This window comes from Rhamphochromis sp. 'chilingali' (assembly GCF_963969265.1).
Source record: "Rhamphochromis sp. 'chilingali' genome assembly, chromosome: 10".
In the NCBI taxonomy this organism is placed as follows: Eukaryota; Metazoa; Chordata; class Actinopteri; order Cichliformes; family Cichlidae; genus Rhamphochromis; species Rhamphochromis sp. 'chilingali'.
In genome coordinates this window covers 874,267-946,355 of record NC_137937.1, presented here as the reverse complement: position 1 = coordinate 946,355, position 72,089 = coordinate 874,267, and the positions used below count along the sequence as shown (strand labels likewise).

Here is a 72,089-nt window from a genome sequence, read left to right as displayed (position 1 = left end):
CTTTATCTGTGTTTATGTCCTGGCATGCTTGTTTCTTTTTAAGGTAATAATGTAAAGATTGTGTTTAAAGTTGTGGCTTTTTGCACGTGTTGTAGTTTTTGTGTAACCAGGAATCAGGGCTGCAAAATGTGAAACTGCACATTTCTTTCTAATTCCATGTTAATAAACTAACACAGCAAACTTTATGAAGTGTGATGATGACCTGGAAACGTGCGGTAGAGTCAGAGCTGCAAAATGCACAAGTTAATGAGCCACAATGAAATATTAACACAATATTTACACTGTTAGCTTCAAACAAAGAAGAATGCTGAGGACACGAGGAAGGATTATTATAATAAGCATCAACTCATTTTACCTTATTATTATTATGATGTTAATACCAGAAGTCAGTATATACAAATTTGATTTAATCATGTTCATGGCAGCAGGTTATGATGTTGTTACAAATATGTTATTATAATTGTTTATCCTTGCAGGCGCAGTTTGCTTCCACAGTGTTACCGGCCTGTTGTTACCCTTAGACTAACCAACTAGTCTAAAACTAGGAAATTTAGTCACAAGTTAAGTTTTTTCTTTCCTAGTTACGTCTCGTATCCTTTCAGATATCAGGTTAAACCATTTAATGTCAAAAACTCTCCCCTCACTCCAACCAATCACAGCAGATAGCCCCACCCCTCCCTGAGCCTGGTTCTGCTGGAGGTTTCTTCCTGTTTAAGGGAGTTTTTCCTTCCCACTGTCGCCAAAGTGCTGCTCATAGTGGGTCATTTGGTTTCTGTGATTTTCTGCTATAGGGTCTCCCTTACATATAAAGCACCTTGAGGCGACTGTTGTTGTGATTTGGTGCCGTATAAATAAAACTGAACTGAATTAAATTGAATTGAATGTGTATTTGAAAGTGTGTAACGGGGGAGGATTGGCAGGTGGTCAGACACAGTGACGTCAAAGACGGATTTTTTCTCAGCCATGCTGGAGACAGTGGAGCAGCACTTCTGCGTCTCAAGGGAAGCTTCTAGTGTGTCTCTGAATTTGGCAGTGGCATGTTGGGTAACCAGATCACTACATTCGCAGAGCTAAAAAGCTAACAGTCTGGACTCAGAGAACATCTGTGGTCAAGACTTTCTCTCACTTCCTTATCTCTCTGTTTCCTCCCCTAAGAGGGCATTAGGGCTGCTGTGCCTCACCACGCATCAAAAACACAGCAGCAGGCACTGAAATCAAAAGGTTTTCATCAAGTTATTCATTTATTATTTGACTGGATTTACAGATAAGATGATTTCTCAGTATTATAGAACCAAACTTGTCCACATAAATAATTAAATTGTTGAAACAGTCGGACATTTTCGTGCTGTTGAGTGCTTTCAAGAAGAGTTATGGTTTTACAAAAGGTTTTATGTTGCACTGATGTTTGAGACTCTAGCGGCTGTCTGATGCGTGCTCCTAAACTGCTGTAGATATCCTAACCTGAAACTATCCTTAAAGAAATGAGAACTCAACAAAGGGAGGACAATATGTCTGTAAGGGGGGGTGGGGGTCATAAACTGACGTGGTATCTTTGCCTCCTTCCTTGGTTCCTTCATGTTTATTCCCTTCTGTGTCCAGCCTGTCCCAGCCTTATCTTCTGTCTTTGGTAAGGACATGTCTCTTAGTCCAGCCCACCGCTCGTCTCTTGTGGTTTGCATTCAGTTCGACTTCCTTTATCATCTCTGATTAGCTTCAGCTGTTCATCTCTTGAGCAGGCCAGTGCTGCTGTGCTCTGATAGGCCCTCCAAAGATTATGGACCTATGAATGGATTTTATTTCACCTCTTGCTCGTTCCCTCGTTATTCTGTGTGTTTGTGTATATTTGTCCTTTGTCATGTTCTCCCTTGCACTTTTCCCTCTTTGATTAATTGCAAATTTGATGTCCTTGTTTTGTTTACCTAGATTATTTTGTACAGCGAAGCTGCTTTTTAGTTTACCCTTTTAGTTTCTGAGTCCTATGTTTGGACCTGACACAAAGCCTGCACAGAAGAATGAACCACAATGGACCCAGTGGACTCAGCTTTGCTAGAAGTGAGCAATTGGAGAGTATGCATAAGATCATCAACCACATCTTCAAGTTGCCAGATTTAAAGACTCTGGCAGTTGTGCTGAATGCCATAGAAGAAATAATAAGGGAGAGTTCTCAGCTTTTCCAGTTGTCCAAGACTTGTGTTCTTAGTTGAACTAAGGGAGAAAATACAGGCGTGGAGCTGAGAGAGCGGTGCAGCAGTGGACAGGTCCCTCCCCATCACTGTGGTCAGTCCACTCTTCATCAGCCTGCAGCAGCTGCACCATCCTCTCCCTCTGCATCAGCTACCACGGCGTCCTCGGCTCTTCCCAGCAGAAGCAAGGTTCTTCCTGTTGTTGGTCTGTGCCTCAGCTTGAACCTGCTGCTCTGCCTTTGTGTTACGACGACCTGTCACCTGGATTCTCACGCACAGATAAGTCCATGTCCTCTGTTTGGAAGCCAGTTAACGTGAAGACCAAGTTGTTTCCAAGCCATCTGATAATATGGGAATGTTTTGCTTTGTTGAGCCAGTGATGTGTTTGTTTCCTGAGCCCGATCATGATCAAAGGGAATTTTGTGTTTCTGAGCTCGTGATCAACGTTTGTCATTCGTTTCTGAACCTGCCAATCTAAAGACGGCTTCCTGTTTCTGAGCTGGCTGTAACGTCTGGGTGTTTAGTTCATTTGCTGCTCACGGTTCTGTTTCTCAATTCAATGTCCAAACTTCACCAAAACACCGTTAATAATGTTCCAGCTCTGTCACCTTCACCAAAACCAGCTTCTAGAGGTCCTCCTTTGTTGAAGTTCTCTGTCCAAGCAACTCAAGGGACTCACAGGGTCACACATTCAAAATCACGTTTGACAAACAGTGTTTATGTGGCCATGAACAAACATCCTTAGTTGCACTGGAAGGCAAACATGCACACTGGTGAGAGTTTATTGGCTGCCTCCATATTTTCTTTTACAGTGATATGGTTTTCTTATAAAAGGAGCTATATTTACTCCATGACTCTGTGTAACTCATCCCCGTGGAGTATGAAACATTAATTCCACATTACGTATCCTAAAGCACAAGGTCACACTAATGGCACCGGCAGATCAGCATTACATACCACCCACCTGCACTTAAAAGGATAAATCATCCATCACTTCCATTTTAAATTGACAGAAAATGTATTGCTCCATACACTCTTCCTCATAGCTTCAACAAATGAAGAAGACAGTATCAGTGTGAGCACTGGGCCAGACTCACAACATTGTATTGATATTCTCCTCCCTTCACCCTCTAAGTGAGTATAAGATATCCACAGCCTCCAAGGTTGGCGCCAGCCTCTGTCTTTTTGCACCGCAAACCAGAATTAATTGCAAATCAATCGAACAAAGTACAACTGATCAGTAAACCAATTAGTAATTTTAGCTCTTTGTCCAGGTTTAGCTTTTCTTAGGCTCCTATGGCCTTGTTCCTTTCTCATTCATGTCTTGCTTCTCATGCAAAGTAGTGCTTTTATTTAACAGCACGTGAGCCAGTTTTTATCAATAACACTTGTTTATTACATTTGGTTTTTCATTCATTGTCGTTTATTCATCCAGGTGAAAAGTCTCTTTGAGATTTAAATCTAATGTCCAGCAAACGTTGCACCAAATACAACAAGTAAGAAATACAATAGTCCAGACACACAAGTGATCACCAACATGTGAGCAGATCATTAAGAGCGACGTTAAAAACAGCCACACTGACTATAAGAGTTCGCTCCATGAAAACGGACTTCAATGCATGAATTATGACAAACTCAATCAGGAGTTTTATTCATCTGTAGGCATGAAAATAGATTTTTGAACTTCATTTTTTTAAACATGTACTTTTCAAAGAGTTTGTTACATGTCCACTCAATGTAGTGCTTTATGTGCAAGTATACCATCAACACTGACACAAATACAAGGAAGCAGCCTTTGAACAGCTGTCCACTGTAGTGACCACTCTGAGTGGTTAAACTCTCCCATAGTTTCTGACACTTTTAGTTTCTCCATCCATCCGTTCTCCCTGGTTCTCATTATAAGGACAACCTTAGTGTGATATCCTATGACTAAGGAACCACGGAGACCACGTCTAACTCAGTTACTTCTTTTATTCCGAGAACCGGGGCATGCACCACACACACTGAAAACGCTCCAACAACTGTTGCCCCCTGGTGGACAAATCCCTGCCACAACACAACACTTAGCACTGTCGAGTCACATCAAGAAGGTGGAGTTTGCACCTTCTTGCTGCAAACTCCACCTGATGTCTCCATTGGACATCAGGTGGAGTTTGCACCTTCTTGCTGCAAACTCCACCTGATGTCTCCATTGGACATCATTTATTACTGTTGAGGTGGAGGAGATCATCCAGGCCTTTATATCATCTGTCTGTCCAATAACACTTTTTTAATGAATGCACAGATAGATTTGAATGTCATCAGTGAACAGAGATATTTATTTCCAAAATCAGACCCCACTTGTGGAGTTCCTCGTGCTGTAGCTGAGAAATAAGTATATATTTGGACTGAGAAGCTCCCATTCATCAGCTAAAACCTTAACCACTGCAGAGCATTCCCTTATAATATAATACAATCTAATATTCCCTGATAACACAATACTATGATCTACAGTGTGAAACGTGGCACTTAGATCTAAAAGCAGCAGAAAAGCAGGAGTTCCTGGATCCACAGTAATAATAAGATCATTAAGAAACACCAAAAGAGCAGTTTCATTGTTGTGACACTTTTTGAAGCCAGACTTTTCATAAATACAGCTGCCATCTAAAAAAGTTTGCAGCTGGATAAAAACAATTTATCAAGAACCTTGGGAAAAAAAGGCAGCTTGGACATACATAGGTCTGAGGTTTGACAGGAAAGGAGGGCCGAAAAGTTTATTCTTGACAAGTGGCTGCACCACAGCATGTTTGAAGGCAGCTGGGAAACAGCCTGCATGGAGGGAAATGTTTATCAGTAGCACAATAAATAACTTAACACTGTCTAAAGACAGGGGCTGCAGACTTTTCACAGTATCAGTTCTCATTGGCTCCCTGCTGAATCCAGAATTTAAAACCCTCCCCCTCACGTACAGGGTGGGCTTTCCTTTTTGCTAAAGCATATCCGGTTGTTCAGTGATGACGTGACGAATCCTACTTCCGGGTCTAAAGTAGTCTGCGTTTAATATGGCTTTTGTGTTGTGAACATGTTTAATGTTATGTATTTTCTTCTATTTGATCTCAAAAAGCTCCTAAAACAGTCAGTGATCCCTGTTGACCTCCCTCGGCTTTTATTACCGCTAATCATTTATTTAAGCTCAGTTTTTAAAACCTTAGGATGTAACTACAGCCCAGCCCATGCAGCAGTATATGAATGACTAACCTCGTATTGTGGATGGATTATCTCAGTTGTTCTCCTGGCTGAAGTTTGGTCCTTTTACAGCATCCTGCCATGCGATTACATTTGTTCCTGACCACCGAGAACACTCACGTTAACTTTTATCGAGTGGAAAAAAAAGTTAGCTTGTTTATATTATGCTAACATAGCTGTGTCGCTAGCGGTCACGTAGCACATCATTATATAGCAGCTAGCCCAACTTCAGTAACCCTACAATCGTCACTGCTGTTTAGTTTTCTGTCTTCATTTATGTTGGAAGTGATAACAGAGCTGTACGTTTTAATTTGTTTCCAAAACCCCGCAGTCAGGACATGTTATATTGTATTTAGATAGAAGCTAGCGAGCTAACTCCCTGCTAACTTCTAACTCCGTTAAATGTCATAAATTCCGTTTTCATGGATGCCTGGATGTTAAACTCAATTGTTACACCTGGTAGAGCAGAACGCTGATCATTTTATTAAAGATGAAAGACTTTAGACAGTTTTTCAACTCTCAGTAATGCCATAGTGATCGTTTGATATATGGACCTGCAGCGGAGTTTAGACCCAGACACGGCTAGTGACGTCAGACTGAACAACCGGATAGTTAGGGCTGAACCAGGTGACCCTGAATCCTCCCTTAGTTGTGCTAAAACAGGTGTAGGCTGCTGGGGGATTCCCATGATGCACTGGGTGTTTCTTCTTCACTCACAATGTGCTAATAGACCTCTCTGCACTGAGTCATTATCAATCTCTGGCTCTCTTCCACAGCACGTCTTTGTCCTGCCTTCCTCCCATTATAAAGGTCCTTGAGCCAACTGTTGAAGAACTGCTGATGAAGACACACAGCTGTGTGATATGAAAAAGAGTGTCGGAGCTTATTGAAGAAAACTGGGAGGAAGGTCCGAGCACAGGGAAAAATGAAATTCAATATAATCTGGACCTGAGAGCAAAGCTACACACTGGTTCGATTATCACAGGAAAATTTGCTCCAGGCTCAGGAATAGGGATGGGTACCGGTATCCGATGCCATGATGGCACCGGTTCTGACATAAACGGTAGTAATCAGACTGAAAAGCAGCGCACATTTTGGTGCTTTATTTCGGTGCTTTTTTATCCCGAGATGTCATACACTTCAGATTCTAGCCAATCATTTTACGTTTCCAAGGATAGTAGGCGGGCCCAAGTACGTACAATCTTTTAGAGCAGAGCTACAGATTAAAAATGCCCAAGGCGAAGCGGTCAAAAGTCTGGCTGTACTTCACAGCAAAAGATTGCTGCGAGACCTCACACCGAGCACATCTACTGCGGGTGTGGTGCCTGTTATCGGACCCGGAGTTAGCAACATCCCCCAAAAACCCGAAGAGGAGCGTCCTGGCCCCTAGCCCTGCCAGTGTAGCAGAAATGATGAGGATGATGATGCAGCAGCAGCCGTTCTTCTCTGCGTGAGTAGCTTAATGTTGTTCGTGTGTCATTTACGTTGAGTAGGCTAACCGCGTTATTACATTAATGCATGTAAGGTGAACTAGCAAACATCATCATAGCTACATGCGGCTGTCTTCTTGTTTGATGGCAGATACTCCCTTCACCCTGGCCAAAAAGGCTAAAATGACCAAAGAAAAAGAGGGAAACAGCTGAACATGAGAGGTTTTTGGACCAATTTTGTGTTCTCCATTCTTTAAGCACCGGCACCGTTTCCAAAGTACCGGTTGTAATGTAATATGTAATAAGTATCGGATAAAACCTAAACGATACCCATCCCTACTCAGGAATGTCAACAGCACCTGGATCCCAGAAGAGCTAGGCTGAGACAGTTTTCACTGGTGCTCCTATTATCCACACCTGGTGGTGACTCCAGCCGGCTGTACTTCAGACCAGCACACACAGCTGGTGTTCGCCAGATCGTCTACCAACCTGCTTTAGTGCTCGGACGTCTGGTCCTACAGTGGATCACAGTACTTGTTTTACTCGCCTTGTGGTGTCTTTGTGTTCCTGTCATTTTTCAGTTCATCTACTTGCCAACTCACCCATACTCATGTTTACCTGGTGTCACGGCTCGGCAGCCAGAAACAAGGAGTGGACTAGGACTGGGCGATATATCGAGTTTTTAAATATATCAATATATTTTTATACGAGATATGAGATGCGACAATATCGTTTATATCGATATAGTCTATGTTACGTTATAATCACACTTGTGGAGCCGCAAGTTTGCCTCTCTTTCGTCCACTTTTGTCTCTACTCGGCCTCGCCTCTCCTTCACTGAACACAACTCCGCCTCCCCCATCGCTTCACCTGCAGGCAACGACAGGACGGACACGGCAGCTACCAAAGAGGAGCTGCTCGGTAAACAACAAAATTTGGAGATTACTATTTTAGTGCTGTCAGCATGACGTTAACGCCATAACTGCATTAACGGGGCAAATCTCTGTTAACGAGTTACTGTGGATCGCCCCGTGCGTGGGGCTGGACGGCGTCAACGCGTTAACGAGCTAACCGGGCTAACGCGTTGACGCCTAAAATCCTTTCATTTTCTCAAAAATCACCAGCGCGCCTTATGTATGAATTCTGGTTGTGCTTACTGACCGCAAACCGATTTTCTGTGGTACACGGCGCTCAGAAACCTTTCAAACAATGTTTTGGTACGACTTTGCTAAGCTACGAAGCCGCACCGCTTGATGGGTTGTCGGAGCATTACAGCTACCGTAGGCAGGAGACTCGCGGAGTGATACGTACTGTGCTTCAACGTAATATTTCCGTACTGTGTGTATAAGGACCATAAATGGCTCCTGTAAGAGACACGGTTACAAAGAGGACTTCAAACTCCAGGCTGTCAGTCACGTTGGGAACAGAGCAGCTGTGAAATCTTTGTTATTATGCTCAGGGTCTGTTAGTTTACATTTTGACTGCACAGCTCTGAGCTTTTTGTTATGCACAAAAACAACATTGTTTTATTTTATTTATGGAGCATGATTATTTAATAAATGCTGATAATTCTGAGTAATTTCTTCATGTGCATCTACGCTGTATGTTAACAAAAGTGCCTGTGTGACATCTGGGACACAGTGTGACTAAGAACTCTTTTTTTGTTCTTACTTTATGGCTTTAAAAATATCGAGATATATATCGTATATCGCCATCCAGCTAAAGAATATCGAGATATAAATTTTGGGTCATATCGCCCAGTCCTACAGTGGACCCAGGAGCAGGTTCAAGCAGAGGCTCAGAGTGACATGGACATGAACTATGGTCTGTCACATGGGGCAGGAACATGAACCGTGGCTGGTGGAGCTGGTGGAGGGAAACAGTGTTTTGAGAGACACTGAAACAGAGGCTAAAGTCAGCATGGTCTGGGGAAATGACAGAGATTATGTCCACAGTGGCTGTCAGAACAGTGTTACCATATTTACATCCTGTGACTCACTAACCATGACACCTGAACGCTGGCCTTTCCTGTGAAATCACAGCTGTGACTCATACTGTCGAGCTTCAAGCCTCACCTACCTGCCCTCCTGCCTCTGTCACTTGGAGTCAGTGGATCATCCCGCCCGGACTCACTGCTATCGCTCACACCATCTGGATACTCACCCAGACCGCTCCAAATTCTCCGCCTGCAGAAAAGTGAGCCTCCAAAGATTCACTCGTCCACTCTCTTTCCTGTCAGGGCCGTGCTGACACATCTCTCCCTCTGTTGCCGTGACTCCGATTCTCGCTTGTCGAACCACGACCCCCTCACTGAATCTCACTCTGGCTTCATGTTCACAGTTCCCAAGCATTTGTAAATAAAGCTCTGTTAGAAAATCTAGCACTGGGCCTCGGCCTGTATCTGCTTCTGGGTCCACTCTCACACTCTGGCCTGTAACAGGAAATAAAAACAATAAATAACCATACTTTAACATCCTGAAAAGTTTAAATTAATTAGAGTTTACATTAATAGTAAAAATACTAACATTAGAAATAATGTTATTATCAATAATAATGTAATAGCAGCAGTACGAATGCTATTTGACAACCTTAGGCTAATGGTTATTAGAAAAAATCTACTTAGCATGAAATAACAACAAAATAAACTCTGCTAATACACAGCTGTCCACATGTTAAATATAACTCAGTGAATTTAAGCATGCTCGAACTTGATTCATTTCACAGTTTGATACTATTCACCTACATGTATGTTGGCCATATATTAGGCTAGATGGATGTGCTAGCAGCTCACATGATCTCACTTAAAAATAAATGAAATCTATGAGAAACAAAAACATCAGTACTGTCGACAAAATAAAGAAAACCATAACCAGCTGTGTGCTAGTAAGGCTGAAAATATCTAATTTAATTTATTTAATTTATGTGTTTGCTTTTTAACTGTGCTGTTTCCTGCACGAATTGCCCTTTCAAAATAAAAGCATTAGATTTCATAACAAACTAAAAGGATAAGCCTTATCAGATATATAGGAGAAAGTGTAATGTTGTGGTATTATGTAAAAGACTTCAGTATGCTTGAACATCTTATATGTTTTTGTAAGTTTTGTAGAGTATGTTACTTTTATTTTGAAAGGGAAATGTAGGTGAAATAGGATGAGGTGAAAACGTGATCCTACACAGAAAATGAGATTTGATATTGTTGCTATGATTCTCGCTCATGTTGTGAACAGTACATATATATTTATGTCAAACCCTTTCTTTCATAGAAAGTGTTCTGCCTTTTATAACTTAAATCGGATATTATAGTTGTAAACTGCCCTAGAGCTCCCTCTAGTGGCTGCTTTGTAATATGGGTTCGGTTACTTTGGGAAAGGAAAAAATGAGAACGTGAAGAAGAAATAAAAGATGGCGGAAAGTGATACCGTAATGTTATCGTTCTAAGCTGATACGGACCTTAAAATGTTGTTGCCTTGGACAAGATATGTCTGTAAGTATGAGTGTCGATAAAATAATTATTATCTTTTGTTTTGTGTAAAAATGGTACGATAATTTGTACATTTGAAAGTTTTATCTTGTTAGTGTGCAGTAAGAGGGTAACAAGCTAGTTTACAATGTTAGTTAGCTAATACAGTATTTTGTACTTTCAGTTTTACGATGGTCAAAGAGAAGGCAATGGTCAGAGGCCATTCTTCAATAAATCAGCGCAAAAAGGAAAATAAGTCTGGTTATTGGAGCATCGTTATCTCGCTGTGTAGCTGGTGAAACCAAGAGACTCAGGGCGAGGACAGCATAGAAAGTTTAAAACTTGGCACATATTGGCAAATATAAAATTACTCAGTGCAGTCATGGATCAAGCCACCAAATGTTCAATATGTTTTATAGCTTCAAACATCTCTTGGCTTTGGGCACTACCATTGTTGTTATTTTTATTACTGTCGCTCTATGTTTTATTCCAAGTGTTGCTCCAATGTTGCAGCAGTAACAGATGTTGAGCGATGGCGATAGATTGTGTAGGGCAAATCAAACTATACTCAGTAGTAGAAAGAAGCCTCAGCACCTGCACAGACAGGACTAAACAGCTAAATAAACCGGTGTTGTCCAGCATGATTGTCATGCAGCAAGCACTTTTAATGAAGTGCAGTATGTAGTTTAATCATCAGTGATGCATGGCTACACAAAGTCACCAGCAGGCTCTGAGCATAGCTGTCACACACTGACGTCCAGAGATTGGTATGTTTGATGTTTGATACTTTTTATTAATCCCTCTGCCATGACTGCATGACAAATTGGTGTTGTTAAATCAGAGATGACTCTGATAATGATTGCCAAGGGAGTGCTTGTCTCGCACACTTATACCCAAGTATATCCTGTGTCAGTTGTTTGTGCCGATACTGGGCTCAGTCATAACTATCAAAGTATTTATTCTGTCATGTTTCAGCAGAAAATCACCTCCCAATCCAGCCTTACTTTCCCTCTATCATAATAATCTCTAATTTCCATGTGTGCCACTGCTTGCTTTGTGTGTGTGTGTGTGTGTGTGTGTGTGTGTGTGTGTGTGTGTGTGTGTGTGTGTGTGTGTGTGTGTGTGTGTGAGTGGTGGTTTTGGGGGGTGGGGGTGAAGGGTGTAATATCAACATGGGGGAGGATGGAGGAATACAAGAGCTTTCTTCACCAGTAATTTCCCCTTGCCAGCTGATAGGTAATTTTCACGTCATTTCAGAGGTGGACCACAGCTACGATTACCACTGCATATGATAAGGACTGTGATAAAACCTGCTTTCCTGTCCTCGTTCCTAAAATTCGTTTGGATTGTGCAGGAGAATATAAAGACCTGTGTTTCTTTAGTCTGGTCCTATAATACAGTCAGTCACGAACATTTCTGACAGCTGCAGTAAAGAGTTTCAACAGAGGGAATTTGTTGACATCCATCAGGTCCAGAGTACTGTAGATAAAGTGTGATAATGACATTATTTATACAGCCGGAGATGAACAACAACACATCACGTATCACAAATCTATTCAGTCAAGTGCTCAGAGAAAATCCTCTACACACCGAGTTATCATGGTAAATGTTCACAACAGTATAATTAGAACAAAAATGCCTGAAAGAAACACCTCTTCTGTCTAAACAGAGAAAAGATCCCTACAGCTTCAGTTTCATCTGAACGCATCATCAAACTGTCAGTTATGGTCAAGAATCCCCTCTCTGACAGGAAGGTAGGAAACAAACCATTGAACAGTGGTATCACCAACACTTTAACTAGTTCTTGGTCTATATGTTTGTTGTCCATCGGTCTTACGTGGGTGGGAAACCATCAGCATTATTGTTTCCATCAGTTGTTATAATTTGAATCATTAAACCAGGAGCAGACATTTAACGTGATTGCTGTAAACCAACACGAACAGCTTTAATCTCACTTTTGTGGTTGTTTAAAGATAACATTCCAGCAAATGTATCCATGGTAGCCTGTGCTTAGATAAGATTATTTGCAGATACCTGTTTGCACAGGTAGCAAACAAAGTATTCATTGACAAACACGTGAAACAAAGACTCCAGTCGAAGTAGGAATTTCCCTGGTTGCAAAGGTCTCAGAGAGTTTTGACAGTGCTGGAATTTCTTTATTTTTTATAAATAATCTGCAAAATGATTTATTGAGCCTGGGATGTAACCAATGGCCTTATCAATGAGTCACTGAGTAAGTGGCTATTACAGTAAAAAGTTAAAGGCTAGTCTGAGTGCAAATGTTTGGGCTACTAGGTTATGAAAACATTCTGGGCGTGATCTTCAAATAATAATCTCTTATGAAAAACTAGTACAGAATTTATAATGTTTACCAAAGAATAAATGACAGATGGGATATGCCTGGGAGCCTGCCTTGTTTAGAAGTGGGTAAAGAAAAGAACAAAATCTATTGGGGAAAATGACTGACTCAGGCTAATACTGTGATGTACCATCTTAGGGCTCTAAGATCTTTTTAATGTATTCTCATCTCTGGTTGAGGCCTAAAAGGGAAAGGAAAAGAGGAGAGCTGAATGGATTCCATTAATTTAATTGAAGCAAGCCCTGACAAGAGATAAAACATCTTGGGCCCACATCTCTTCAGCGTTGGCACCGGGGTTCATAGTAAACAAGCTGTGATCCGTAAACAAAGCCCAGACAGCACCGCCATGCTCTCCAGAGACTTCAAGGCCATGGAATATGTCAGAGATGGGCTTGAATGGATACTGAAGTGCACCTCGCCCCTCGCACACTCCCCTCCACACTTAAGTATTCAAGCTGTGTTCTGATCATTGTGCCTCGGGGTGTGTATATTTTGATGCTGGTAGCTAGAGTAGCTATTTCAGTGGCAGTACCTGCACCGGATTAAGTAGAAAGAGAGACATTCGCTGCAACAAGGCCATTGAAATATGGATACTATTGTTGAAATCTGGGCATAAGAACTAGATGTTTCACTGAAAGATATTATACACTCTCATAAAATGCACTATAAGGTAATGTGACACACTATGTGTTCACATGCAAGCTTTATGACAAATATCGCAGCAAGTTCTGCACATTTTCATTGCACACACAGAAGAGTCACGTGCTAGCTATAGTTGCAAGTCTATACTAAGGTAATACTGTATAAGTAAAATGAGAACATGCATGAATCCAGCACACTGGTACTGAAACACTGAATAAGAGTGTGTAACACACATGTTGTTCGACCACTCAAAAAGCAAATGGTATTTGGGTATATGACATTATTCTCTGAGTCGTTCCTCAGGAGGCGCTGGCTTTTCACAAAACCCAGCAGCAACCATTAAAGCAGGAAAAGCTTTATCTTCACAAACTTGAGAGCAAACGGCTCAGACAATACAAGGCACCTATCACAAACTGGGCCTGCATGCACGACAAATGTGCACAGGATGTCAAGGCTGAAGCCTTTGTCCACATGTATTTTTTACCTGGACTGTGGTACGAACATGAACCACCATCGCAGCTACAGTAAGCCCAACATTAAGTGGATATTGTAAACTTATTTGATTGATTTACCTCTAACTGACCCAGTTGATAAATTTGATGCTCTTGGTTGTGAATGGGTGAATGAAGCCAGTTGTGTAAAGTGCTCTGAGTATAAGAACCAGCCCATTTACCGTTTATACTCCAGTGAACTCTGGGTTCAGTATCTTGCCCGAGGATGGCACGAGGAACAGTCAGGGATCAAACCACCAACCTTCCAGTCACTAGCTGAGCTGCTCCTGTGTGTGTGTGTGTGTGTGTGTGCGATTTGTGCAACATCTCTAAAGTTAGAAATATCCTGTCTCTGGTGACGCTGAAAAACTAGTTCATGCATTTATTATTTCCAGGCTGGACGACTGTAATTCATTATTATCAGGAAGTCCTAAAAACTCCCTGAAAAGCCTTCAGCTGATCCAAAATGCTGCAGCCAGAGTCCTGACAGGGACTAGAAAGAGAGAGCAGATTTCTCCTGTTTTGGCTTCCTGTTAAATCCAGAATTCAAAATCCTGCTCCTCACATACAAGGTCTTAAATAATCATACACAACACAGACATGAGATGGGGAGACAGGTCAGAGACCGGTGGTATTTTGGAAAAAACACTGAAATGTACAATACAATGGGCAAGACGGGGGGGGGAGACCTCTACTCATGCTGGGCTCCTATGGGAGGACAGCATGAGAACAGAAAACAAAAAAGTGTCCACATCACAACATCATGAAGCACGTGACAAGCAACAGGGGTGAGTAAGGGGTGAGTGAGGGGTGAGAAGTAAGCCGATCCAGACACCCAGCCCTGCAGCTATTCATCCAGCGCTGGGCCCAGACCCGCCGTCCGACTCGGCCTTGGAGATAAGCGTACCAGGGCGTTTGGAACGAGGAGTCTAAACACAGTTTGTTATGTTCAGCTCCAGCCTTGAGACCGCAGCTGCGCTGATATGGTAGCTGCATGAAATAATGGTGGTGTTCTTTCTTTAGTGCGAACCACTGCATGTCAATTTTACAGTCGATCTAATGTCCATCACTGGTTCCTCACCATTCCCGTTGGAGAGCCGTGTGCCTCTCCACGATGTTATCATCCATACCGAGATGTTATCCAGTTTGCTCATAGAGCACGAGTGTTCACGACAGCCGTGAGCCTCTCCAAGATGTTGTCAGATTGTCAGAGTCTCAGCACTCACAGTGGCCGCAAGCTTCTCCAAGATGTCCTCCGTGCTGCGTCTGATGAGTGATGAGCTCATTCTGAGAAGCCACGGCTCGCTCCATCGTTCCAATCAACACAGCGGGCAGCCTTGTGGGGATTTGAACAGTTGTTTCCACTTTCTTTATTCTTCCATAAGCCAGGGCCAAGCCAACGCCGATCAGCAAGAACCCCGTTATCATGGTTCTGAAAAGATGTCTTCAATGTCTTGTCATGGGTGTCAATTGCATTCAGGGACCAGTTGATCAAATCCATAATTCGTCCTTTAGGTTTTAGAAAACAGACTGTGAGACTCTTAGAGGGAGAGAAGCAGACAAGACTAGACAGAGACATGAGAAAGCCAAGCAGGAAAGATAAGGGAAGGGAGAAAGTGCGACCGCCTTCGTCAAGAGCCAACCGAGAAGCTCCAGTTCTTTGTAGTACCATATCACCCTATTAGAGCACTTCGCTCTCACACTGCAGGCCTACTTGTTGTTCCTAGAGTATTTAAAAGTAGAATGGGAGGCAGAGCCTTCAGTTTTCAGGCCCCTCTTCTGTCACCATAACAGCAGATGGCCCCGCCCCTCCCTGAGCCTGGTTCTGCTGGAGGTTTCTTCCTGTTAAAAGGGAGTTTTCCCTTCCCACTGTCGCCAAAGTGCTGCTCATAGGGGGTCATATGATTGTTGAGTTTTTCTCTGTATGTGTTATTGTAGGGTCTACCTTACAATGTAAAGCACCTTGAGGCGACTGTTGTAATTTGGCGCTATATAAGTAAAACTGAATTGAAGTGAAGTGAATTAAACCAGTCTTTGATGGACAAACCAACACAGAGGATTTAAGTCGACAGGTCCCACTCTAAAACAACAAGAAGATCAAATCAGACTTTTCCAGAAAACATCTAAAACTAGTTATGGAAAAAAACTATTGAGAAAGGATGAACACAAGTGTGCACACAATCCTGGCTACCACTTATTTCTCTTTGTGATTGGAAAATGGGAAAGGTAGATTGAGTGATTTATATATTTATATGTGGAAATATAAATAGAGATGCAATGTAAAAAAAACAAAAAACTTGTAAAATTCTGACGAGCTTAAAAGTCAACATCTGTTTTGACCCCCTCTGACACAGCCTGAACTTTCAAACTTCTTTTAGTTCGTCTTCTTTGTCCTCCATTTGTTTAGTTTCATCTGATGTTTAATGACACACCATGCCAACATATAGTTCAGGTAATCACTGTTTAGAAATAACCTTGTCTTTCATAAATGTGTTATCTTTGGTATTTCTCACAAATTCAACTAAAGAAATGCAAAGAACGTCCTGTGTTTCTGCCTTTAATAAAGCGCCTAAAGATACAATTTGAAATTGGTTCTTTGCTAAGCTGACTGTTGTGCATAAATACAACTCTGGTTCATCCCTTGAACCAACAACAAACAACACAAACAACAAGAAACCTAATGATTAAGTACATGGACTGGACTGAAACTGAGCATGGATATCTACTGCTCAAGACTGTAACAAAATAAAGAAAGTGTGGCTTCTTCAAAGCAAATATAAAGAAATGAGACTTAGATACCGGTTAAATAAATCCAATAGTTTTTAAAGTCAGACAAATGGGATGACCAAATCTGTCACCTGATTTCACCGCAGCAGAGCGTTTTTACCAAACAGGAAGCAGCTGAAGACCGCTGCAGTAAAGAGTTTCAAGAGTGGAAATAAGTCGACATCTTTGGGTTCTAGATCACTGCAGAGGAGAAAATGTTTAAAAATGGCTGTAATCCCTTAATGTAATACTTTTGTTTAAGGTCTTGAAATAAAGCTGAAAGTCTGCACTTCAGTCTTGTTTGGTTTCAAATCCACTGGAGGTGACCAGGATCACGATTATGTTGTCATTATTTCTAAAACCTTTGGACCTCCCAAATTAGGTCCACAAACCGAAGTATCTGGGACACCCCTGAAATGTGTGTTGAGGTGTATATTTTTTTCTGTTTGTTTGTCAACAAAGTTATGTAAATGCTGTCAAACTAAATGAAATGAAGCTTCATGGAGAGGTGAACTATGGGCTGTGTCGATGCATATTGCTTTATTTAAAATTGTGTAAAGCATATCTGAGCTCTCCCAGTTACAACAGCTTGCCTGTTTGATACTAATAATAAAACAGTTGCACAGATCAATAGACAAAATGAAAACTTTGATAACATCCTTCCCTACTTGAGCCCTAAACTGGGTGCAGACTGGGAAGATGAGCGTAGCTCTTCTTGTCTTTGAAGTCATTTTCTTATTTTTTGCATTTTCTTGCAGGAAAAAACATTTTTCTTCTTGTAGTCGAGCAGATGGCCTAAAAAGGCTGGTGAAATCAGAGTATAATGACATTGTGTGATCATTTAGCCTTGCGGATACTGCTCAGGACCTCTAAAAGTAACTTAAGAATATTGTGGCGAATCAATAATGAAACTATGTAATCTGTTTTACTGTCCACCTTTTCCTTTGTTAGATAAATATCACTTTTGGATGTGAGCTATAAAGTGGATTCTTGCACTGGAACAGCAATCCAGTAATAGAGCAGACGATGCAACCAAATCCTGTAATAAGTTGTTTAGGTGGTAGACCCTGAGTAGTTCATATATCGTGGCTAAGTGTTCTGAAATGCTCTGCACCATTTCTCAAATGCACTTTGCCTTATTTTGTGGTGCATCTTCTCTCTTTGTATTACCCTCATTAGATCCCAGCTCTTTGTCATCCTATGGCTGACCTTGCAACAGTTTGGAGGAAAATACTTGCAGATCACGTATCTCAGCTGAACGCGCTATTGCACGTAAGACCCAATCAAAGCAGCGAGAGGAACGCCTCGCAGTCTAAGCATCGCGCTAGATAGTTTTGCAATAACCTGAATAACAATGACCAGAAACAACTGAAATCGTTATCAGCAGGATTTCTTTAGATGATGGAAATTACAATGTTTTCAAAGCCACACATCGAGTGTATCAGAATGATAACATTTACACACCTATCAACACGACAAACACTCACTTCAGAAGCATAAAAGATTATGCTTGTTCACTGCAATGTTTTTATCACCTCTGACGTCTAATATCATCAAAAATATCAGCCTTCTCTTGTTTGCTCTTTTGTAAGACTGTTTATTTTCCCACATCGAAGCTCAGCGTCTTTCTCTTGGCCCTTACATACACAGCAGTGCAACACTGTTATGAATATCTGTGTTTGGACTGATTAAGGCAGGTTATGACAGGCTGGTGATAAACGGTTGTTACAGAAAATATCATTATATCATTTCTCTCTTTGAGACATGCAACCTTTAGTCATAGACTCACGCACAGTCCCGCCAATTCTCAAGTTTGCTTTCCAGTTATTTGGAAGCCTCTGCTTTATCAAAGTAATTTCCCTGGGTAATGATACAAAAGCAAAGTTACAGAGAGTGCCATTGTCCAGTATAAAACAGCTAACATGCAGCTGAGGAAGCTGATTTAGGAAGTTCTGGAGGCCTGTAGCAGCTCCATCAGCTATAATTCAGAGTTAGTATTTCTTTTGTGAAGTTAGAAACATGTCATGCAAATATTAACATACAGTTTCCACATTGTTCCCACAGTGAGAGAGGTGGGCATACATATAAACATTTTTTTAATACTAATGTGTAACACGAAAAAACTGATGGCACATTTTTAAGTGGTGGGGAGAGTATTAATGCACAGCAGCACTCGCTTCATTATATGAAACCTATATTGACTATTTCTTGTTGAGAGGCGTTTTAGACTCGAAGAACATCGGCTATGCACAGCAGAAGGACTTCACCCACCACATGTCCCAACAATGGGGGTCCTGAGGCCCGTGGCTCTCATTGTTGGGACCATCGGATCAACTGATGGGCCTGAAAAGGTTGAGACACCTTGAATTCTTACAGTATAACTGTTAATATAAACAGTCATGATAGCGCGCTACCCTCATGAAAATAATGATCTGACAGTGCATTTCATGCACAACAATGTTTATCTCAGTCTGCTCAATCTTTCTATCGGTGCAAATCATCAGTGTGTCTTTGCAAATGTTGAAAGTCTACGATGACTATCTGGCAGGAGAACATTGTCACACATCCACATCTGCAGCTTTGGCATTTTGTTCCCGGTCTTCAGAGATCAGTACTCACCTTTCAAAGCAGACCTGATGCAGGTGTTGTGGAAATACCCTCCCGGTGTTTCACCTGTTGGCTTTTTAATCAGATCCCCTTATGCTGTGGCCCACACCTCGGGACCACTTTATCTGCTCTTGAATCATCTGATAACCCTTTCCTCAATCAACCTCCATAACTGGATGAAAAGGAGAAACAGATCAGTAACACTTGAATGCATGCATGGCCTTCTTGCTTAACATCTGTGTGCAGAGTGCAGCGGAGAGAAGGAAACACCAGCACTTGTGCTGATTGAGATGAGATTGGATTCACCGGCAGAACAAAGGGAAGGAGAGCTAGGGAGACTGTGAACCACGTCGTGTGGCATTGCATCATAGCTGTTTCCATTGTCTCACTTTAATTTTGAATTGACAGCACTGAATCACTGCCATTTCAAAGTGTTCCTGGGCAATCGTTCTCCAGGCTGTCTGAAGATCTTTTAGAGTTTTGGCTGCATTTTCACTCATTTTTAGTTCATGACTTTTTAACAGGAATGTGTGTCAGTGTATTTTTTTATGTTATGATGCCATGTAATACTGATTCATTCATTCTTTCCCGTCTAAAAAGGGGCTGAACCAAAGTTGTTTCATCCAGAATGTGCAGTTAATGAAGCCTGGGTGCAAATCTCATTTCAATTTCTGTTACTTGATCTGTGTCAAACTCTGCAATGCTTCCTAAAAAAGAACCATCCAAATATTATTTACGTGGTAAAACAGAAACAAGCTAGAAGGTGCTAAACACTGAAAAGACTGAAGACATATGACATCGTGTTTAATCACATGTAGTGCATTTTGATTAAGACCACCTCGCCAATCAATAAAGTCTTTGAACTTAAATAAGTCACTGCTGGCTACTTACAATATTGCTAACTGCTCCATACACCTGCACACACACACACACACACACACACACACACACACACACACACACACACACACACACACACACACCTGAGCGATTTCCCTTTGATGAATTGATTCCTTTGACCTTGAGTTTGAGAGTAAACACACTTCGAGGGGATATTAGTATAAAAATGGACAGAGCTGCATTTCTGCCTTTGGCAGAGTCACAGTGACATGAACAGTGTTTCTGCAGAGAGAGAGAATGAGATATGCACCCTAAAACAAAGAAGAGATCAGTTTCTTTGATAAGATGCAGATCTGTCCTGCTCGCTATCAGGCGCGGCTCACCCTCGTTACAGGTTCACACAGGATGACACATTCAGTCTGTTTGCAGCTTGCCACATGTTGCAATAGTTCAGTATTTACACAATTATCAACTCTGTGCTTGTTGCACTATTTGCAAATTTGTTGCAACTTTACATTAAAAGCACATAACTGCATAATCATAATTCACCTTTCAGGAAATGCAATATTAGATTTTTTACACTTGAATATTTGGATTAAACAAAACACAGGGCTCTGTGTGGAGGCGGATGGAGAGGAGGAACCAAGTGCGAGACTCGGACACTGAATACAACTCAAAACCTCAGCTTTATTGCTGGCATGAAGACAAAACATGAAGTGAACACTGACAACAGAAACACGCAGGCATAATCTGATGGTACGACGCGACACCGAGCACAGGAAAACACAGGGCTAATATACACAGGGTGGTAATCAGGGAATGGGCAACAGGAGGGAGACACAGCTGGGAGAAATTGGACTGACGAGACAGGGGAGCAGCAGAACTGAACACACTCACATGAGACACAGACCTTCACAATAAAACAGGAAACCAGAAACCACTAAACGCAGACAGAGAGGCAGACAGAATATAACACATGCAACTCAAACAATACATGAAACAACAAATCCTTAAACACGGATAAACAGAAACATGGACTCTAATAATAATAATCATCATAGCATCAGAGAAACAAAACAATCATTCAAAAATAAACCAAAACATAAGAACTCAAAATGCTGGGTCGAACCTGACACGAGTAGTTAACGAAAACAGTACAAAAGCATATACAAAGAATTGTTCATTTTTAAACATCATAGTTATCATAGAATTAGAGAACAGCTGCTCACAGAATGATGGTAGAAACCAATTATTGCCTGATTTCCTGTGTTGTGTAGTATTAAAATGAATTTGTCACAACAAGTGCCACCAAAGAAAACAAGTGTTCCAGACTGGTACTTTAAAAGAAGAAATTACATGATTTTATAAAGCATATTTACAGAATTTCATTTGTTTCCAACTGTGTCTGTGTCATTGCTGGATAAAAGTAACAGATGTTTAATTTAATTTAATTCAGTGACAACAGATGCCTCAAGGCAATGTTGGGATGTGCGATCAATGTGATTGAACAAGTAGCCATAAAGTTTAAAAGTTCAACTACATTGGTACTTTTTAAAATACAAAGAAACTGTCTTTACAGTTTCTTTGTGCAACATCAGGGCTGAAATGGCATGTGACTGTTTTGATTTCATTTATATTTATGTCTGCTGTGGCTGGAGAGCCTGGGGTCCTCTAATCTTCATGTCAAAGCATCCTTGAGCAAGATACTGAACCCTAAGTTTCTCTGTGTGAATGATGCATCACACCTTTCTGCAGCTTCAGATGTTGCCTAACTTCCCTCCGTGCTACCTTGATTGTGGCCTTTAATCTCCTTCTCCATGCAGGGTACTTCTCCTTGTGGCTCTTCATCTTATAGCCATCCATCTCTGTGATCACTGCCATGGTGCAAATCAGCTGATTAGTCTCAGTGATGGTCGCAGTAGGGATTGTCTGTAATGCTGCATTCACATCTTCTAGTAGACCTTCAGATGGTACTTCATATAGTCTTGATAATCGGCCATGGAGGGTTTAGGTTTCTGGCTTCACCATGATCCCGTAGGTCAGGTCAAGTGCTCTCACACTCTCACACCTTCAGTCGTACTTGGGGCTTTAGTACCTAATCTTGTGTAGGCGCGATGATATCTCCCTACTGACTTGATGTCCTGGTTCCCCCTGATCTGACACTCGGAATTGCTAACTGAAGGTGGGACAGTCCTGAACCCCAAGGATGACAAGAAGGGACCGCTCCCATCCAGCTACCTGCCAATAACCTGCCTCAGTACCATATGCAAGCTCCTATCAGGAATAATAGAGGCTAAGATGAACAGGGACATTGGTCTATACATGAGTGGGGGGACAGAACGGAAGTAGCAAGAATACCAGAGGAGTAAAACACCAGCTCCTCCTAGACAAAGCAGGTAAGACCAGACTGACCAACTTGTGCACTGCCTGGATTGACTACAAGAAGGCCTATGACTCGATGCCACACACCTGGATCTTGGAATGCCTAAAAGTGTACAAATTAACAGGACCCTAAGTTCCTTCATCAGGAACTCAATTGGTATGTCACAAACTACACTAGAGGCCAACTTCAAGCCAATAGCACAAGTCACCATCAAGTGAGGGATCTACCAAGGAGATGCTCTGTCCCCACTGCTGTTCTGCATAGGCCTGAACCCCCTCAGTGACAAGACTGGCTACGGATACTGACTACAGAATGGAGCAATTTTCAGCCACCTCCAGTTCCAGGCATGAACGAGACATCGATTCACGGATCCACACCACCAGGATATACAGCAATGACATCGGAATGTCGTTCAGACCGGAAAAGTGTATTTGGATGGTAACAAAGTGACGGAAAGAAGTCAGAACTGAGGGGATCGCGCTACCGGATGGCAACATTGCAGACATAGGGGACCGCTACCTGCAGAAACCTCTAGCTGGGGTGGAGTTGGCTGGAGCTAAGCTGGGCACTCAGACCGCAGCTACCAGTATTCAGTCTGCTCAGGGCACTTGTCAGGCAGAGAGAGCAATAAGTAGTCCATATCTGGCTGAATGAGCACATCAGAGCTCTCAGCTGACTGAAGAAGACTGGGTCGGCTCGCCTGAGCTCTCATCAGAGACAGATGGCTGAAATGGCTGAATGGGCTGCACCGGTTTAAAAACCTCCAGGGGTCCAGAGGTGCATCGTGTATCAGACTCACACACAGCCTTAGTTGTAGCCAGCTCAGCTGAAACAGTCTGTAAATCTAATGAGCAGGAATTAACTGTCTCTGTCATTATAATTCCAGGCTCAGAAGGAGCAGGATGAAAACAGTCTTTAAAGTCCATAGAGCTGGAAATAACAGCCTAGAAAAGACAGACTTGGAGTCCAAACACTCTGGAAAACGTGCCTGTGAACAGCTAACAAAGTCTCCGACAAAGGAGTCTCTTTATCTCCAAGCTCGGAAAGAGTATGAGCAAAATAGTCTTTTTTACTTACCACTGCCGGGTGCTCTGCAGAAGTCCCAGCTTCTGGCCGTGTTCTTGTGCAGCAATGATGCGGACGCCGCTTCTGCTTGGAAGCTACCGGCTTGGTAGCTGCGTTACTCCTGGGTGGGTCCAGGGTGGGATTGTGGACTTGGGGTTCTGGAGGTGCTCCGCCTCCAGGCTGGAGTTGTGGCTGGGCCTGAGGGCCTGGGTCACCAGGTGTGTTGCCAGGGTTTTGAATGGGTGCATGCATGGGGGCCCGGCCCTTGCACCGGGGCCTTTGGTAGATCGTTGGAACGGCAGGCCTCTTCACCGGGCCTCTTCCACTCCCCTGTTGTGTTTTTTTCCTTTTTTCTTCTTTTTCTTTCCAAGATGGCGCCACAGTAGGCAGCGTGTTTCCTCAGCTCCCAGCTTTTTCCTTTCCTTTCTGTTTTTTCTTGTGCTTTAAGTTTTTTTTACCCGACACTCTTGGTCGTGTTTTATTTGTCGTGCAACGGGACATGGACCCACAAATTTTCGTGAGAGTAGTAACATGTCTTCTACTCTTTTTGGGACTTTTTACCACCACTTCTGGAGAATCTGTAAGCCAAGCCATTGTTTACGGTAGGGAGCAGCTACTAGCACTGGGCAACAGGAAAGTACTCCCGGAGGAGCGACCCAAGATTCCGAAGGAATTACGATGTCGGAGGAGGGGATGCAGGGCTGGAGTGAAGTACCAGGAAAGAAGGAGATGGTACAAACCAAGCATTCCATCCATTCTCATGGGTAATGTAAGATCTTTACCCAACAAGATGGAAGAGCTAATTGCGCTAACCAGACTGCAGTGGGAGTACAAGCAGAGCAGCCTCCTCCTGTTCACTGAGACATGGCTCACGGACCACACACCGGACTGTTATAACTCTGGATGGCTTTCAACTGGTTAGAGCGGACAGGGATAGAATAGAATAGAATAGAATAGAATTCAACTTTATTGTCATTGCACATGCACAGGTACAGGGCAACGAAATGCAGTTTGCATCCATCCAGAAGTGCTTTAGTGATATAGATATATTACAATATATATTAGCAATAATATAGATATGTGAGTATATTACAGAAATGGGTCTATTATGGTATGTTATAATGTACACGGTATGAAGTATGTTGTGAATATTCTATAACTATAAGTATGTACAGGCTGTAGTGAGTACAAGCTATGTACAGGATATGAACAGGATATAAATATGAAAAACTATACAGAATATGAAATAAATAACTTTACAGAATCTGAGATATACAGCTATACAGAAATGGGAACTATGCAAGTTGTAAACAGTTGTAGGATTAAAGATTATCGAATGTACAGAATGATTATTTACACAGAGCTATACAGTAGTGCAGTTAAGATAAGTGAGGGTGTAGATAGTTTCTACAGAGGCTATATAAAGTGCTAGTGGTTGTGAGTGGTGGTTCAGTCCATGTTATTATTGTGTTTGAGGATGCAATGGAGAGTGGTAAGAGGAGAGGTGGGGGACTAGCAATGTCTGTCAGTGAGAGATGGTGTAACCCGGGGCACATCACTGTGAAGGAACAGAGCTGTACCAAAGACATTGAACTGTTGGCAGTTAGCGTCCGGCCATACCACCTGGCCAGGGAATTTTCACACGTTATTGTGCTGACTGTTTACATCCCACCCTCGGCCGACGCTACAGCAGCCTGTGAGTACATTCACTCCACTGTCTCAGCTACAGATGGCACATCCGCAGTCCCTCATTATTATTTCTCGGGACTTCAATTATGCCTCACTATCTGTCACTCTCCCAAACTTCTCCCAGTACGTTGACTGCCATACAAGGGACAGAAAAAGCAAAACCCTGGATCTATTGTTTGCCAACACAAAGCAGGCTTACAGTGCATCACCCCTCCCCCCGCTTGGCAATTCAGACCACAACCTGGTCCTTCTCCACCCCACTTACACTCCTATGGTGAAGAGGAGTGTAAGAAGAAGGTAATAAAGGTGTGGTCTGAGGAATGCACTGAGGCCTTAAGAGACTGTTTTGAATGCACAGACTGGCAGGAACTCTGCAAGCCTCACGGTGAGGACATCGACCTCACCCACTGCATCGCGGACTACATTCATTTCTGTGTTGAGAACACTGTGCCTACCAAGAAGATACAGTGTTTCTCAAACAATAAACCGTGGGTCACCCCAGAACTGAAGGCCCTGCTGAACAAGAAGAAGAGTGCTTTCTGGTCGGGAGACAAGGAGGAACTTAAGAAAGTCCAAAAGGATCTTAAATACAAGATCCAAGAAGGCAAGGAGCGCTTCAGTAGGAAGATGGAAAACCAACTCCAACAGAAAAACGTCAGAGACGTCTGGAGGAACATGAAACAAATCTCTGGACACTTCCAGGACAATGGAGGAGCCACAGTGTCTGCTGGCCGGGGGTGGGCTAACGACTTGAATCTGTTTTTTAACAAATTTGACAATGGCCCACTGATCACCTCTCCCACCCCCCAGGTTCCATCAACTCCCCTCCAGTTTCTGCCCCCCGGGTGCAATGCCATTGTCACCTGAGCTCTCCTCTCACCACAACCCTGCTTCACCCCTATCCACACATCTATCCACAACAAAGCGAGCCCTACCCCCCACTCCAGCCCAGCCTCACATCTACTTCACAGCTGATCAGGTGAGAAATCAGCTCAAGAGGACGAAGGCAAGGAAGGCAGCAGGTCCGGATGGAATCTGCTCCAGACTGCTCAGGGACTGTGCAGACCAGCTCTGTCAGGTGGCCCTGTACATCTTCAACCTTGAGCCTGAGCCTGGAGAGGGTTCCTGAACTGTGGAAGACTTCCTGTGCGGTTCTGGTGCCACAAATTGCACACCCCAGGGAGCCCAACCACTTCAGGCCTGTTGCCTTGACTTCTCATCTGATGAAGACCATGGAAAGGCTCATCCTGCACTACCTTCAGCCACTGGTGGGCTCAGTGTTGGACCCCCTGCAGTTCGCCTACCGTTCTGGAATTCGGGTGGATGACGCTGTCATCTACCTGGTACCCCTGGTATCCCTCTCTCACTTAGAGCAGGCGGGGAGCACTGTGAGGATCATGTTTTTTGACTTCTCCAGTGCTTTCAACACCATCCAACCTGCACTACTGAGAGGGAAGCTGGAGGGAGCCGGAGTAGGCAAACAGCTGCCTGCATGGACTACCTTACCAACAGACCACAGTATGTGAGGCTCCATGACTGTGTGTCCGAGGTGGTAATCTGCAGCACGGGGGCACCACAGGGCACGGTTCTCTCACCTTTCCTGTTCAGCCTTTACACTTCAAGGCTCAAGGTTCTTTATTTGTCACATGCATAGTTATACAAGTATAACACACAGTGAAATGTAGCCTGACACGCTCCTCGACATGTGCAAAAATGGGGGGGGGGGGGGGGGGGGGGGGTGTAGAGGAAGAACATTATATATATATATAAAAAAAAAACACCCAGCACGCCCCTGCGGGCGGTTTATCCTTCAAGCTCGGGTCCTCTACCAGAGGCCTGGGAGCTTGAGGGTCCTGCAGTATCTTAGCTGTTCCCAGGACTGCGCTCTTCTGGACAGAGATCTCCGATGTTGTTCCCGGGATCTGCTGGAGCCACTCGCCTAGCTTGGGAGTCACCGCACCTAGTGCTCCGATTACCACGGGGACCACCGTTACCTTCACCCTCCACATCCTCTCGAGCTCTTCTCTGAGCCCTTGGTATTTCTCCAGCTTCTCGTGTTCCTTCTTCCTGATATTGCTGTCATTCGGAACCGCTACATCGATCACTACGGCCGTCTTCTTCTGTTTATCTACCACCACTATGTCCGGTTGGTTAGCCACCACCATTTTGTCCGTCTGTATCTGGAAGTCCCACAGGATCTTAGCTCGGTCATTCTCCACCACCCTTGGGGGCATCTCCCATTTTGACCTCGGGACTTCCAGGTTATACTCGGCACAGATGTTCCTGTACACTATGCCGGCCACTTGGTTATGGCGTTCCATGTATGCCTTGCCTGCTAGCATCTTGCACCCTGCTGTTATGTGCTGGATTGTCTCTGGGGCATCTTTACACAGCCTGCACCTGGGGTCTTGCCTGGTGTGATAGACCCCAGCCTCTATGGATCTTGTGCTCAGAGCTTGTTCTTGTGCTGCCATGATTAGTGCCTCTGTGCTGTCTTTCAGTCCAGCTTTGTCCAGCCACTGGTAGGATTTCTGGATATCAGCCACCCCCTCTATCTGCCGGTGGTACATACCGTGCAGGGGCCTGTCCTTCCATGATGGTTCCTCATCTCCCTCCTCTTTCTTGGGTTTCTGCTGAGCACTCGGTCAGTTGGGGCCATCTTCCCAATGTATTCTTGGATGTTCGTTGTCTCATCCTGGACTGTGGTGCTGACACTCACCAGTCCCCGGCCCCCTTCCTTCCGCTTAGCGTACAGCCTCAGGGTGCTGGACTTGGGGTGAAACCCTCCATGCATGGTAAGGAGCTTTCTTGTCTTTATGTCAGTGGCTTCTATCTCCTCCTTTGGCCAGCCTATTACCCCAGCAGGGTACCTGATCACGGGCAGGGCATAGGTGTTGATGGCCCGGATCTTGTTCTTACCATTCAGCTGACTCCTCAGGACTTGCCTGACCCTCTGCAGGTACTTGGTGGTTGCAGCTTTTCTAGCGGCCTCTTCATGGTTCCCATTCGCCTGCGGGATCCCCAAGTACTTGTAACTGTCCTCTATGTCTGCAATGTTGCCTTCTGGTAGTTCAATCCCCTCAGTTCTGACTACCTTCCCTCTCTTTGTTACCATCCGACTACACTTCTCCAGTCCGAACGACATTCCAATGTCATTGCTGTATAGCCTGGTAGTGTGGATCAGTGAATCGATGTCTCGTTCACTCTTGGCATACAGCTTGATGTCATCCATGTACAGGAGGTGGCTGACAACTGCTCCGTTCCGTAGTTGGTATCCGTAGCCAGTCTTGTTAATGATCTCACTGAGGGGGTTCAGGCCTATGCAGAATAGCAGTGGGGACAGAGCATCTCCTTGGTAGATCCCGCACTTGATGGTGACTTGTGCTATGGGCTTGGAGTTGGCCTCTAGTGTTGTACGCCACATCCCCATTGAGTTCCTGATGAAGGCTCTTAGGGTCCCATTGATCTTGTACAATTCTAGGCATTCCAGTATCCAGCTGTGGGGCATTGAGTCATAGGCCTTCTTGTAATCAATCCAGGCAGTGCACAGGTTGGTCAGTCTGGTCTTGCAGTCTCGGCTGACTGTTCTGTCTACCAGTAGCTGGTGTTTTGCGCCTCTGGTATTCTTGCCAATTCCTTTCTGTGTCCCGCTCATGTATTGACCCATGTGCCTGTTCATCTTAGCCGATATGATGCCTGACAGGAGCTTCCATGTAGTACTGAGGCAGGTTATTGGTCGGTAGTTGGAGGGGACCGGTCCCTTCTTGGGGTCCTTGGGGATCAGGACCGTCCGACCTTCGGTTAGCCATTCCGGGTGTCTCTCGTTAACTAGCAGCTGGTTCATTTGTGCTGCTAGACGCTCGTGGAGTGCAGTCAGCTTCTTTAGCCAGTAGGCGTGAACCATGTCGGGCCCTGGTGCTGTCCAACTCTTCATACTGGAGACCCTTTCTTGGATATCTGCCACTGTGATGGTTACTGGATCCTGTTCGGGGAGGTTGCTGTGGTCTGCCCTCAGATTCACTAGCCACTGAGCATTGCCGTTATGGGTTGCGTCCTTCTCCCATATGCTCTTCCAGTATTGCTCGGTCTCCAGCCTTGGTGGTGCTGTTCTCTTATTGTTCCCTTGCCACTGAGAGTACACCTTTGCTGGTTCTGTGGAGAACAGCTGGTTTATTCTCCTGCCTTCTATCTCTCTGGTGTACCTTCTCAAGCGGCTGGCCAAGGCTGTGAGTCTTTGCTTGGCAGTTTCTAAGGCCTCAGGTATGGACAGCTTGCTGTATTTCTTATGCACCTTCTTTGTCGCACCTTTCTGCAACTCCGTTAGTTGGCTAACCTCCCTCCGTGCTACTTTGATCTTGCCCTCTAGCCTCCTTCTCCATGGAGGGTACTGCCCCTTGTGGCTGTTCAACTTGTAGCCAAGCATCTCACTGATCACTGCTGCCGTATTGTAGATCAGCTTGTTAGTGTCGGTAATCGTGGTTGTAGGTATCGTCCGTAGTGCTGCATTAACATCATCTAGCAGACCTTCTGAGGGTACTTCACGTAATCTTGGTAACCGGCTACGGGGGATCCAGGTTTCAAGCTTGGCCATGATCCTATCTTTCAGGTCAGTTCCTCTCGCACTTAACGATCCTTCTCCTATCGCACTTGGGGCTATGTACCCAATCTCGGGTGGGGGTGATGATATCGCCCCCCTGACCTGGCGTCCTGACTCCTCCTTGCCGTAGCATTTGTGTTGAACCTCGTCAATCTCTAGCTGTGAGAGCAGTCCCTTCTTTCGAATGTTGGAACACTGAGCTACTAGTTGTTTCGCCGTCATTGTGGATGTTGGGTATCGAAGAATCCATAGGTCCCTCAGCCTATTCATGTAGCCCCTTCCGCCAGGGTTACTTGCGTAGTAGCATTCCAACAACGCCCTGTTTTCGTCTCTTGCCCACCGATGCCTTCTTGTTCCAGTAGCCCACTTTTCGTCAGGGTGCCCTGGTTCCTCAACACCTGACGCGGACCTTGTTGATCCGGGCGACGTCCGAGCCGGCATGCCTTCATATTTATCTGTCTCGCTCATGTCTGCGGTAGGCTTGCTTAGCATAGGGGGTCTAGCCTTAGGACCCTTACTGGATACAGACGCCCCAGGCAGGAATCGAACTTGCGATCCTCTGTTCCAAAGGCGTGTAGTCTAACCACTACGCTATCCAGCAGCTATATATATATATATATATATATATATATATATATATATAACACACCCAGCACGCCCCTGCGGGCGGTTTATCCTTCAAGCTCGGGTCCTCTACCAGAGGCCTGGGAGCTTGAGGGTCCTGCACAGTATCTTAGCTGTTCCCAGGACTGCGCTCTTCTGGACAGAGATCTCCGATGTTATTCCCGGGATCTGCTGGAGCCACTCGCCTAGCTTGGGAGTCACCGCACCTAGTGCTCCGATTACCACGGGGACCACCGTTACCTTCACCCTCCACATCCTCTCGAGCTCTTCTCTGAGCCCTTGGTATTTCTCCAGCTTCTCGTGTTCCTTCTTCCTGATATTGCTGTCATTCGGAACCGCTACATCGATCACTACGGCCGTCTTCTTCTGTTTGTCTACCACCACTATGTCCGGTTGGTTAGCCACCACCATTTTGTCCGTCTGTATCTGGAAGTCCCACAGGATCTTAGCTCGGTCATTCTCCACCACCCTTGGGGGCGTCTCCCATTTTGACCTCGGGACTTCCAGGTTATACTCGGCACAGATGTTCCTGTACGCTATGCCGGCCACTTGGTTATGGCGTTCCATGTATGCCTTGCCTGCTAGCATCTTGCACCCTGCTGTTATGTGCTGGATTGTCTCTGGGGCATCTTTACACAGCCTGCACCTGGGGTCTTGCCTGGTGTCTTATATATATATATATACACTGGGTGAATGTGCAGTAGTAGCAGCAAGCAGGTGAATTCTGTACATTAATATGAATAGATATCTGACTATTTTACAGGATAGACAATATAAACATATTTAAAATTAAAGGAATTGAAATGTACATTGTGCCTTGGTTTAGTGTCTGGAAGAGTCCTGTCTCAGTCAATTATAGATGATGTGAGAGGGCGGGTGTGTGTGTTTAGGGCACGGATGGCTTGGGGATAGAAGCTCCTCTTGAGTCTCTCTGTCCTTGCCCAGAAGATGCGGAACCTTCTACCAGATTGCAGAAGTTGGAACAGTTTGTTGCCAGGATGGGACGGGTCCTTCAGTATCTGCTCTAGTCCGGCATCTCCTGGTGTAGGTGTCCTGAAGCGGGGGGAGAGCAATCCTGCAGCAGCGTTCTGCTGTACGGATCACTCTCTGGGGAGCTTTTTGGTCCTTCACACAGCTGTTCCCAAACCACGATGTCATGTTCTGTGTGAGGATGCTCTCCACAGCGCCTGTATAGAAAATCCTGAGGATCTTTGGAGAGACCCTGAACTTCCTCAGTTGTCGTAGGTGATACAGGCGCTGCCTAGCCTTTTTGGTCTGGACCTGAATGTGGGCAGCCCATGTCAGGTCTGAGGAGATGTGGACACCAAGATACTTGAAGGACTGCACCCTCTCCACTGGAGCTCCATTGATGATAATGGGCTTGTAGTCTCTGTGCTGACTCCTTCTGAAGTCCACCACCAGCTCCTTGGTCTTGCTGACGTTCAGCTGGAGGTGGTTGTCCTGGCACCACGATGCCAGATTCTTCACTTCATCCATGTAGGCCGCCTCATCGTTGTTGGAGATGGCACCCAACACCACTGTGTCGTCAGCAAACTTCACAATGGTGTTGGAGCCATGGGTGGCCACACAGATTGAAGTGTAGAGGGAGTAGAGCAGTGGCGAGAGGACACATCCCTGAAGTGCTCCTGTGTTGATGGTGATGCTGTTGGAGAAGCACCTGCCCACCCTCACCACCTGAGTTCTGCCAGTGAGGAAGTCCAACACCCATGCACACAGACGGCTGTTAAGTCCCAGATCCCTCAGCTTTGTGAACAGTCTGCAGGGCACTGCAGGGCACTTCAGACTTCTGTTATAATTCGGACGATTGCCATCTACAGAAGTTCTCAGATGATACAGCCATCATTGGATGCGTATCATACGGGAATGATCAGGAATACAGGGGGATCATCAGTGACTTTGTTGGCTGGTGTGAGACCAACGTACTCCAAATCAACGCCGGCAAGACAAAGGAGATGATCATAGACTTCAGGAGGAAGTCCCCCCTACAACACCAGTGAACATCCAAGGGAAAGACATTGAGATAGTGGACTCTTATAAGTACCTGGGTGTTCACCTCAACAATAAACTGGACTGGACTACAAATACAGACGTCCTGTATAAGAAGGGCAAGAGTCGACTCCACCTGCTGAGGAGACTGAGGTCCTTCGGAGTCTGCAGGACTCTGTTAAGGACCTTCTATGACACTGTGGTAGCATCTGCCCTTTTCTATGCAGTGGCCTGCTGGGGGAGTGGATGCACGGACAGGGACAGGAGCAGGATTGACAAACTGGTGCGGAGGTCTGGCTCCGTGCTGGGATGTCCCCTGGAGTCTGTGGAGGTGGTTGGTGAGGGGAGTATGTTAGTAAAGCTGACATCCATCATGAACAACCCACATCACCCACTGCATGAGTATGTGAGTGGGCTGAGCAGCTCCTTTAGTCAGAGACTGAAACACCCTCGCTGCAGGAAGGAGCGCTTTCACAGATCATTCATCCCAACAGCAGTTAGACTATAACTCCTCAATCACGATGTCATAAGTCACTGGACACTGTGAACATCCACGGTCACCACTTCATGCATAATGGACCTTCCATGTGTACGGACATGTGCAGGTATATATGTATGCATATGTATACATATGTATATTTAGTGTGTACATGTGTGTGTGTCTATAAATAGGAATAGTAGTGGTACAATAGTTATGTCAAGTTATATAGTTTATGTCTTGCATATTTCCAACCATGTCCATAATCACATACTGTCTATGCTACCATTGTATATAGTGTATCATACTTTTTTTTCATTGATTGTACTTATTTGTATTTTTGTATTTCCTTCATATATCTGTACCTGAGCTGAGGTGACGCAAAAGTTTCCCCGTCGTGGGATCAATAAAGTCTTATCTTATCTCATCTCATCTCATCTTATCTTATCTTATCTTATCTTATCTTATCTTATCTTATCTTATCTTATCTTATCTTATCTTATCTTATCTTATCTTATATTATATTATCTTATCTTTTATAATCTGGGAGTTGACTGAATGTTGGGATGGGTGTAGTTCTCTCCAGCGGAAACGTTAGAGCACTTGTGCAAATATGTGATGTCCATTATATGTGATGATCAGGGACGTGCAGAGGGGGGGGGGGGGGGGGGGGGCTAGAGGGGCTTGAGCACCCGCCCCTTTCCTGATGAGTGCCCAAAGTGCCCTTTTGTTGAGGCAACTTTAAAAAATTTTTTTATTTATTTATTATTTTTTTTTATGTGTGTGTGCGTGCGGAGTCCTGTCTGTGCCCCTCAACAATAATATTTAACTATTAATCACAGTTTTGCTAAATAAAAGGATCTGGCTTGCATCAGTCACATGATCACATTTAACCAATGATCGCCCTCGACGGCAGAACGCGCTGGTTACGAGCCGGGAACGAGCTCACAAAGAGCACGCGCATTTTTTGCGGTCCGGAGCTGTAGGAGAAACACAAGTTAACTCAGAGACACAGACTGATGCGACAAACCCAGTAAGTAGGTGTACAGCGTACACTGTAGTGTGTAGCACCCAGGAGTGTTAGCTTATTACGTACACGTTGGTAAGCTGTCTTGTTGCAGCTGACGAACTGAAACAAACGAGCGTGCTGTGTGTGCAACAGCGCGACAAACATTACCTGTCCTTTTATTAACTGCACAGGTAGTGCTGGTCACAGCTGCTGGCTACCTGTGTAAGGCTGTCATGGGTCTGTAGCTCTGTCACCGTTTTAGGGAACATATTTAGTTTTAAAGTAAGTTTCTGGGCATTTCCTGCCTTTCTGGAGGGATTATATTTCACTAAAAACGATCTAATATGCATGTCCACATAATAATAATTATAATATATTAAAAAACACACGCTGTATTTTAAAGAACATACATTAAGAAGCAGATTATATTAGATTTATATTTTAAATAAGACAAAATTTGGATTTTACAGCAGTAAAATGATTGTATCTCTACAGTTTAAACATGTAATAAGCTTTGCCCCTGCACAGAGTGGATAGTGAAACAAATGGAATCATCATAAATACATTATTTCATATTTATTACTCCCCCCTCCTCATTGCTTTATTATTGTAGCTCTAGTAATAAATAATAATGTAAGGATGCCCATAGTATATACAGTATTCTGAAGAAGGTCTAAAATGTCACTGTGCGTGCATGTGTGTGTTTTATGTATATAGATTTTTTTAAATTATTACTCATGATATAACATTGTGCAGACATGGCTGGTAAGGACATGAGGAGGAAACAGCAGGAGCTGTGTGAGGCTACTAAAGGCAGTGCTATAACATTTTTCTGTCATCATTTTATTATAGATTAAGTGCTGGAGTTGTTAGGTGTGGATAATTAGATTATAGTTTATTGCAATAGCAAGTTGTGCCTTGTTCTCAGATAGACAGCAAGTGGAGAGTGATATATGAAATGATGGAAGGAAGAAGAGAAGCAAAGAGTGATTCACAGGCAGAGCCTAAATTATTTCTCACAGTTTTTCGTTGCCTTATGGTTCCAAGCGCTGTCACCAATCTTTGCATTTTGTTATTATCTCATGACACTTGTTTAATCAGCTACCATCTCTCCTGTGGACTTTTTAATGTCTACAGTCTCAGATCAGCACAGCCCTGCCCTTCCCATATTAGATTCTTGATGAATGTGTGTTGTTGTTATTCAGCATGGTTCAATGTGCCCCTTTTTAACTTTGAGCACCCGCCCCTTTAAACCTCTCTGCACGTCCCTGGTGATGGTATTTGAAGTTTACACAGAAACATTCTCGCATGAAAATATCTTTAAAGTTGATTTTGTGACGCAGACAGAGTAATATTTCAAACTCTGCCACTCTGTGTTCCTCCGCCACTGCCTCGTTTGAGTTTTGGACCAAATGCATTCTGGGATATTGCATTTCGTCATTTCGAGCTGATTGGAGACCAGAACAGCCAATCAGATTTTTTCGCATCCAAGTCTGTGATTGGCTGGTTTTGTGGCACAAATATAACGGTGTAGAGAAAGAGTTGAATGCGAAATGTTGAGAGTGCGAGCGACACATTGCGAGCGAGCGCAAATGCAAAAACTGAGCGAGAGGGGCTGCTGTGTGTGTGTGGATAATAACAAACACGGAAATACAGTTTTTGCACGCAGGAATGAACTTTGTTCACTCAAATTCAGCTTTTCTGCGCTCAAAATAAAATTTCTCCTCAAAATACAACACTTGCACCTGCAAACTTTTTTTACGTGTGCTCAGAACAGTGGCACAAAAATAACGGCATACTCACAGACACTATCTTAGTCGACTGCTGCCTCTGAACATATCAGGTGTTATTAGTACTGTGTGCTGCTCAGTAACATTTAACATTATTTACTGTTACTTTTGAATATGTTGGGTGGTGCTGTGCTTTCCCTACTCTGTTGTCTTTTGCTTGTGTTTTGAAGCAGATTTTCAGTGTCTTTTCTCTCTGCTCCTCTAGTTTTCTCTCCTTCTGTTAAGTTTCTTTCTTACTTTCTTTTCTTTCCTGTCCTCGGTCCTGTCTGTTCTTATTGTAATAACTGAAAACAAAAAAATTCTAATAAAAATCTAATAAGCTATGACCTTAAAGTGGACCAGTATAGCAAAAGCCATAATGGTCCAATTGGGAAAGTAAGTGTTGGGCATTTTTCTTGGCCTTCAGACAATAAAGCTACTGTTGCTACACTACCTGACAGGACAGGAAATAAGTACCACCTATTAGATCCCAGTTCTTTTGTATTCTTTACGGCCAAAACAGACACGGCTCAAAGTGGTCTTTTACTTAAAAAATGATCTTTAATTTTACATTTTCCTGAACACACGAACACACAAGCTCAGGTCTCAAGCAGAAAAAGGAAGCCAGGTTATTTATGTACTTCTCGACGTCACACCACACTTTAAGTTTCGATCAAACACTCTGCTTAGTTTGCACGCAGTTTCCTGTCCGTACTTTTAGCTCAAACTCAAAGCTGGCCCTCTCTTATACCTAAACCAATATAATCAGCAAATAAGATTCAAAATACATATTTCAAAACTCAACACACCTCAGTGTGCTTGGGGCCGTATAGTAACATGGGCGAAAGTTCTGTGACATCATTTGTATGTGACACACAAAACACAACAATGGAGGACTTGGTCAGCATACCTGCTGCTACACCGATGGAAAGCCTCTGGACCTTTTCGTTGGACCAGTGTTGGTTTTGCAGGAGGCATTTCCTTCTTTGTAGGGTTTCATAAATTGCATGTCTGTAAAGGAGTCGCTTTCATGAGTTGTTTGGTGATGCTAGTGACTTGCCAGTTGGCGGCATGGAGTCTGTTGGCATCACATTTTCATTTAGTCACCTTCTAGAAACACCTCCCACCTTGGCTTGTCTTACAACACAGTGGATAACCAAAGAATGTGGCTGGGCGGCAGCTGATAACACAGCGCTAACTTCATGTCTTGAAAGACAAAATCTATCAGCAGACTGTGAATTGCAGGCTGAGCACCTGATAAAGACAACAGCTGGATGAGACAAGGTTACTGTTTATACCTCCTCATTTGTGCGTCTCTGTCTTTCATTTTGCCTTCAGTAACTGAAAAGTATTCTTTACTGGGCTGAGAGATTACTGACTTGGTCACTGAAGAATATCCAGTTTTATTCGAGAACGTCTTAGTTGGCTTTTGCAGTATGTGGATAATTATCCCTTTGTGCAACAAAAGCATTATATACTTAGTTTTGCAGCAATAGTCTGGATTTGAGACTTCGTGCACTTCAGAACACACTCTACTACTTCTATCTTCATCAGTACAACCTGGTTAAACTGTGAGACTGCCTTCACCAAGTCTGAGAGATTAATAATTAGTAGGTGGTACTCACAGGGATCATTTTTTTGGAGGAAAAGTCATATGATCCACAGATTGCCGCTTTTAGATTGGTTAGCTCCTGCTATCACCACATCCTCCATGTGAAAGCTGTGGGGAAAATTGGGGTTAACTGCATGAGTTGATGGCCAGCTTCATGTTTATTCTGATGCAAATCCTAACAGAGTGACAGACTGGCTGCAGCTGCCAGCCAGAGCTGTCACCCTACAGCCTCAAGTTAGTAATTAAAATCAAACTTGAACCCAAATCAGTGTGTTAAGGTCTACTTCCTTATGCTTCATTTCTTACAATGCTGGACCTAACAATGATCAACTTCCTCCTGTTAGCAAGTAAATCTGAAATAAATCTATTACTAAAGCAAACATAACAAAATATGACCTTACATGAGAGTGACTTTCCCTTATTTTGTGACACTAGACATCTCTGCCTGTTTCAGCAGTCACATCCTCCGCCTCACATTAGCTTGTTTACCTGTTAGGACTGCGGGTACAACCCAGTACTACAGCACAATGATGCTAGCTGTTACTTCAGTTAGCATGGGGAGGAAACATTTCCACAAATCTTAACTCACATTACTCATTACTGATAGCAGTTGCTGTAAGCTAACTGGATAATTAAACTAGCTTACATACAAAACAAACCTCATTAAAAAAATTCACATATATAACAGTCTGCACTCCTGACTGATATTTTGAGGAGAGCAGTGCTATTCAGGCAATAGTTGCCTCAACAGTACTAACAATAGCTGCACTTTGAGGCAACTATTGTTGTGATTTAGTGCTACACAAATCAAATTGAATTGAATTTAACTTTTTACTTTCCCTCCAGATCTGATGTAAATATAGAGGACAGTCATTTTCCTCCTTTCCAGAGGATGGAGGAAACAGAGCTACATTCATTTTCAAAAGTAATGTACTAAATGAGATGATGAGAAAAGTTCGTATATGCAGATTCAAGAACTTCCCAACTACCGTGATTATAGATCAACAAAGTCAAAATGTACACGGTGCATCAGGTTATATCGCGTATAAAGCAGGAATGTGATCATGTGAGTCACATTTAGTTTATTACAAGCATACGACTAAAACCTTTTAATGTCTCATACTGTATTGTGAAGATGGCAGCAGGATGTTGTGTGATTCAGAGCTGTTGTTGTACCCAAACACAGGAGTGCGTTTCTATTTCCAGCTCATTCAGTACAAGCGTCTTAAAAACCTGCATAGTTTCAAAATGATGTCGTCTACTGTGCATAAGGCTATTTCCATGGTTATGGTTACATTTTTATTCAACGTTTTATTTTGGTGTAACAGTCTTCTAATGTTAGACAGTTACAAAATGCTAAATACGTTTAGCATTGTTGCCGTCCCAAACACACAAATCATGTGTTTCTGCACAGAGTACAGATCAGAAATAGTTCCAGTAAATCTTATAAACATTTACAAAACTGCGAGAAAAACATGACTTTATTATATATATTTTCAAAGAAGACAGCTGATACTTTAATGTATATTCCACCATTGTGTGAATCAAAAGAGAAATCTTTACATTTGCTGTTTGGACTCTGAGTGTGATTATCAAACACTGATTCAAAGACTTCAGTGCGCCGTGTTTGTGAAAAAGCTCCCTGGTGCGGCTGCAGTGCTTTCAGGCACAGACACCGAAATATTTAAATAAGTTATGTTCTAGCACGTTACATAAAACACACGTCAGGTCCTGCATGGCTTTGTTAGTTTAGTGTACCTGTCATTGATCAGCAGCACTGAGTCTATTGTTGTATTTACACAGGAATAAATAATAGTTTTACGAAGTGTTAGCTTAGTGTTTGGTTTATCTGAGGTTAAACGTGTAATTAGATACCAGTTAACATCCTGATAACAGACGCACTACATGACAACGAGCATTTCATTTCCAGTTCATTCCAGGTCAAACAAACATCAGAAAAGCAGACAATGACCCTCAGTCTGACACAAGCTCTGACATTATCCATAAAAATAACACTAATCCCCTCTAAATAATCCTAATCCTGTTCAAAGAAAGAAAAAAGGCAGCATAAATCCTTGGATAAAGATACATCTGTCAGTGGGGAATGGGGGTGCAGCTATTTAAACAGAGCTGCTATGTAAGTGCATGCATACCACACAGTGTAGAACAATTGGGTGAACAGCTCCCTCATGGCCCATATTCAACCTGGAAGCCATGTGGCACAACAAAGGCTGTTCGTCCTGCTGCCGACCTCCCCTCGCTCTCCCAGCAGCACATTGTTAACACTCAGCGGGTCTCTGTATTGACTTTGTGACCCCACTGTCTGCTGGTGGTGGAGCTGTTTCTTTTTCTTCACAGATTAGCATCTCTAAAGGGAGAAACAGGGGGGCTGTCCAACTTCAGCCAGATTAGAAGCTTCTTGTCAGTTTCAACTCAATCTGCTAAACAACAAACAACGCTGACTGTGGTAGTAAGAGTAAAATCAGGGGAGTTACACCTGATCCCACAGCAGATAGCTGTCCGCTTAGCCAGCCCACACATCAGTTTCACATGCAGCTTCTGTGTTTCTTACATTTAAATGTTACAGTGTTGCTGAATGAGCTTGTGAGAGGCTTTGACAAACACATTTCATTATTACCTGCTAAACAGTTTGTGTTGTTTTTGAATAGTTTGGACTTCTTTACTAAAGACAAAGCAGGACTCTGATGACATAAAGGACTAACTAAAGGATCTGCTGCTGTCCTCCCACAGAGCCACCTCTCCTTCACACCGCATCACTATGGTTGCATGTTTTTGATCATTGTTATTTAGGGGTGAGGACCGGTTTCTCAGTCAAGGCTTATATTCATATTTCAGACTTGATAAGCTAATAAACGTCTTATAATATAACGTCAGTAAATGCAGACAGAGGCTGAGAGGGCTGTCCCTTTGGTGAGGGATGCATGCTTGTGTAACACAGCGAGCAGGTGATCTGACAGGGAGAAGCACAGCTCACTCCTTCTCAGTAAGTGGACACTCATCCACTGGTCAAGTGATGACTTGATAGTAATGCTTGTGGTAATTGAGGAACAGCAATTTTATTCTGCAGTATGTTATTGTGCAGCTACAGCAGATGGTTATTCATGAGGTTTGCCATCAGATATGGAACAATTCAGTCAACCAAAGGTTTCTTTCAAATATTGGTCTATGAAGTTTTACTTCAGCGGTGACTTTAATGTAATATATCAGGTTTGACAAACGAACCGAGGGACACCTGCCGCATTAAGGTTAGACATGAGGACACTTGCCCGTGAGTCCTTGTGTCTACGGCCGTGGCAGATTAAATACAGTCAATTCACCACATGGATGTAATTCTGCTGCTATTTCAGTCTCTCTGTTACAAATTCTTAAAGTGTTCTTACAAAGTAACCAAAGAGAGTATTAGATGAGACGTCTGTGAGCTTTATGACACAAGGAAAAAACTTTTTAAAAGCCGTGTCTGTTACACTTTCTTGGTGTATTCAGTTCCTACTGACCTGCCGTCCTCTCTCTAACTGTCAGTTCAGCCTCAGTGTTGCAGGCCTTTTACAGCCTGGCTCTGAAGAAGAAAACTGACGAGTCGGTGCAGGACTGACGGATGACCAAACTGTTGTCCTTGTCGGCAGTGATAAATGGCTCTGTTTGAAATTGTTGAGGTGGGGCCCAGAGCTGTTTGATGAACCAGAAAATGAAATGATTGCTATTGGGCATCTACTGACTGGACTGCTGGTGACACTCTTCCATCCTCCCAAAGGTTAATTGGACTTGAACCCAGAAAATCAAGAGGTTAAGCAGGGTCAGCGTGACAGCAGGTCCTTCTGGGAACAGACCTCTCAAATGTTTGCTAATCAGATTTGTTTAGGGGCTTTCCTTATGATGATGCCTCCATGTGAATCTTTGTTGTGGGTGCACTACACTGCAGTATTGATTCTCACATAATAACATTATCTTCAGCGACTGCAGGGGGTCAGTTATATTCACTTGTTTGCAGTCTGGAAAAACACAGCTTCCCTGCTGCTTTGCTGATATTTCTATTGGTGTTCAGTGATCATCTATTGATGTCTGTGTGTGCGGCTCCTACTTTACTGATGAATCTCTTAATGTGTAGTTCACAGGAGGTTGTGTGTGTATTGAGCATGGTATAATGATTGCACACCATAATCATACAATTATTAACACATGTTGAAATAATTAAATAGGAAATAGTTCTGATTTACTGATAGATGCCTCAGGTCTTCTTCACTGAGCTCTGCTCAGAGCACATGGGCTTCACACGCATTCATATTATGTTACGAGAAAAACGACATCTCAGTCGATGCGTCTCTTCTTCTGTGGTGTCCTCACAGCAGACTGAACAGCAGTGGCATCCTTACCTACAGCAGTAACAGCGTGGGTCAGAGGTATATGGCAGCACATGCCACTGTAGCACACTTTTATTGCCACTATTTGAAGTGTTCCTTGCTTTTTAGCAGTTGCAGTAAGATAGCACGGCCACTAGATGACACCATGAGATAACCACTTTTTTTTTAATTTTTAAATTTATTTTCTAAAATTTCACAGCTTGTGTAACAGCAACACTTGGATTTGTGATAATCCTGAAGGTGGGATGTCTGCGGCTGTGTTGGTTCGATTTCCAGCGTCCTCCAGTCTGCATGTTCACGTGTGCTTTGGCAAGACACTGAACTCCAAATTGCCACCATTGTGTAATAGATAAAGAAGTTAAGAGTAAAGCACTTTGTGAATGTGACTTTGAGTGATGAATAATACCAGAAAAGCACTGTATTAATGTAATTTACCATAGTTTTGTGTGATACATGGGCATAAAACCAAAGCTAGCATTATAGGACTTTATACCTGCTGCTGATACGTGTTTGCTGTATGTGCGACACACTGTGTGAAAGACAAGTCGGGCTGCTCTTGTATGTCGGTGGCTGCGCATCAAGTGTCTCCTCTATGAAAATACGCCCCGTTTGTCTTTACATGCTGCACAAATAAGTCCAGGAAAAAGTGACTTTGTATCCACCCGACTGGCACATGTTCCAGACACGTAGCAAACCAGGCAAGAGGAAGAAAATAATAAAAAGCCGTCATCCTTCTTTTTCAGATTTAATGTGACAAAGACCACCGTGACTTAAATCAGCGTCCACATTCATCTCCTGCAGCTCATGAATGCAGCCTGCAGCACGGCAGCATTTCTTTAGAAGACAAACACAAAAGTGGGATTGCATTAAATAAACAGACACAAATGTAGCCGTGCATAAGACGACCTGCTGAACCCTGCAGCCGGCTACAGCCCTCTGTAGCTTTCTGAACTGTGTGGCAGTCAGGTTCATTTTTATCGTGCTGAAATAGAGAACCGAAAAAGGGCTGTATCTGACAAATGTCTCAATCGTGGAAATTAAAGCAACGTATTTATGCAGGAATCTGTGCACACAGGGTGCTTCAGGCATTTAAGCTCTCCCAATCCCTTTTCCATTCTCTGAATGCTGCATATAAAGCAATCCATTAGTCTTAGCTCTGCCAGAGATTTTAAGTGGACACCTGTCCATTAAGACCATCGTTTTAGCAGTAGCTCATCTCTCAAATTATTTGCCCTGAATTAAATTCTCCCAAATGTAATGGAATTCATTTTTATAGTATTTTCTCCCCATTTTTGCCATTCACAAATGTCCTTGTTTTATCACTTTAAAAGAAGAAGCTTCTGCTTCATATTAATATTTTGTTCCGTGAGGCTTAAGTCAAGCGATGCACAGTGGCTGTCTTGTATTTGCACAAGCCAAATATGATGGGAATATTCTCAGTCCGAGTACACACACGTTAAAAAAGAAACACAGCAGGCTTATCCACTGTACACGGATTCTTGCAAAGCTGAATTTATATAGAAATTCACAGTAACTCCATATGTTGAGCACAAATTTGACATTTCTCCAGCCGTGTTTCAGCATCCACATGTAAAAATAACGTTCTCATCCTGAAGCAGCCGGCTTTTCAGCTTTGCTGCAATTTCCTTCAAATTGTTGAATTACACGAGTTATTTCTGTATGTTGTTATTTTCAGAATAAACTGAAGCATTTAGGAATTCGAACGTCAAATTATTTGTGAATTTGGGCCATATGTGTGCTGGTTTTAACCACAAATATCTGTGGAAGAATTTTGATCGATGATAAGCCCAATTTTCATCTTTATATTTTTGGAGGGGTTATACTGTAGTAATCAAGGATTTATGTGTGACAAAAATTCAGTTTAACACATTTCCAATAAAAACTGTCAGCTATAAACATCTTTGACTTTAAATTTAAATTTCTCTTTGATAAAAATGCAAAACAAGATTTGGCCCGACGGACTGTCAGGCTGAGAATCTGTCGGTGAAGTGACATAAAACCAGGGACGAAAAACACCGAACAATCATTTGCAGCATTATTTTTTCAGTAAGGTTGTAAATCATCTGTAATAATGAAAGACGTGAAATGATGAAGGAAGACTCGAGACAAAGTTGTATGTTTCTGTATATTTGTGTTTGTACACATGCGCAGATCGGTTGACTCTTTGCATATTAATCAGTGATAAAACATACTGTAGGCTCGGACGGCCTCATCTCCACAGTGCCGGTGTCGCCTTACCAGGGTCTAAATCAGGAAGGAGTGGCTGTGGCTGTGATAAGATCGAAGACCTGCTGGTTTCTCTTCTCTCAGCAGGGTTTTCCTTTGAGCACATTATGGCAATGAGTTTGAGGCTTAAAGGGCCGGTGTGTTAGCCCTGTGCCAGAGGCATAAGCCCCAGTCATCCTATCAAGCCTGAAATTAATTAAACAAAGCCCAGCATCAATCACGAGAGTGCAACACAGCAATGAATATTAGGGGGAAAGGGTATTGTTTTTTTCTCTTTGGTTTAATGAGTGCACTATTTGAGGTGAGAAGCTGCTCATATTAATATGTTTTTACAGCTTGTGTGTCCAACTACAACTGCATGAAAGCAGCATTTTGAGCCCATCTTTGTGCCGTTTGTAAAATGCTTAAAAATACTTTTTTTTACCTGTATACTCTGCTTAGATATAAATAAATTCTCTCTCCCACTTAAGAGATATTTGTTATAATGTAAGCAGTATGAAAAACAAATATAGCAAAAAAGAAGAATAGTGAACACAGCCAAAAGATGATAAAAGTGATATAGCCTTGTGTAGATCACACTTGTAATTAAATAAATGAAAGGAAAAGGCGATTCAGTGCAACGCTTTAGTTATTTTGTCCAGCGCACAGCCGACTGGCCACTGTGGAAGCTCAACCATAGACCTTGGAATAATGAAAGGGGGCGGGTGTAGTAGGGGGTTGATGGATAGCTGCTAACCACAGCTTCTGAACGCCTCGCAATCCAGGTATAATTAACAGCATCTATTTAAACGAGTGGCGGCTGCCAACGGAGAGCAGAGGGAGGAGGTTGAGACTGTCTGGCCTAGGAGGGATTGCAGCTTTGTAGCCTCTGCAGGATTTGTTTCACCTCTTTGTCTGCTCAGTCGAAGTGGCCTGACAGGCAAAACGTCTCCCGACCTGGCATTGTTATCTGGCTGCAATGGACTCGTTCCAATCGCATGACAAGCTCTGTCGCAGTTCAAATATCCCCTCCTGTTGCTCTTTCTCTTTGTGTGCGATTTGTTTGTCGTGATCATTTACAGTGTGTTACACACCAGTAGAAGTGGTTTTTCTACCATTGCTAAAGTTAAGGAGAAGAAATGCCACATATATACTGCAAATAATTGTGATTAGTATTAAAAATAGACATGTAACATGCTTTTACTTTTTCCAGAGCGTAACCAGCATAACCGTTAGCTTCCACTCACATTTATGTGTCACGTTGTCCGGGCTGTCGAGTGTGTCCTGGGCTAAGCTGGGAGCCTGTGGATTCTTCCACTGTGGACTGCAGCCTGAAAATACAGTTAAGACAACCTGGTTACAACCTCCTTCAGTTAATCAATGGTATTGTGAGATTTTCAAAGCTAATGGATGAATTTGGAGAGCTTGCATTAAAGATGATGAAGATGTGGGAACTACTTCAGCCTTTATTGCCACCTCACACTGTGAATGCTTCACAGGTTACCATAGAACTAAATATTACAAAGAACAATTATAATCAAATCATATACTTTATATGCAGTACGGGAGCGAGAAACTTTCTTTCTGTAGGTGCAGTAAAACAGAAAAAACATACAAGACTTTTACTCTTTTTCCCCTCTCACATTAGCAAGCAGTGCTATAATATTAGTTAATGTGATTATGTTTTTGATGCGGGTTAATGGAAGAGCACAAAGGAGGCTCAACATGTCCTTCTGACTCCATCTGTGGTCCTTGTTTCTTTGTTTGTTTAGATTGATTCCTTTAGGGCTATAAGTGCATGTTTGAAACCGTCTTTTTATCATGCAGGAAACACTGCTCCGTTTGTCTGGGAGCAGGTGTGTGTGTGTGTGTGTGTGTGTGTGTGTGTGTGTGTGTGTGTGTGGGGGGGGGGGGGGGGGGGTGAGGAGAGGGGGTTCGCGTTTCAAGTTACACACTTGGAAAACAGTTACTTTCAGGTCCTGTTTAGATCCATGATTACCCTCTCTGCACAATCAAAGTAGTTATAATGAAAATGCAACAAATCACCATAGAATCCGCAGCCTTTTGTGTGGGCCACCTTCGCCCCACCCCTTCTCTTTACACTGAAAGAATGGCTCTGACATTTCAGCCTGGGAGCAGAGAATAGAGGCAGTTTGTAATGTGTGCAGCCTTGCCTTTTCTTTCTATCCTTGTAGTAGTACTTAAGTGTCATGTTAAGCCCAAGGCAGGGAAGACTCTCAGTGACCTACTCTGGCTCACAGTTTGTGTTTACTGTATTCTGTGGCTGCTAAAGCGTGAGCAGAGCCCCGTCTCTTATCAGGATATAAAGCTGAACCGATTGGAGACTCAAATTTCCCCTTCCAGCCAATGTTGGTTTTCCATTGTCTGTGCTTGACAATAGTTTCACATACCCTAGAGCTTGAGTTTCTCTCCTCTTTATTATGCTGCATATTACCCTCTGTGTGAATGCTGGGTATTTGCGAGCTAATAACAGCGTTACCCAAAACAGGCCACTTGGTTAGGCCATGTTGGGGTAGGCGGGTGCCAGGGATGCCATGCTGTTGGGGCGATTCGTCAGTTAGTTGTGACTAAAGGCTAGATCTGAATCTGTTTTACAAAAGGTGGAGAAAAACCATCAACAGGTGCTTCGTGTCAGTGAGCAAAGACTGCAGAAAACGTAAAATCATGCTGTAAACTGCACTACCATTAGCTGCCAGTATATGCCTAAAGTGTTTCTGTTCTAAATTTAATCAGATGTTTAATTGCTTGCTATTTTGTATATTATTTTCCAACATGAACTGAGACTAGACATGGATCATCACCCTACTCCAATTATCCTTCTCTGTCACACCAACCCTCTGCATGTCACTACTCCATAACTCTTCTTTGAGGTTGTTCTCTTTTCCTCCTGCCTGGAAGCTTGATATTTAGCTTTTTCCCACATCACTCCACTGCAAGTGCCCAAACCATCTCAACCTCTGGTAAATGTAAATGGACCGGTTCCTGTACAGTGGGTTTCTACTTGAGCACCTGAGCTGTCGCTCTGATGTACTTATTTCTATATTTGTCCATTCTGGTCACTCCCAATGGAAAACGTCATGTCTGCCACCTCCAGCTGAGCCTGTCTTTTTGTGAGCACATCGTCTCCAAACCATACATCACTAGCAGGCCTCAGTACCATTCTGGAAGCCTCCCTCTTTCTCCCTCGATATCTTTGTATCGTGACTCACCCCTGACACGCATTGCCATCCACTCCACCTTGCCTGCGCTGTCTGTTACTTTGGGTGGGGTGGCTGTAGCTCAGGAGGTAGAGCAGGTCACCTACTAATCGAAAGGTTGGTGGTTTGATCCCCATCTGCCCCTGCCTGGATGCCAAATACCCTTGGGCAAGATACTAACTCCAAGATGCTCTGCGATGCATCCATTGGAGTGTGAATCTGTATGAATGTTAGATAGAAAGCAGTGTTGTGAATGAGGAAGTTGTATAAAGCTCTTTGAGTACTCAGATAGCAACGTGCTATATAAGAACCAGTCCGTTTACCATTTGGATGGTTGATCCCCGGCATTCGAACTCATCCTCTTTGACTGTCTCTATTCCTTGAAGCGTCGCTGTTCCACCTGTATCCCTTTCCTCTTCTTCCCAGTGTATACCTCCACCTCATCAGGCTCTTCTCTCTTCACTGTCACTGCACATCACAAAGATCACATACAGTACTTCTCTGCCACACTTAACTTATTCATGTAGTACCACAGTTCCTCTTCTGGCAGCCTCTTATATACTTTGTTTCAGTGTACAAAGACACAGTGCAGCTACTTCTGACCGTCTCTATATTTCTCCATCAACACTCTTAAAGCAAACACCAAATCTGTAGTGCTCTTTTTCATGGTTGCCCTTATTTACTATTGCTCTGCACATCTTGATTCACTATGCCTAACCCACTTCAGACGAGGTAGATCAGACCGCAACCTGGTCCTGTTAACACTTTAGTATGTTCCCGCTGTACCAAAACTTCCTGTTGCCACCAAATTGCCACAAAAATATGAAACGATGCACATACATATATCAACAATCTTCTTTTGTGTGTGTGTGTGTGTGTGTGTGTGTGTCTGAGGCCATCGCTGTGATATCTGAGACTCCATCCTCCCACCAGGAGAAGGAGGGAGTCCCAGGGGCAATTGGCAGCCAACCCCGCTAGAGGCCAGCCACCCTGGTACGAGCTAAGACCCGTGGATGGGTTGGTTTAACAACCACACCAAAACATCCAGCCACGCGCCCTGGAACCAATAGGTATCTGCATCCCAGGTAGAGGGAGCCCTTCCCTCCATTACCATGTCCCACAGCGACCAAGGCTCAGCAAGCCCCAGACCCAGGCAAGTTGCCACCAGGCTGAATAAGGAGTCCTATCGGGCTTGGTTAACCTGTGAGATTTTGGAGGCAGCCGATAGGTACCAAGAGGCCAAGCTGAACATGGCTCAGGCAGTGGCCGAAACAAAAGCTCTTGTGTGGTTGAAGTTTGAAGAAGCTATGTAAAAAGACTTTTGGACTGCCTCGAAGAGTTTCCGTCAAACTGTAAGGTGACTCAGGAGGGGGAAAGCGCTGCTGACTTCAACTGAGAATATTGTTGGGCAGTTGAAGGAATACTTTGAGGACCTCTTTAATCACATTGATACATCTTCCGTAGAGAAAGTGGAGTTCTGGATATTTTAGGGCTGTCTTGGTTGACAAGGCTCTACAGTGTTGCGTGGAGATCAGGGGCAGTACCTTTGTACTGGCAGACTGGGGAGGTGGTTTATATCTTTAAGAAGGGAGGAAGCTGTGCTTCAACTATAGGCGATCACTCCTCAGCCTCTCCTAGGAAGAACAATGCGGTTTCCATCCTGGTTGCAGAACACTGGACCAGCTCTTTTACCCTCTATAGGATACTTGATGGTGCATGGGAGTTTTACCAACAAGTCTACATGTGTTTTGTGCACTTGGAAAAAGGACTTGAAAAAAGAATATTGCAAGTGTCACTTGTAATGTACACACCGGCAGATAGAGGAAGTGGCCGACATCCAGAAATCCTACCAGTGGCTGAACAAAGCTGGACTGAAAGACAGCACAGAGGCACTAATCATGGCAGCACAGGAACAAGCTCTGAGCAGAAGATCCATAGAGGCTGGGGTCTATCACACCAGGCAAGACCCCAGGTGCAGGCTGTGTAAAGATGCCCCAGAGACAATCCAGCACATAACAGCAGGGTGCAAGATGCTAGCAGGCAAGGCATACATGGAACGCCATAACCAAGTGGCCGGCATAGTGTACAGGAACATCTGTGCTGAATATGGCCTGGAGGTCCCTCGGGCCCTGTGGGACTTCCAGATTCAGACGGACAAAATGATGGTGGCTAACCAACCGGACATAGTGGTGGTAGACAAACAGAAGAAGACGGTCGTAGTGATCGATGTAGCGATACTGAATGAGATCAAGATCAGGAAGAAGGAACACAAGAAGCTGGAGAAGTACCAAGGGCTCAGAGAAGAGCTGGAGAATATGTGGAGGGAGGCAGTGACTCCCAAGCTAGGCGAGTGGGTCCAGCATGTCCCAGGAACAACATTCGAGATCTCTGTCCAGAAGAGTGAAATTCATAGGAACAGCAGGTTAGGTTACTTGCATAGTAGCATTCAAATCACACCCTATTTTTATCTCTTGCCAAGTTATAACGTATGTCTTGTTCCAGTAGCCCACTTCTCATCAGGGGTGCCTGGTTCCTCAACCTGGGCAACGTCCAAGCTGGCTTCATATTCATGTCTGTCGCTCATGTCTCAGGTAGGCTTGATTAGAATGGGGGGTCTGGTGTAGGCTCTGGCAGAGTCTAACACCAACTAACTTGGTTGTCCAACTTACTGGTGACAATACAAACCAAGCTACGATTGTATAAGGATCAAATGGTCCATAGTGACAGTCCATACACCCCATTCTAGTGAAGCACCTGCAACAGGATACCTCGAGGGAAGTGGTCATATGCCTTCTCCAAGTCAAGAAAACAAATATAGGCTGGTTGAGCAAACTTCATGCAGCCTTGAATATCCTTGAGTGGATGACGAGCTGGTCCAGTGTTCCATGACCAGGACTAAAACGGAATTGTCCCTCCTGAATCCAAGGTTGCACTAACAGGAAGCTGAGGAGTCTGATCTCCCTATAGGAGTACACCCTCCGGTCCTCCCTTCTTAAACAGGGGAACCACCAGCCCCGTCTGCCAATCCAGAGACATTGCCCCAGACCTCGACGTAGCAAATGCAGTGATCCAGGCTTAGGCCTAACTATATAATGTCATAGCAATGTATCATGACATTTGCATTTTTGTTATTCATCAAATTGTGAACTGCAGTTTGGATGAACCCCTAACTTTAGTGCAAACAAAAATATTTAGAAATGTCATGTGTCATGTGGCTGTCAGGTGGCAGAGCAGGTCAGCCACTAACCAGAAGGTCGGTGGTTCAACCCCAGGCTGCTCCAGGCTGCATGCCAAATATCCTTGGGCAAGATACTAACCCCATGTTGCTCTCCGATGCGTCCATCGGAGTGTGAATGTGTATGAATGTTAGATAGAGCACTTAAGAGCTTAGAAAAAGTGCTTGTGTGAATGGGTGAATGAATTAGTTGTATAAAGCGCTTTGAGTGATCAGACAGAGTAGAAAAGTGCTATATAAGAACCAGTCCATGTACCATTTACCATGTCTCCATCATTAACAGTAAATTCTGATTGTAATGACTTTGTAATGACTACGTCTCTTCATAGTCACCTGAAAGGTTAGCCCAGCCAGCAGCCCCCATTCAGTCCTCACTGTAGAAAACATGGAATTTGGGAACCAAATATGGGCTGATTCCTATGACACAACTTCAAATATATGATTTGATACTAGTTTATCTTTAATATGCATTTATTTATTTTATTTTATTATTTTATTTTTATTTGTTATTTTATTTATTATAACATACTACCTGTAGTGGGTAACATAAAAGGTCTACAGAAGTGGTAAGAGGACACTATATGTTTTTTTTTAGATATTTTATTCCTTTTCCTTTTTTATAAAACAAAGTTGCAAAATATGTAATGAATCTGAAAAACATGGGCATATAGCTTATGGGCAGGTTAGCTTATTCTGATCTTTCAGAGTTGTTACAGAGAACCATGTAGAAAATCATCAACTGTAAACTAGTTAAACAACAGTTTAACCGGTAATACTGGATTTGATGAGTAAGTGGTTGGATAAAATCCATTCCCCTACTGTTACCATTAGCTAAGTTGAACAGTCAGCTCAGTAAGCTATAGCGCGTGAGCTGTTTTAAAAGCAGCAGTCAATGAAGTTACCTACTCGTCTTTGCAGAGAAGAATTCAACAATTATTAAAAAAAAAAGTGATATCACAACACCAAAAATACTGGCCAATTAGGATGCTGCTACAGGCATCTTTGCTTTTAGTAGCAATTTTATTGGTCAGTATTTCTCACAGAATTTTGTGGATTTCACCAACTTCAAACCAAGCGTGTCACCTGAAGCCTAACAAGATGAATTCTCCCTTGATCATGATCATCATGCTCATCAATTAAACAGCTTTTGTGTGACGCAGTGGGAAATCAGGAGCTCACTGTTGAAACTGTCATTAGATTAGAAGTAGGACATATTGGCCCCAGGTGCACTGACCTGCTTCTTTTAATAAACAAACTAGTGTCATTTAGTGTTTTACATCTTTTTAGCAGAATAAGAAAAAAGTTTGGGCAGGAATTTGGAGATTTTAAAACAAGAAAGTTTCTCTCCACAACACAGAAACAGTTAAAGGATATAAAGCAAACATGTTAAAAATACATACATAAACAGAGGTTTATATGTGCTGCATATAAACCTCTGTTTATATGCAGCACAAATTAAAAGGTTTAAGATGCTGGCACAGCATGCACTGGCAGTTCATAGTTGCAGCACAGAGCTTTGCAAAACGATTGACCAGAAACATATATATAAATTCAAATTCAAATTCAAATTTTATTTGTCACGTACACAGTCATACACAGTACGATATGTAGTGAAATGCTTGGACAACTGCTCGTGACCTAAAGAGAACAAAAAAGGAAAAGGCTATGAATAAGATAGGAAATAAATATGAAAAATTAAAAAGGGTAAATTTAACTAGGAAGGAATAAAATATAAATTAAGGTTAAAAATGAAATAACTGTACAACACAAATTAGAATGAAGGGTAAATTTAACTGGGAAGAATAAGATAAAATATATAAATTAAAGTTGAAAATAAAATAACTGTACAACAAAATACACAATATAGAACTATATAAGAATGTATGAAGAAATCTAAATATAAATAAATATATACACAATAACAGCAGCTGTACAAGTATTAACCGGAAATGAAGAATATAGTGACCAGTGTTGTGCAAAACCAAAGTCCAGAAAGTCCAGTGTGTGTGTAAGAACCATATGTGTGGGTCAGTACTGTGTGGTGGTGTGATTGAGAGACCGTATCGCCTGCGGGAAGAAGCTCCTCCTCAGTCTCTCTGTGTTGGTCTTCAGGGAGCGGAATCACTTTCCTGACCTCAGCAGAGAGAACAGTCTGTTGTTGGGATGGCTGAGGTCCTTCACCATCTTCCTGGCCTTGGTCCAGCACCGCCTGCTGTAGATTGAGTGCAGGTCAGGGAGCTCGGAGCGGATGGTGCGCTCAGCTGACCGCACAACCCTCTGTAGAGCTCGTCTGTCCTGCATGGTGCTGTTCCCGAACCAGGTTAAGATGTTTCCCGCCAGGATGCTCTCTATGGTGCACGAGTAAAAGTTCCTGAGCACCTTGGAGGGCAGTTGGAAGTCTCTCAAGCGTCTGAGGTGGTAGAGACGCTGTCGGGCCTTTTTCACCACGGTGTTGATGTGACAGGACCATGACAGGTCCTGCGTGATGTGAACTCCGAGGTATTTGAAGCTGTCCACTCTCTCCACTGGGCACTCATTGATGACGGGGTCTGGTAGTTCCTCTCCTGCTTAGTGCTGAAGTCCACTATCAGCTCCTTTGTCTTACTGACGTTTAGAAGGAGGTTGTTCCTCTGGCACCAGTTCTCCAGATTCCTAATCTCCTTCAGGTAGGCCGTCTCGTTGTTATCAGAGATCAGGCCCACCACGACGGTGTCGTCAGCAAACTTGATGATGGTGGTGGAGCTGGTAGTGGCCACACAGTCATATGTGTACAAAGAGTACAGCAGGGGGCTCAGAACACACCCCTGGGGGGCTCCAGTGCTGAGAGTGGTGGAGGCTGAGACATGTCCGCCCATCCTTACTGCCTGTGGTCTGCCAGTTAGGAAGTTGGAGATCCACTGACACATAGATGAGCTGAGTCCCAGATGCTCCAGCTTGGTGGTGAGTGTGGAGGGAATTATGGTGTTAAATGCAGAGCTGTAGTCTATGAAGAGCATTTTAACATAATTCCCCCTTCTAGTGTCCAAGTGAGTGAGTGATGTGTGGAGGAGATGAGAGATGGCATCGTCTGTGGAACGATTTGGACGGTAAGCGAACTGTAGTGGGTCCAGTGTGTCTGGTAGTGAAGAAATGATGAAGTCTCTGACCAGGCGTTCAAAGCACTTCATCACTACTGAGGTGAGGGCTACAGGGCGATAGTCATTGAGAGAAGCAGGGTGGGGTTTCTTCGGGACAGGAACAATGATGGACTCTTTGAAGCATGTGGGGATCACCGACTGAGATAAAGAGATGTTGAATATCTCAGTGAACACAGGAGCTAGCTGGTATGCGCAGTCTCTGAGGATACGACCTGGGATGCCGTCTGGTCCTGCTGCTTTCCTGGTGTTCACTCTCTTGAAGGCTCTCCTTACTTCATGCTCGGAGATGACGAGCACGTTTCCGGTGCTGGCAGTATCTTCCTGTCTGCAGCCGTTAGCGCCGCTAACACTAGCATTGTTGGAGACCTTAGCTGCAGCCTCGAAGCGAGCATAGAAAGTGTTCAGCTCGTCTGCCAGAGTCACGGCCGCGTTCGTCATACCGGTTGTTGGTGCTTTATAGTCCGTTATTGTCCTTAGTCCCCGCCACAGGCTCCTAGAGTCACTCTGTTGGAGTTGTGACTCTAGTTTCCTCCCGTAGCGCTGCTTCGCCTCTTTCACCGCCCTCCGCACGTTATATGACGCGGCTTTGTACGGGTCCATGTCCCCCGTCATGAGTCCCGTGTTGTAGGCAGCGGTGCGGGATCTCAGAGCGTCGCGGATGGTTTTATCCACCCACGGCTTCTGGTTGGGAAACGTTGTGATAGTCTTTGTCTCCACGGTATCATCCGCTAGTTTCCCGATGAATACCACAACCGCTTCCGTAAACACGTTGACATCATCATCGGAGCTGTTTCTGAACATGCCCCAGTCTGCATCATTGAGTGCGTCCTGTAACGCGGCCACCGATTGATCCGTCCAGCGCGCGACCTCCCTCTGAACCGTCTTGTTTATGACTTTTCAGCTCAATTCAATCTAATTTTATTTATATTGCTCCAAATCACTACAATAGATGCCTCAGGGTGCTTTATATTGAAAGGTAAAGACCCTTCAATAATACAGAGAAACCCCAACAAATGAACTACCCCCTCTGAGCAAGCGCTTGTTCCTGATGGGAGAAAAAGATTCAGAAGTCATGTGAATCAAGTGACACGCAGTTGGGATTTTGGAAGACTGCACAGGAGGACACTGGGTGAAAACCCACCGCATTGCACTGCTGAATTGAATTCTCATGCAGATGGACACATTTGCTGTGCCATAAACTACGCTTCAGTATGTCTCCATAAACCCTGTGTCAGTTGTATCTGTTTGCACAAACAGAGAGCTATGCAAAAGGACACAACACAGGCTATAAATACACGTTAGGTTACTCGACTTGGATATTTGGAGGGGATATTTTTTGCAAAATAACTTTCAAGATAAATTTATGCTTCTTTTGTAACTCATCAACCAATCTCAAATCTGAAAATGACTGCAGACTGTGTGTGGAAGCGCTGATGAAGGCTCACAAAGAAGCAAAACACATAAGACAAAAGGTAAAATCAAACTGTTGCTGTTGAAACCCACCCAGCGTTTCTCCTGTCAGTGATCTGTCACTGGCTCATAACTTTCTTCAGTTTTGCCTTCTGTTCCCGAATAAGAAGGGGAAATGAATCTCAGAGTGTTAACTGAGAGCTCAGGTTTTTTCATGAATCCCATGGTGCAACACAATGCAAGTCCGTCTGCTAATCAGCTTACTATGTAAACAACTAATTAGGTGTCTGCCGGCCCCTAATGATGTGCTGACAAACACACGGAGCAAAACACTGAAACTGATAAACAGCAGGAGCTGACGATTTATTCAGAGCCTTATCTCAAAGCTGGAACAAAGGCTTGATTAGAAACAGTTGTGTAGAGGAAAGTCAACAGTTTGGTGGTCTGAAAGGAGGAAGCTGGTCTTAACCTTCTACCTCGCCTGGACAAGTGGCAAGAATGCTCCGTCTCTGTGTGGTGTTAATGGGCCACATTTGATTTTGGTCCAATGAAAAAGTTTTTAAAGAATTAAAGATTTTGGTCCTCTAATGCATCTCAGATAAACTTCAGAAAATCCTTTTCTAACAACAACAACAACAACAACAACAATAATAATAATGATAATGATGATGATGATGATAATAAACCAATCACATCACGAGGAAATGGCTGTGTTGACTGTAGTCACAGCAGCTGCATTCATCAGTCCATTAGCAGCCTTTAGAAACAGTGCCCACTTTAAGACTCTCTGATGTGCTGAAAGACGTGTGGTACTCCTTTTTATCGTCTTTTTGTTACCAACAGCAACCTTTTCTCTTTCTGGCCTTGCTCTTTCACTCAACATTAAATCAGACTCTGCTATTTAGAAATCGTTTGGTGCACAGTTTCCTTCATATTCTTCTCCACAGTGATAAAAGGTTAACCTGTGACATAAATCAGATATAGGTATGTCTGAATATCTTTATCACTGATCCGTTAAACATTCTTCTTCTTACATTTTTTATCCTGCTTGGTGAGCATGAGCTATAAGTACTTCTTCTCCCTAACTGTCAGTACATGCTGGGGTCAGAGGGCAACATCAGAAACCATCAACATACAAATGACAAATGTATTTATTTACCCTATAATCAAATGTTAGTGTGTGTGTGTCTCCATTCAGGAATTTTACATTATTGAACAGCCCCTTAAACTGGAGCTGAACGTGTGGATCAGGAAGCTGCATTTGGATTATTCAGTTTAACCTCCTAGGACCTGCGTCCACTCACATTTTGGGTTATTTAGACCAAAATACTACATTTTGCTCTACAAGGGCCTGATATCCACTAACCAGGACATTATACTGCTGCTGTTCTGTCGAAATTTAACATGAATATCCTCATATGTGGATCTAATTTTTCTCAGAAACAAAAAATAGGTAAAAAAAAAAAAATCTGGTAATTCTTAGTTTTTACACTAAGTAAAAATCAGACCAAATATCAAAGAGAAATTAAAAATGCTGCCATGGAAGAGTTTGGGTCTCAGGAGGGTAAAATAGACTGTGGTGGCATACAAAGGCCACATTACAAAACTGAGCAGTCACCTGTGTACCCTGTCTGTAAGATCGATTGCTGCAAATAATAATAATGATAATGATGATGATAATAATAATAATAAAAATAATATGAGTTATTATTAATATTGTTATAATAATAATAATAATAATAACAGTATTTAATTGCTCAAAGTACCTCTAACACTTAAAAGGTTTGTTGGCTGCACCGCCACATTAAGTACTCAGCACCAGCTTGCTCTCCAGAATAAGCAGAACCGCATCACTGCTGATTCTTCCTCTTATACAAATTGAAGGTCAGAATGAAACTTCTAGGGAGGATGTATCACTTTTGAAGGAGTGTAACTGAAAGCATGAGGCGAGTAAACTTAAATCAGATATTCTTATGGTGTTGTAGATTTATCATTCTTAAAATTAAACGCTTTATCTACTAAACAGAAGTGTTTGTTTTCCTTCTCTTTTGGAAGCTGAATTCAGACACAGATAATAATAAATAATGCTTCTGTGCTAAAACAAAAGTTTTGTAAATGTAAAATCTTTGAACTCTTAACCTTTTTTAAAAGTGAGACAAAATACACAAAATATTTTAAAAATTTTACACTGTTGTAGAGCTGGTGCAACATTTTGCACTTTGAGGCTTCTCAGGGTCAAATCTGACGCTTAACTGTTCAGAAGGAATTTTGATCCAGCGATGAATCAAATCAGAGAAAATGGTCTCAGGGAATCTTGGAAATGTGAAACTATATATGTAGTGTCCTCAATGGGTGGTAGTTGAAGAGGGGCAGGTACCTGCTGGTCTTTGAAAATAATGAAAAAGTAAAACAGTGTAAGAGTGAACATATATGTGCACATAAGGATCAGAGATCAGAGAGAGGTCAGAGGGCGACTTAGGTGCATTTGGGATCACTGGTAATGAGTCTTTCATATACCTGTGGAGGACTTTGGCCCACTCTTTTATGAATTTTTTTCATTAGTCACACTGAAGGCTTTTCAAGCAAGAATACCCTGTTTAAGCCTATGCAAAAGCATGTTAATTGGATTTAAGTCCCAAAATGACTAGACCACTCCAAAACCTTGTAACGGGAATGATGGACCCGACCACATAGTTCGTCCTCTGTACCTGAATGCAGCTTTCCAACTACACCCACACACAACAACAACACCTCAGGTCGCGGTACACTCTTTTAAACAGGAGGGGCGTGATGAGCTGATGGAGCTCCGGTGTGGCTAGGTGTCCCCTGCAGTCGCGCCCAAGCCACACCCCGCCACATACCCCCATAGCCCGACCTGGGCCGCAGTTTGAGCTGAGTGGGTCCCCTGATGTGTGCTGAGCTGATGGAGCTGGGACAGAGTGGACACACCCGGGGGCACAGCTGAACAGAATCTACCTGAGAAAACAGCGGAGCAAAACTGAACATCCCTCACACACACACACACACAACCCCATTCAGCTATCTTAGTGAGGACCTTCATTGACATGATGGTTTCCCTTGCACCATAGGGAGGAGTCAAAAAGCCTATAAAAGGAGGGGCAGAGAGAAGTCTCCTTTATTTGAATTCGGCCTCTGATGCATGAGCACAGCCTGAAGGCACAACACCGCCGAAAGCTAGCGCCAGCCATGCATCACCAATAAAAATGTTTTGTTTGTTGTTTTAGTTTGTTATTTTCGGGAGAGGGTTATTTGCTGTTTTTTCATTTTCTTGTTTATTTACGGCCTAAAAAAAATAATTTAAAACCTAAAATTTGGAATTCATGAAAAACAACACGGAGACTAAAATTCATTGGAAAAATACAAACTTTATTAAAAGCACAATTAAAAAAAACTGAGTGAAATAGCAGTGAGTTTGACAAGTGTTAAATGGGCTGGTTCTTATAGAAGCTCAGAGCCTCATCCACAAACACTTTTTCTTTGCTCTTTCTGTCTAACATCCACACTCTGATGGATGCATCAGAGAGCAACATGGACTTAGTATCTTGCCCAAGGACATTTGGCATGCAGACTGGAGCTGACGGGGATCAAACCACCAACCTTTCCATCCCTGTGGATACATCACTATCTGTATGGAGAGGTGGCAGATTAGTTTACACTCTGACAACTTTCCCCCTTCCAGTTGTAGCTCACATGTCCAGTCCAGTGAGGTGACTGGCCTCTGTTAGGTCTTGGTAGGTGCCTGGGGCTCTGGTGGAGGTGGGAGCGCTGGTGTGCACTGTGGACAATTAGGTTCTCTGAGCTTGTGTGTCCGTCTCTGGTTGTTTGGGTGTCCTGACCCCTGCCTGTTGTGTCCTCTGTCTTCTCCAGAAGCAGAGAGATGGTTGGAATGTCGGTGAAAAAGGGGGTGGGGCACTAACCATTAATCAGAGTAATACGAAGGGAGTGGTTTGTCAGCCTGTATCACAACCTCCCGAGCTACAGCCACGCCACTCATGACATGTTTTAAAACTTTAACACGTTAAACGGTACAGTTCTTTCAAGGAAGTGTTTTTAAAAGAGAAATTAGAGATAATTCATTTATTAATGCATTTAAAAAAAGCATTTATAATGAATCTTTTTTTCAGTTCATGTAAGGCTAGCTTAGCCACTGACCTAAGTGGGCAGGGAGCGTTCCCGAGGCCTACAGCAGGACAGCTCCCTGCTCCTGCAAACTGTCAGCCACACCACAGGTGTTGATTTATACCATTAATAATTCACAAAGTTGCTTGCTCTCTTCTGTGTCGTCCAGATGCCTCTCTGTTCTGCCAGAACATGTCAGCTGCACACTGAACTGGGCATGTCACAGATGCAGAAAAAAGACATAAATATTTCAGAAAATATAGAGCAGAAACAGCCAGTCAGACGGGCTGCACATGTGAGAGGACTGCTGTGTTTTAGTGGCCATCTTCTCTTTTTTCTAAAGGTGAGAGAGAGAGCCGGGGAGATGTGCCATCCAGACAGGAAAGCAGAGTATCTCCCTGTTCCTCTGATTGCTGCTCTCTAATGAGCATGGCGGTGAATCTTTTCAGAGCAAATTGTTGAAGACATCTGGCCAAGCTTTCTCTCTGATGCAGCCGAAATGTCCCTCTAGATGGCGTTGGCATGGCAACCTCTAACTGCTATTCAGCAGCGATGTGGGTTGAAAGGTTTAGGGTCCATAGTTGAAAATCCATTTGGGCCTCTAGCACTCCACTCCCCAAGCTGGAGGTGCAATAAATACTCCCTTGCCCAAGGAAAAATAGATTCTCTTTATGAATTGATGGCACTCATGGCACCAACATGTCTTTGTTGTTTGCCTTTGTTATACAGGCCTTATTAGTGGTAATACAATGGATTGGTTTGGCAATGGTAGTGTCTTGAAAATTCTTGCCTTAATGGAAAAGTTAAGACCCATTTTGTCATGTTCTTACATAAGCTCCCGTGTGGATCACTCTTGTGAAAATCCGAATATATCAAAAAATTGCAATAAATTGCATAGTGCTCTACAACACCACACCCAAGTAGCTCGAGAGGCAAAAGCACTGCAATGGAAGACTACCTGTATGGGAGAAGTGGTGGTGTGTAATGGGGGGTGGAGTGGGGGTTTGGTCTGTCCCCACAACAACACTTAATGACCCCCGTACTTCAGCTGAGATGAGATACTCCATCCACAGAATTATCTGAAGGGCAGCGTGTTGGAGAAAATTATCTCATCCTCAGAGACAAAATTGCAGCCAACTTATCATGACAATTAGCATACTTTGGTCCTTTGACTCGTTTAAGTAGGGTAACCGAACCGAGCAGCCGCAGCGGTGTTCAGAATTAGTGTTCAGCCCACTCGCGTCCTTCATTAGTGTTAGAGCATTTGGATTTCACTGCTGCTGCGTGGCACACAGTGCTAAGATCACTGCACATGTGAACCCGACTGAAGTCTCTCCTGTAGTCTCACCAGAAACACTAAAACCAGCCCTAAGCTCCCTTTGTCAGAAGAGATGGTTCCCCCACCGATCACAAAGCCCACAGTAAATATTCAGCTATGTGGAAAAAGACGAGAGAAACATGTTACAGGTTGGATAGATCTCTCTCTTAATCATTAATGTCAGACATTTAAATGTTCCTGAAACGCGTACACTGGTCCAGTGTCACGTTCCTGTGCACACTTTACCTTATAGGCAGATGACATCATCATTCATTTCTCAGCCTGCTGTACGACCAATGAGAGAACGCTTTGAACACACACCAGGTTATAGATGAATATATTTAACAGATGTGCGTGTTTTTATTTCAAATCCCGTCTCTTTGCATCTTCAGTGCAGCTGCCAGAGACTCTCCCTCATTCGCCTCTCAAATGTATGATTATTCTCTCAGGATTCAACCCTGACATGAGTTATTCACAGCTCAAGAGTTACAAATGTGCTGATGGCATATGCATTGCTAGCTCATGTGACCATCAATTGCATTTTCCCCTGACCTAATTGCCTTACATTTCTCCGTATTCAATACAAATTCTCTTTGCTGTCAAATGACAACCATTGTCTCGCCACGGCACAGACATGAAGATTGGTTCAACTTTCTGCTCATTATTATGTCGCTTTGTCTGACTATGCATCACAGAAACACACACACACACACACACACACACACACACACACACACACACACACACACACACACACACACACACACAGAGGTGTATTGTCAGATATAGTCACAGTTAAACTCGCTGGGCCAGATGCATAAAATTCCACATAAATTTATGACTGAAACCGTCCGAACAGTCAGAAGGAAAAACTCCTGAAGGGAAACATAATGGAAGCTATGAGCTCTGTGAGCAAAGTAAGAATGACAACAGCTGCTTTTTGTTGGTACCAGGTGTACGCATGCTTAGCACAAGGTGTGAATTGATTGGCTCAAGGTTGCTTTTGGTGCCAGCCTCTAGTGGCCACTTCAGGAACTGCATTAGCTTTATGGTTACCTCTAAAAGTTGCTGCTGAATGGAAACCTCTCCTCGTAAGATAGCACATACAAAATACTGTGTTCTCAAATAACCCAATTCTATTATCATCTAGGGCACCATGTGGGCCAAACGTACATGCCAAGACATCTACAGAGCTGTAGTGTTGGTGGATGGTAATGTATCATTTGATACAGCTGATCAGAGTGTGTATATACACCTGAACTTGTAACTGTGCCAGATAAATAGACGGCTCATCTCTAGCATGTATATCATGTGCATACACCCAGAATGTTTAACATAGTGTAAGTTCAATTTATTTATATCGAGCCAAATAACAACAGCAACTGCCTCAGGGTGCTTTACATTGTGAGGTAATACAGTGTCATTCATTATTATTCATCATTCTTTCTGTAGTACGGCGTACCTACAGTTTGCATTCAGTTAAGAACATGAATGTAGTGGTTTGCAAAACCACAACTTAAAGTGGTTTTCACTAATGAACAAAAGAAAAGATTTGTTACTTTATTCTTTGCTCTTTCCTGAGATTTATCTGGTTTCTAACTATATAAACAGTAAATCAGCTGAGACACACTGTGTCCCATCTTCATATTTCTGTTTGCCTTTCTTACTTTCTCTGTCATTCTTTTTGCTCTAATATACTTTAATAATAATAAAAAAGCACATTTTACCTTTTACTTGAATGTGATTTTGTACTTTCATTATCATATATTTTATGTAACTGGAAAAAATTTTTTCACAAGCCTGAATTTTCACGAACAAATAAATAAATGTCCTTACGCTTATAATAACGTGATATGAGACAACATATTAAACATGAATATGATTGGGCGATATCAGCTGTGTACATTGATATCCAGCTCCGTGTCATTTCAGCTGATTATGGTATAATTGTATAAATAACACAACACAGCAGAAATATTTTCTGTGGTACAGAAGACAGATTGAAAGGAAGTATCAGGGTTTTGGATGTGTACTCCCCGTATTTCCATCATTTTCACTGCATTTGTAGGTCAGTTGCTATGGCAACTGGAGCAGAGGAAGACTAGTGTTTAATTGATCCACTAATGCATTTAGCTGCACACTCACCACTAAGTTGCCTTTGTTTCCAGGTCACATTTTAGGGACAGACATTTACATAAAAGCATTTTCTGTTGCCAGAACCAATGATTATCAGCAGTTTCTACTTTTTGTCTATTGGCAACAAATGTGGTGTAAACACTGACTATTAAAAGCTTCAATATTGCCTCATCAGGGAATTATTATAATACTAATGCTGGTGAGGAACATAATAAGTTTGGCAGGAGCTTTTCTCCAAACACTGTGTAATATGGGAAATGCTAATAAGTAGTTGCATTACAAACAAAAGCAAACCCCAGGACTCAGTCACCATTAAACCACTATATATCCATTATGTTCTTTTTAACACATTAGCTGTAGCGCACAAAATAAAACATATGAATAATAAATCATTCAAATAAATAAACACACAAACCACGGGAGCTGAAAAATGTTTGGTGTAAAAATATCCTCCTGATATTTTTTTACAGTATTTCTACCAAAGTTCTGTTAATATGAAAACATCAACAAAGGCACTGAAAACAGAGTCTACAAAGACAAACAACGACCTCTGTTTAGAAGATGAAAGAGTTGGTTAGACTCTAAAAAAGGCCTGCGTCACCTGTAAAATTATTATCATTACCTTAGTTTAACCAGGAAGCTGCACAGAGATCAGCTCTGCTCTGGGAGGGAGGCCTGGCCAACACCAAAATCACATCTGTGTGGTATTTTGTGGGAGCATTGCAATTTCACATTCCTGTGTATGACTGTAGATATGGTCTTTGACGATAAAGCTGACTTCACACATCTACAGCATCACAAACACAAAACACATGGTTGCCGTTTCTTTAAAGGATGTCTATATAAGCAGATACTCTCATGTGAGCAAACCTGGTTAGACCCATGAACTAATCTCTGCTACCGTCGTTGTTATTGTTTCTTATCAGGATGTCCTGATGGCTCTGTGGAAAGCTTTCAGATCAGCTGGACTCCTCAGTGGACTGAGAGGAACAGAAGAAAAGAGAACAGGACATTCTTTCTGTAATACAGAGGTCACGACCTCACAGGGTGCTGTCAGCTCGCTGCCACGCTGAACAGCAAAGGCTGAATGATTTTAAAGAAAATGTTAGTAAATATTAAAACGATTGATTGTTTTGATGCAAACAAACTCTGTATTTTTAAACACCTATTAGCCACGAATACAAACAGTTTCTAATGAACACCTGAGTGAAGTTCTTCTGTAGGTTTAGTCTCATTGTCTTTATATGAAACACTCCTTCGTGTCGATGTCACACATTAGTTCAGCCTCAGAGGATTATTTCACTCTCTTTGCTGCTTTGACCCAGGACAAAACGGACGTGTGACTATAAACAAACAAACAACAACTACTGTGTTATATTCTGTTTGAATGTATGACAAATATGTTTCTATAGCTCAGGCTAAAAATGGGGATGGACATAAAATATCATTTGCTGCTTATACTGAGAAAAAATGTGAACATTTGGAGAAGTTTCCAGGAAAGCTGACGGTAAAGCAGTAAATCACCAGGTGAGGTAACACGCCACGGTTGTATTTGCCCCATGTCACTCGTAGCCAAAGGAGAGAGAGAGAGAGTGTGTGTGTGTGTGTGTGTCTGTGACCAAATCTCTGCAGCCACGGCTGCAATTGGGAGAAAATTGGCAGCATCACACAGACAGACCTGTGAAAAGCAGGAAAGTGCAGGACCGAGTAAGTTCCCACAAAAACAGGAGACACGAGTCGGGTAAAAGTGCGACGCTTTACACGTCTGCAGTAGATTCCAGTGTATACAGTGAGACATGAAGGGCAATTATTAATTATCCCAGACAGTAATGCTGAAATAGATAATTATGTGACAAACATGACATCTTCAGTCTTGCTTCTAAGTGATGAATGTCATGAGGAGACTGCAATTATGTCATCTCATTCAAGTGGGAGCATGGTAATTGGAGAATTAAAAGCACTTCAGCTAATTTTAGCTTATTCCTTAGAGTCTACTCTTAAAGGTAGGCTTGTAATCACTGCAGCACCCAGAAAAACACACAGCTGTACATGTTTAGGTGACAAAAAATCAGGCGCTTTGCTTTCCACACGAAGGAGCCACCAGAGACGGAGTAGTGACAGTAATGATTCAGGGTTAGGATGTAAATGAGCCCGTCTTAAAGGATTTAATAAGCACAGATAAAGTCATTTAACTACATGTGTGTGTGTGTGTGTGCGTGAATCACTGCACAAACAGTGCCATGAATACACTCACCTGGCAGTTTTACATGTTTATTTCCTAGAAACTCCTGGTTCCCATCATGTATACATCCTGCACCTTACAGCTTACTTACTACAAGGTGGTGCACCTGTGCTGCACACCATCACATCAAACCAGTGTGCAGTGAGGCTCCAACATTTCAGCTGCATTTGTAGCACTGTGTACAACTTCAGTCATCGTGCTCATTTTTCATAAGAGCTTTCTATCAGTGCATCTGTGGAACATAACTATTGCCTCATTTAAGTCATTATGTAAACAGTAACCTAATAATAAAAATAATACCTAATATAAGTCATTAAAGACCTTTCAATATATATGTGTCGTTTACTTTGCATAATATTAAATAATTAAAAGGATAATTTTGTACTAATCTGTGCAACACTGAGAAGCAAACAAAAAGAAGAGCAGAGACACATTTTTACTGACTTGGATCTTTGGGGTTGAAACATTAGAATAGTGGTGACCAAGAGTTGAACTTGGGCACTTCACACCGTTTATTAGGTGCAATTACATCCCAGCAGCAACCAATGGTTTAGCTGTTCATATGTTCTGTAAGTGTGTCTGCTGGGCAATTAGTCTGTCTATCTATCTATCTATCTATCTATCTATCTATCTATCTATCTATCTATCTATCTATCTATCTATCTATCTATCTATCTATCTATCTATCTATCTATCTATCTATCTATCTATAGATATAGATATAGATAGATTTACACACACGTACACCAATGGGAAGAGCATTTTAACCGCACTGGCATTAAAGGAAAAGATGGAATTGATTGGGCATTGAGGTCCGAGTGACACTGGAGGGTATCTGTGATGGCTGATTCCCACTGCCATTTTAACATGCTGCACAGTCTGCCACGAGCTGGGGCTGCTATTGAGTGTCTTCAGGATCCTGATTTAACTGGACATGCGGCCTTTTTCCATTTTGCTTCATTTCTTTCTTCTTTCTTTTGGTTTCCAGAGGCACATGGGATGCCCTTGGCTGAAGGGTCCCAGGCTGATTGCTGGTTACTGGGGTTTGATTGGTGCTGCTTCACTCCCCACAATGGCACTAAATTCGTGGGACGGCACGTAACTGAGAGGGATTGACCATATTGTCCAGAAGACAGTAACCAAAGCAATAGATGAATGAGGGTTTGTGATTTGTAGTTAGCAGAGAACACGTCATGATTGTAGCAGCGAGTTCTCATGTTCCCAGAAAATAAGTGTTTTTTTAATGTTTTTATCTCGGATGTTCCTTTGCCATCACTCGGGCTGGCTCTTATTCTTGCTGTTCCACTCCTCTGTGTTCCTTCTCAATCTTTATGTTATTTCAGTTTGACAAAGTTTGATTATTTGTCTCATTAAAAACATGGAATAATGGGAATCTTTAAAGTTTCCTGTCACGTTGCCTGTTATAATATTCTTTGGTAAAGGTTGTTTTTGTTTAGATTATGGAAAATTCTGCACTGTACTTTTAAAAAAGTGTTTCTTTTTCTAATCACATATTGATTAAAGCACATTAGATCCATGTAACACTGCATGGATCTAATGTGGCTGCTCATAAAAGCTGTGTGTCCAACTCTAAACTTACTGTTTACACAGAAGCTGCTGCACCATCCGGCCGAGGCCTTCCTGTGTGCAGTTTGCATGTTCTCCTGTATTTGCATGCTCCAGGTACGCTGGCTTCCAGGTGTACCCTGCCTCTCACCCCAGCCTGTGACCCTGATACAGATAAGCAGAAGGCGATGGATATATATCTGACTGCATTACATCTTTAAGACTTTCAGAACAAGAACTGGGTGTTGAATTGCTGTTTGCTACTGAAATGAGCTCAGACCTTTGCATGATAACACTTCATATATCAACACTGATATTTGTGTCCACTCTTGAAGTATCATTTAAACACAGAAACATTCATTTATCAATAATTTATGAATGCACACATATGTGTTTTTTCTTGATAAAAGGTGCTTTTGTTTCTCCGCCCCTGAGCCTGGTTCTCATGGATCCCTGTTAAAAGGAGTTTTTCCTCCCACTGTCACCGAATGCTCTGATTTTTGGATTGTCTCTGTGATCGTGGGGTCTTTACCTTAAAGTGTGCTGAGGCGACTGCTGTTGTGATTTGGTCCTATGTAAATAAAATCAGACTGAACAAAATGAATTCTCCCACCATCTCAGATTTCATCATTTTAATTTTCAGAGTTTTTCTCCTGCTTAAAGTTGTATTTATAAATGTTAACATTTAGGTTTTTGTTTGGAGGAGAAAATTGAAAAGATGTGATTTAAATATTGTTGTGAAAACATTTATTACTTTTAAAACAATTTTAACAAACCAAGCAAAAAATGAAACAATAGAGGGAATAAGGCATTCAGACGGACATGGATCAAAATGTGTTTTCTCCTTAACCAGGCACGCTCTGCATGTTCACAGCAGTGTCTCCATCATAATGCGTCTTTACTTTCTGTACGCACATCCCTGGATATGTAGTCAAAGAAAAAACTTTAGCATGGAGGATGCAAATCTTTGCAGCTATCTTTCAATCAGGCGATGGGTTAGTGCTCTTGGGATGACATTGAACGAACATTTCCTTGCTGCCCTGCCTTTCCTATTTCTCCAATGTTCGGGAGAAAAATGGAGTTAATTAATTGGCTGGGAAAACATGGGGATAAAATGTGACACGCAATACCACGCGCAATTTATCTCCCCTCTACAGCTGCTTGTGAGGGCGTCTTTGAATGAAGAGCACGTCATTCTCCGCTGTGGTCGCTACAACATCGCTCCGGCTGGGCCGGCGCCCTGAGACACAATCGCTTTAATTAGAACATCTTCATTTAAAAGGACGTAAAGCTACATGTGTGTTATGCAGAATATAGGGAAAGTGTTTTTCTTTCCCGCTTGCTCATTTTGATCGGTGCTGGTGTCACTCTTCGTACAGGCCAGTCATTGCAGTATTTGGCAGTTTATGTCTGTTGGATTAAACAGAAATTTGATTTGCATGTGACATCGGGGGTTTAGTGCTTCAAACTGTAGCTTCCTGGATTTAGCATGTAGACAGGCCTATCCGTATGAATGCGGCTGCTCTGAGAGGTTCAAACCACTGCTTTGTGTTGGGGCAAGAGGTTATGTAGAGACTGGAGCCAGCCCTCTCCTCATCTCAACACTTACCTCCCTCTTTTGTACTCTAGAATTGATGCACTCAATAGTACAGTAGGCTTTCTTTTAATCTTGCTGAATTGATGCCACTGCTTTTTGTCTGCTTTAGCTCTGAGTTCAGAATAGATGTTCTCAACAGTGGGTGCTCTTTTGATATCATCACTGAATCTTCCACCCCCCCCCCCCCCCAGTTTTTGAAAAACACATGTGCAACCAACAAGATGTATAACCTTAAAATGTTCTATTCCTCGTAGCACAATAATCATGTTGCGCTTCTTGAAAGAGTCCTTTCTTCACGGAGAGTTCGCTGAATCAGGGAAACATTATCTCATTTTCTCTCAATCAATTCTCCCCCAAAGTAAGAGTTTCACTTCAAATGCATTTTGTGCCTCAGATATTATTTCATGTTTCAAATGAATAAATAATTTCATTAGATGTATGTCACCTGTACCACCAACAATCATTCTCTCAAATTTGAGACTAAAGAAAGGGATTTTCGAAGGAAAAGCCTGGAAGACGTGGATTTGAAAATCAACATTTTTGGTTAGCATTGCTGTGGCCACTTCACTAAAGCCACGGCAACCACACACATGCTCTGTGCCATCTACTGTACAGGAGGTAGATTTACAAAGATAAACCCCAGTCAAAAAGGAGATAGCAGGATAAAAATGAAAGCCTACCATACATCACAACCAGAGCAGAAGATGTTGACGGGCACTGCAGGAGTCAGAAAAGCCGAGACTTACACTGTTGAAGCTACACTGGGGGAATATCCCACTCACCCTGAGGTAGACATTTGCTGCTGTCCTGGCCTGTACTGGCTGAAAAACACTAGAAAGGGTTTAGTGTGTTCACAGAGTCTTAGTCCCGGTGTACTGAAACGTGTCGGAGGTTTTAGGTTAAACTTTGCTGGTGCTGGTTTAGCTCACTGGGATGAGCAGGGGGCCATATGCTGTATGGCTGAGACCACATGTCTTTATTACTTGACATTTTCTTTAATAGTTGATTATTAATAAATAGTTGCATCAAAACTACTCCAAGCATTTCCAGGTATTAAGGCGCAATAATAAACTCAATATTTACACTGTTACCTTCAAAGAAAGGAAATTACCTAGTAAAATATCTGCATTAGTAACATTTCACCATTATGATATGGTAATATCCAAGGCATTAGCTAATATTACCTTATTATTATGGGGTTACTATCACTATACAGTCAGTGCATAAACTAAAAGGCTGTTGTAATTTTATTCCTAGCTAATTTTGAAAATGTTACAAATACAATTTATTATTATACTGTTCCTGTTTCCACATGATTACCCACAGTGTCTGGCCTCTTAATGCCTTATTATATAACTTTCAGTATTAGGAGCTAAAAGATGTTCATCAAAGCTATTACTGAGTTATTTCTTGGGTAATAACTTCCTATTTCTGTATTAGTACCTTCTTGTTTCCAACTATTACCATATTGAGTTGTAACTAAGGTTTCAAATGCAGTAACCCAAATCCATCTATTAACTTATACTAAAGTTTGTCTTATCTTTTCTAATTTTGATGGAAACTAATGCCTGTGAAATATTTTAATTTTTGTAGCATTTGTATTACAGCTCGGTAATAAAGTGCTAACAAAGGGTAACAAGGCAGAAACACAAGCGTAATAATCTTATTCTTATTTAGCAAAGTAATAACCACTTAAGTAATATAGTGATAGCGACAGTGGTTCCAGTGCAGTAATATTACACTGAAACCTATGTAACTGGATTATAAGGACCCAACAACTGGGTGTAATAATGTGGAAATACAGCTCAGTAATAAAGTGGTAATAATAACAAGACAGAAACAAGAATTAATTAATGGTAATTTCCAAGTTATTACCACTTAATTCCCTGTGGTCATTTCTAGATAATAAGCAGGAAACAGAGCTGCAAAATTGCCTGTTTCTATTTATTAACATATGAATAACCATGTTTATAACTTATTAAAACACACAAAATATTACCGGGAAACACCTGCGACAGTGTCTGTGCAATAAGCAGGAATACCATGGTGCTGTGCCACACTGATCATTGACTGACCCTGGCCAGCCATAGATCCAGCCTCTCCTGCAGCAAGTAGCACCAAGCCGCCTGCTCGCATCCTGGAAAATTCAAAGTTTTGAAAGAAAAACAACGTTAAAGCAGTTTCACAGATACAGATGGTTCTATTTCAAAATGAATATAAAATGTGTCCTTATGATTTGTGTATAAAGTTAAATAATTCATTCATCTTTTTCATCACATTGGAATATTTGATGTCTGTCTGATATAACAAAATAAAAATTCCCCACTCGCCCCTGCGGGCGGTCTAGCCTCCAAGCTCGGGTCCTCTACCAGAGGCCTGGGAGGGTCCTGAGGGTCCTGCAGTATCTTAGCTGTTCCCAGGACCGCGCTCTTCTGGACAGAGATCTCCGATGTTGCTCCTGGGATCTGCTGGAGCCACTCGCACTGGAATCACATGGATCTGTCAGGCCCACCAACAACAAGAGGAGCCATAGTAAGTGGTCAGTGCTGAAGGCCTGGGGGTCCAGTCACACCTGCTCAAACTAGCTTTAAGGACCATAATTAAAATGATCTAACCCGTTTGAATAAACAATAATGTAGCATAATTTCTACCATTTACCATAACATTAAGGTTAAACTACAAACTGCTGGCAAATAGACAAACAGGCTTTTAGGAGGACAAAGATAGTGAAAGTGTGCAGAGAAGCATATATATCTAAGCATGTCTGAAATCACGCACTGAGCTGTAGAATCAATACATGTGTTTTAAGCCCCACACCTTATCTTAAGACTTTAACATTAACCTTCCATTAACCATTACACAGGCACTTAATTCCACTGCAATCGATAATGTTAATTCAGAAAAGCTTTTGCTTCACTTTTAGAGACATGTGTATTCATATTATGGAAAAGTGACAATCTTCGGACGGAGCTATTAGAGGCCAAAAATGCTAATAGAGCCTGAAATATGTCACAAAGACATGAGTTATGACACCAAATGTGTTTCTTCGTGCTAATATAAAAGGTCAGTGGCTTTTAGGGCAGTGATACCAAAATGATGGGGATACCCTCTGTCTTGCTTTAACCTCCCACTCTAATTTTGCCCAGTGGAATACAATAAATGGTGTGTATAATTGAACATTACTTCCCTGATGATTTCTGGTGTGCCTGGCATGGATATTCCCAGGTCAACACTTATGTCACTGTAAGGGAAAAATGGGACTAATTTTGCTCTTTGATCTCTTTTAAATGATAAGAGAGGCAAAGAATCATTATCAGTCTTTGAGGAAAGGAACTCGGAGGAAGTGACTTCAATGAATCATTTCTAACTCAGCCAAAGTGCATAAGAGCGTATGCTGCGTGATGCATGCAAGGCAGAACAGGAGACGCAGATTACTGACGTGGACACTGCAGGTTTTGTATCTTTTAATTCATTTCAGTTTTATTTATAAAATCACAACAACAGCCTCCTCAAAGTGCTTTATACTGTAAGGTAGACACTACAATAGTACAATAATTAGAACAAGGATAACTGCTTTACATTAAATTCACGTGTACTGTGTGTGATTTAGTTACTGACACACTGGCGTCTGTGGTTTTGGGTTATTTTGCGTGTGCCATTTGGATCTTTAGCTGTCAGAGTTGTTGTCTGAAGGCCAACGGATTTACTTTACCAGGTGGATCATCACTGCTGGGTCTGGAGATGGTTTTTAAGGTACGGTTTAACTTATTATTGTAGTCTTTACCTTACAATAGAAAACGGCTTTAGGCAGCTGTTTTTGTGACATGGTGCTATATAAATTAAATTGAATCAGTGTGTCCTGGTTCCTCAACATGTGGGCGTTTTTTATATCCGGGTGACGTCCATCCGATATAGCTTCAGTTTTCTATCTCACATATGGCGGACCGGCGTGGGTAGCATTGGTGGCCTAGTCTGGGGAGCCTTACTACTTACACATGCCCAGGCTGGAAGCTGAACCCTCTCACATTTGATTATGTACCATTTCATTGTATTCACCTAACACAACAACAACAACGTCATTCTGGAATTTCATACAAAGATGCAAAACAGATTTAGACAAAATAACACGCAGGTTAGTTAAAGGAAATATAAGAGATGCAGCGATGAATTGCTTCCAGATTTACTGTCCTATGAGCTGAACCCTGCCCTGCGATCACTCTGTGGAATATTAATGAGTGAAATCTTCCCC

The 72,089-nt window shown here is 42.7% G+C and overlaps 1 long non-coding RNA gene across 1 annotated transcript; it reads left to right on the top strand.

The window, feature by feature from the left end:
- Positions 1 to 33,643: 33,643 nt before the first annotated feature.
- LOC308403713 lies at positions 33,644 to 66,821 on the top strand. Its single transcript, XR_013972962.1, has 3 exons — positions 33,644 to 33,879; positions 63,362 to 63,539; positions 65,666 to 66,821. It is a non-coding gene; the product is annotated as an uncharacterized lncRNA (long non-coding RNA).
- The last annotated feature ends 5,268 nt before the right edge of the window (positions 66,822 to 72,089 follow it).